This window comes from Carlito syrichta, unplaced genomic scaffold (assembly GCF_000164805.1).
Source record: "Carlito syrichta isolate Samal-C Ts95f unplaced genomic scaffold, Tarsius_syrichta-2.0.1 Scaffold311616, whole genome shotgun sequence".
NCBI lineage: Eukaryota > Metazoa > Chordata > Mammalia > Primates > Tarsiidae > Carlito > Carlito syrichta.
This window is the reverse complement of record NW_007255712.1, coordinates 358,711-430,799: the sequence shown is the minus strand read 5'-3', so window position 1 is coordinate 430,799 and position 72,089 is coordinate 358,711. Positions and strand designations below refer to the sequence as shown.

At 35.1% G+C, this 72,089-nt stretch overlaps 1 pseudogene; it reads right to left on the bottom strand.

Annotated features, from left to right (window-relative positions):
- Positions 1–70,418: 70,418 nt before the first annotated feature.
- Positions 70,419–72,089, bottom strand: part of LOC103271392 — a 4,903-nt pseudogene continuing 3,232 nt past the window's right edge.

The following is a 72,089-nucleotide window of genomic DNA, read 5'->3' as shown; positions in this document are numbered from 1 at the left end:
CCAAGATTTCCTTTTTATTATTTTTTATAATTTCCAGATCTCTGCTGAATTTATCTATGTAATCTTGAATATTGTCTATCTTTCCCATTGCACGTGTTAACTCCACTTAACATATTAATCAAAGTTATTTAAAATGCTCAGTCTAATAGTATCCACATCTGTGGCATATCTACTTCTGGTGCTGATGACTTATTTGTCTAATTAGTCTCTTTTTTTTCTTCTTTTGTGGTGTCACTCCTAATAGTTTTGATGAAAGCTGACATATTTTATGAGTCAGCAAATAATATAGTAAATATTATTTTTTATGTTTAGAAATTGAAAACCTTTCCTCCTGATAGGCCTTCATTATGGAAACTTATTAATCAAGTCATGAACTGGGGTGGATTTGAAGCATTTGTTGATCTGCTTGTCAGATTTAAAGACTTTTATTTCTATGGGCATAATATACTTCAAAATCCTCTAGTTGTACACTGTTTTTGTTTCCCTACTTTGATTTAGGACTATTCATTGCCATGCTCCTCAGAGAAAGTCCACTTCTTTCTGCTATTTCTACTGTATTTTTCTATTATATTTACTAAAGTCTTGTTCCCAGAAGTAATTTGGAAAGGACCTGTCTTCGCTAATGTTCTGATTAAACTTCAGTCTCAGGCAATACTGGGAACCAGGGTCTCTTGGGTTTGGCCTTCACGAGTACCCCTGACCCTTCTTGAGGAATAGAGCTTGCATTCCACTAACCCACTATAATAAATGTCTACCAATGTCTTCAAGTTATGAAATTGGTTTTTTTCTATTACTTTCGGGTAGGAGAGGTGACTTTGGGTAAAGTCATAGTAAACCCCTCCATTTGTCTTCCAGCAATCCTGGAATTCCTGATCTTCCTAAAAATAATAGCTAAAACTCTCAGCAAAGTACAAAACATAACTATATAAGTGATCTAGAGCCCAAACAAAAGCAAACAGACTCTTAAAATGTGTCAACACTTTAAGGTATCTAAATATGTATGATACAAACAAAATCTAGTTAATTCTTATGGCATAACATTTCAAGTGACATGAGTAGAAATTCCTCCAGTGTCCAAGAATACAGGTTTATATTTCCTTCCCCCGCCCCTTAACAAAGATAAATGAGATGAATCTGAGCAGATTTCAGCAGCAACTGCTCTTTCTTTGTTCCAACAAGTACCATGGAGGGAGTTTTATATGAATTCTCCTTATTTTCTTCTGTGAAATACTGATAGTATAAACTAAAAGCTACAAAAGCTGGGAATACTCCTGTGTCTGTGGGACCCATGACGTCACATTCTCAATCTAGGTTACACTAGACTCTTAGCAATCTACTAAACATTTTCAGTTTTAATCTTCCTATCAACTTGTATCGCATGCTATAGCATCCATTTATGTAAGCAGATGCTTAGATTCTGTTTCTTTCTCCAGATACCCATCTCTCTTCACATTGTGTATTAGCTGTTTGTCCTGTGATCACAGTTATCTGATTGGCTAATAAAAAGGCTGCAAATTTGTAGTTTAAGGTTGTAGCCCTGAAATAAAAATGAGAAAAATCTTTCTAGTATTCTATCTCTCTAGGCTGAAACTATACTTATAATTTGACCTCGGTACTCCAGAAAAGATAGTATCCTTCAGACTATAGCAAAGATCTTAAATTCAATGTTTTATTTTTGGGAACTTGTATTTGTTAACGACTTTACAAAGCCTTGTTTGTTTATCTATAAAAGGATGACAATATTCCCTGCAGCAGAGAGAAATAGAAATACCCTATGTCATAATAAATAAACAAAATACAAATGTCAGCTGAGAAACTCTGCCTTTTGGCATTTGGTTAAAATTGTCCTGAATGTCTAACCTCCCATTTTTGGAAACATAGCCTCTTACTAAAAGTTACGTAAATTCCAAGAGGTCTCCCATTTGCTTTATCTCCACTGAAGTATGTTATTCCAAATGTGGAAGTTAATTAAAAAAAAATCAAAGTAGAGTTCTTCTTGTAGTGCAGGGAGAAAGTTCCTTAAAGCCTGATCTTCCTAAAAATAACAGCTAAAACTCTCGGCAAAATACAAAACATAACTATATAAGTGGTCTAGAGCCCAAACAAAAGCAAAGAGACTCTTAAAACGTGCCAAAACTTTAAGGTATCTAAATATGCATGATACAAACAAAATCTAGTTAATTCTTATGGCATAACATTTTAAGTGACATGAGTCACTGCCCATTACAGACTCAAGAGTCTTTGATTTAAGAGCAATCAGGTTAACAGACTGGTAACACAAGCCATAAAACATTTTGGTATAAATATCAGAGACTCCTGTGTGTACAAAATATATTATTCACAATGGTCAAAATATAATCCAAAATTACTCACCATACAAAGAGCCAGATAAATGTGAGTCATTTCCCAGGGAAAAGACAATAAGGAGATGCAGTTCTGATATGACACTGCTGCCCAAACTATCTGGCTAAAAATTTAAAATAGTTCATTTATTATGTAGTTTTCATACAGTTTGTGAATATATATGTATATACACTATAGGTACAATAATTTATGCTCAAAATGAAGATAAAAATAGGAGAGACTTGGAAAATATAAAAACAATCACAATAACTTCAAAAGTAAATACATATATATTTTTAAGAAGTCATTGGATATTTCTAATAATTGTTGCGGAACATAAAATTAACACACAAAATCAATAATCTTTATATACAAACAAAAAACAGAGAAAAGAGTCATGTAAAAGTGCAATTTATAACAGAGACAAAGATGATTGAATATGTAGGGATAAATTTAACAAGCAATGTGCACCATCTATATGAGGAAACATCAAAATCAAATAATACAGACAAATGTGATACATTAGATTGTCAAGTGTCTTGAAAGACAAAAACAAAAATGGGTTTAGCAGTAGTGGGACACTGCTGGGGAGGGGAGACACATAGCATCAATAAGGGTGACAGATCCTAGTCCAGGCATAATGAGGTCCAATGGGAGGACCAAAACTTCCCCTGTCCCTAAATCACTTATGTTTACAATTCTGACTTGTACCCCACAACTTTAAAATAAAATAAAAGAAAGAAAGAAATCTGATTTATATTAAGTATCAAAAAAAGAAAAATAAAAATCATCAACATTCATTCACGTAAGAATAAATAGATAACCAGAACTATGTTGTGTTTATTAATAAAATTAATTATCATTTAATATCTTAGCAAAAAAATTCTAAGCCAAAATGGCCTTTTAAAAAATTCTACCAAACTTTTAGGACAAGATAATTCCAGTGCTAAACAAAACCTTTCAAAAATTAGAAAATTTGAAAAAAAATATTTTCCTTTTCATTTTGAGCTCAGCATTACTTTCATATGAAACTATAGACTTTATATAAGAAAATTACAGATCAATACCGTGTATACTGTACATATTAATAATCTTGTCAACATTTTAATCAATTTAATCCATTAGTATATTAAAATAAAAATACATCATCATCAACTGGGGTCTAGCACAAGATTACACAATTGTACATTCAAAAATCAGAGTAATTCATCATGGTAACAAAATAAATGTTACAAAAAAATGCTCATTTCTATCACATGACAGAATTCAACACATAAAAGCAACAACACCAAAAGTATAACAAACATAGAAAACTGAAACTAGAAAGAAACTTTTTTGAATTGCTAAAGGGTATCTACAGAAAACCAAAAACTAATGTTTTATTTAATGTTGAATTATCAAATGTTTTTCTAAGACTAGTTTAAAGGCAAAGATAAATTCCTGAATGTTCATTTTAATCTTTTCTACTAAATATTTTACAATAAATCTTAGACAATGCAATAAGCCAATAAAAATATATAAAAATCAAGATGATCAGAAAGAAAAATTAAAACTCTATTTATAAATTTGTTTAGAATATATTTAGAAAATCTGTGGAAATGTACAAAAAATCAGAACTAAGTAATAAAGTTACAGGATACAAGAATAATTTTTAAAACAATATTCTATATACTAGCAAAATATTAGAAAGTGAAATTTAAAAATTCCAAAATAATAAAAATTGTATAGATAATTTTAATAAACAACATGAAAAGTACGTGCTTTGAAAACCTTGGGATCATAACAATAATTAAAAAGACCTAAATAAATTGAGATAGTTTTTCCAAATGTATCCGTAAATTTAATGAAATTTCTATTGAAATCTCAATTGACATTTGTATATAAATTGACAAGGTGCTTTTAAAATTTACATCAAAATTTAAATAAGCTAGAAAAACTGACAATTTTATTTAAAAGCCGATTTCTGGACTTATTGTACAGGTACAGTCATCACAAAAAAAATTTCTATAGACCAAAGTCTAAATACACAGATCAATGCAACAGAGTATTCAGAAATAGATTCACACATAGCCACTGATATATATATATATTTTTACAACATTGCCAAGGGAATTCACTGCAGTAAAGGAAAATCATTTCAATAAACAGAACTGGAAAATCTGTATATTCATATGGAAAAAATTAAAACTCAAATTTTATCTTTCTCTATGTACCAAAAAAAATAAAAAATAAAATGCATAATAGGCCTAAATATAAAGGCTAAATTATAAAACTGCTAGATGAAAACATAGCAGAAAATCTTTTCTATAAAGAGTAGGCATAGATTTCTTAGAGAGAAGCCCCAAAATACTAAGAATGAAAACAAAAGATAAATTAACTTTGTTTCTAAATTAAAAGCTTTTGCTTTTTAAACAGCACTGTCAATAAAAGAAATTTTTTAAAAGACAGTCCACAGACTGAGGAGGAATATTTGCAAATTATATATCTGATTAGAAAACTTATTTAGATAGAATCTATCTACCTAACTATCCTCTATCTACCTATCTCCATTCAGAGTTCTAATAACTCAATAAAAATAAGTTATTAGTATAATTTTAACTAAGAAAAACAAATAATTATAGAGGATAAAATATATAATATATAATTCATGCAAGAACATATAAGGATGGAAATTGAGCACACGAAAAGGCATTCAAAAGCCTTTCTGTTAGAAAATTAACATTTAAATCACAATTAGATATCATTTTATGCATACTAGGGTGGTAAAAAGAAAATGACTCGTAAGTGTTGACAAGAATATACAGCAACTGGAATTTTCATCCTCTGTTTGTGGGTATATAATTATGAAGGTAAAAATAGAAATTTCTTATGTTGAACATCAATCTCATAAAACAAGGTACCTGCCATTGTGTTGTCATATATATCAAAAGTAGAATTATTTTAATCAGTTGAGAACTAGTCATTCATTTGTAACATTTGAGTGTAATAATATTTGTTCTTCCATTTTACATTACTTTTGTGAAAATTAAACAAGATAATATATAATTTTTTAATTTCTGTGATAGATCACTGAGTATGATCGTCTCTAAACCCATCCAAGTTGCTGGATACTGTCAGGGGGTGGGAGGTGGAATTGGCAGTTGAGGGAAACTGCTAGGGGAGAGAAGGGCATACGTCATCAACAAGGGTAGCTGCATAATCAATGTTTGCATACCTAGCCCTGAATTGTACCCCACATCTTTATAATTAAATTTTTGTTTAAATCTAGCATGCTGGAAAATGCAATTTCATTGTTATTTTTCATTACATAACATACAGTATGGATATAATAAAATGAATACTTGTTTGAGAAAGCATAATAATATCTCAAAGTCGGGTTGCAAACTCTGCTCAAGAAAAAGTAGTCATCATCTGACATTGTGTTTGAAGATGAGAATAAGTTGCTTACTAAAAGCAAAATATTATTATTGTGTTTTTATAGCACTTTTTTTCCCCACTTACTGCTTCATAGGGACAGAAATGCCTCTATAATCCACATGAAATTAACTTAAAACTTTTTTAGTTTCCTTGACTTAATGAACTTCAATTTAAAATACTTTGTTTCTCATTAAGTGCCTTTTTATCTCAATCATTTTGCTCCTCTGAATCTCTACACCACAGCAAATGCTGACAGATCGAGGCTGTCACTGGGCAGAGTGAAAAAAGCCCAGCTGTAGTGGAGTGGAACAAAAACAGGAAGCTGAGTCCAGAGAACCAAGTGTTTGTCTTAGTTTTTTCGTGGATGAAAGATGTTCTATAGGTCCATCTGTCTGCATTTTAATCTCTTCATTTGCTAAGGCAAAATGATTAAACCTGGTAATCTCAAATGTTCCTTTTAGTTTTTTCTTTATCATCTAGGACAAAAAAAAAATTAATAATAAGCATGCAAATACTGCATTTTCCCTTCTGCCTGATACTTTTTATTTTTTGCTTATGATCTGTAAGAATTAATTTTTATTTACTGACAGATCACTATTTGGGGATTTGGCACACATGTAAGAAAGTCATCTCTTTCAGGTAATATGCATTTATTCCACTAATTCTGATATTTCTCATTGACATTGTTTTGTTTTATTTATCTATTAGGACTGTCCACAGAGCTACAGTTTCATGCATTTTTAAGAAATATTTTTATTGCTTTTTCTATGTATTAACAAAACAAGATGTAATGGACTACTGTATTCATTGAATCTAAGTTGTTATTGACTGTATAATATGGTACTATATTTTATACACTATAAAATAAAAAAATTGCCAACTATAATTTCTATATCGTCTATTTCAAGATCATTACAATTTCAAGGATGCTAAAATATATTTAAAAAAACATTTGCCTTAGAATCAAAGAAATAGCTTTTTGTTAAAACTTATGTCAGCTTAATTAAGTTATAAGAATTCATTCCAAATTTATGTTATCATTCTTCTTTTAAAATTATCAGTATTTCACTCCCAGTCATGAAAACACTTGAAATGGGTTTTCAAATGTATTATTCAATTAGGTCTCAAAAATGTCATTTAAAAAAAATCTTCTACATGGTCATTTCTTTAAAATGCACTCAAGGAAACCCCACAATATGTAGAAGTTTTTAAATGGTCTAATATATATTAAAGTCTCTGTAATGATATTTTAACCAGTTGCTTCTATTATACGTGGTCTACACAATGTCATGCCCAAATAAATGAGGAACAGGTTTCTAAGAGTTCCTTTTCTGAGAGGCATTGTCTATTATAACAATATGTAAAATCATTGAGATTTAATTCCTGTACAGTCTGAATCAGAACCAGAGATGTAAAAAAATTAAAGGACATGCTATTCATAGCCCAATCATTCTTAAGATTTTCACTCAATTCTCTAGACATATGCTTCTAAAATTGCCAACAGATCTTATAACTCTTCCCTTTTATCTCAGCTAATCAATTCTCTGAAATTACTTCCTTTCTTAATCATGGAGACAACTTAAAAATACTTCTGCCTAAAATTCACTTTCTTCCTATATTTCCTTAGCTAAATGTTACACATGTTTTAATATTTTACTTCATCCACTCTGTGAAGCTTTTTCTAAAACTTTGTTTTCACCATCAATTTATTATTCATTCCCAAATTGCAACATTCATCAAAATATATTACCATTATTTCTTCTAGGTTAATAGTGTTAGTTTTCTATTCTTACTATGTGAAATTATCTCAAAAACAGTGGCATATAATAACACAACTGTTGTATAAAGACGATAAGTCTAGAATGAGTGAGCTGGACAGCCTTCATTCTAGAGCCTCTAGGAAATAATTACTTTCTCCATCTTTTCCAGGTTCTGGAGGCCTCTTGCATTTTGTGACACATTGCCATTCATAAATATGAACTTTGTTTCTGCTGTCCCATTTCTTTCTGTGACTCTGATCCTTCTGCCTCCCTTTTATAATGACCCTTGTGATTACACTGGGCCCATCTGGATAATAAAGACTATTTTTTGTATCTCAAGACCCTTCAGCACATTTGCAAAGTCTTTTATTTTTTTTTTGCTATGGTAGATATGTTATGGTAGATAACATACTAATAGGTTCTGGGGATTAGAATGTGAACACCCTTATGGGAACATTATTTCACCTATCACACTAACTATGTGTAATGGACTAAATTGTGCCACCTATACAATATGTTAAAGTTTTATCCCCCAATTTTATTTGGAAATAACTTATTTTTAAAGGTAACTAAAGCTAAATAAGATGATAAATGTGGGACCCTAATCCAGTCGGACAGTGTCCTTATAAGAAGAGGAAGAAACAACAAGAGCACACACGTGGAAGAAGAGTCATGTGAGGACACAGCCATCTATAAACCAAGGAGACAGAATTGAAGAGAAACCAAGCCTGCTAACACCTTGATCTTGAACTTCAAGGCGATAAAATTGTGAAAAATAAATTTGTGTTGTTTAAACCACCGACTTGGTGGTATTTTGTTATGGCAGCCTTAGATGACTAATATAATATGCTTCGTTTTTTTTTTAATTTTAGAATTTAACTTAGTGAGTGTACTCAAAAATAGACTGCAGGCATAAAATTTGTAGAAACAAAATCATATTTCCAGAAATATTGTTTTAAAAATTTTTTAATGATTTTAGATTGGCATTGAACATTTAATCTAATGCTCAAGTTGGTCATTTAACTTAGTTACGGTAAAACATAATCCTAGCAGAGTAATTATTCATTCAGATTCAGGTTCTTACTCTTCTGTATCCTTTGTAGAATGGCCAGTTCAGTGGGGAAAAACAAAAACAAAACTTTTAATATCAATGGATAAACTTTGTACATTTGGGTCTTTTGACCTTTCTGTGCTCATACCTGTGCTCATATTTCATGGGGTCTGGACCCTAGAAATGAGCTGTTTTTCCCTGGAAAGTTTTTAGTGTACTGATCGCATCTGTGGTGGTCTCAAAATAAGGTGTACAAGCGGAGGCCATATTTAAATTTACCCAGATTTTCTGGCAGGGATGACTTTTAGAAGGCCTGTTTTCCTTTGCTTCTTGTGTGTTTCAGGAAAACAGCACAGCCTCTCAAATAAGCTCAGAGTCTTCTTGCTTGGTTGGGATCAAGGTATTGGGTTCAGCCTGTATCCACCTGAGAACACTGGAGAACTGTGAAGGGAGGAGAATGTGTCTGCCATATCTCACCTAGATTTTTCCACTTATTGTCTTTGGATATTAGAGGGACTTCCAACAGTCAGAAATATAGAAAAAAGAACTATTTCCGTGTGATTTTTTAGAATTTCTCCCACATATCATGAAAAACAATCTTTCCTTTTCATACCTTCTCCACAAGGCAATTTGGTAAGCAGTTTGCATACTTTCTCTCTCCCCTACCAACTATTCTGCTCTGTAAAAATCACCTCTCTTCATGTTATCTTTCTAAACTGCTACACAGTTTACCTGTTGCAGTGGGCAGGGTTATGGGGGTGAAATGGAAATGAAATTTATGTTTGAATAATCTTTAAGCTGGGGATATATTCACTGAAACTAGCATTTACCAATATTGCGGGATCTTGCATGAATATAATGGGGGAGATGCTTATGAGGGAAAAACCAAACTTATCATTCTATTTAATTTGTTTCAAAATAAGTGAATATTTTATTACAAGTGTTTGTGAGATGAATGAATGATGGATGAATGAATAAATTAAATTCTAGTTATCACAAGGGAATTATAGTAGGAAAAGTTCTAAAATCACCTGCTCAAGGTTTATGTAAAGATCAACTGCTGAATGAAAGTTTAATTTAAAAAACTAGAGAAACTTGGCCAAGTGGTATGTTACTGTCTTCTTCACTTTCAACTTTTTGTCTTAGAATTTTGCTTCTTTTATTGGAAAATGTTTTGTTGCTATGCTCTAACTCCCTCAACTTGAGTCAAATAAATATAAAGCAGTATATTTCAGCACACACCAGGTTATTAAAAACTTCTACCAGAATAAAATCAAGAGAACAAAATGTCCCTTCTCATCTTCAGAGCAAAAGCACCAACTTTCAATATTTCAGAATAATTTTATCTCCATATTGCCTCACATGTAATATGTCCAATGTCTCTCTAATTTATCATTTTGAAAAATATTCTGATTTACTTTTTGTTCTTGCTCAGTCTGAAATATTAATTGATGTAATCTTTATTTTATTTATTAATAATTTATAATTGTACACCCACAGCTCTATGATTTCATTGCAACCCTATGGTTAGCCATTTGATTCCTATCTACTAATTCTTACATTATAGAAATTTAACTAATATAATAAAAATATATGTATTTATTTAGTTGGAAGTGCTGTGTGAAAAATGTCATGTAAAGCAAGTATTAAATGTGAACAGAGTAAGATCTATTTATGTCATCAGCTAAAAATTAATATGATATTTTATCTTTTGCTTATAAGAAATGGTTAAAAAAAAAGAAGACTGACATTTCTATGAAGTATGACACAAATTGTAGCATCACTCAAAAAAAGCAATATTTTCCTGGGTCATTTGTTAAGTGCTATGCATCAACATAATTTAAATGAATCAAAAGGGATCACAGTAACCTTTCCAACTGAGGAAGCACCCCTAAATAGTTTTATTAACACATGCTACTTCAATTTGAAATATTAAATATATCTTTGCTTCACAAGGTGACTTTTTAACTTATTACTTAGAAGGACATGTTATGTTTGTAGAGAATTTCAGTGAAGTTCTAAATTTTCAGCAAAGCACATATGGGATAAGTTCTAATTTTAAAATGTTATTTTAATCACAGAGGATCTATTTTTAGAGGTTCCATTCAGCTTATTTTCATAAGTCTTAAAATTTAACAGTTCTAAATGATGGAAGCTGAACAAACTAAACATAATATTTAAATAGATAAATTTATAGCTTAATATAAAGAAACTTCATTCTATGCAATATTTACAATTGACATAAATTTTACTATTTAAGACAAGGAAATTAACATACTGTGAAACAGAACTTGATCAGGAATACACTAATCTTACCTTGATTAAGATCTTCAAATGCTTCACCTTGCTTGGTATTTTTTCTGCCTAAAAACTGCATCCATTTTGCAGTACAACATTCTGACTGAGAAACTGATATTTTTAAAATAGTTCTGAAAGTCCCAAGACATATCAAATACCTAGAAACTATGAACTCTTAGGATGGACTGAAAGGGAAAAATCTATCACCTTTACACACACACTCACACACACACACACACACACACACACACACACACACACTTTTGAAAGCTAACTGGACACAAAGATATTTAAGATTTCATGTAATGATTTAAGTGATCATGGACAGTTCATTTGCTATTCATCATTTCAAGGATAGACGCTCCAGACATATACATCAGTGCAAATTCATACACCTGAAGTTTAAAAACAGTGTTATTAAATGATTTAAGGAAAATCCAAAATGTTTTTTAAAATATGAAGCAAATATTTATGAAAATTACTTTTTATGATATATTGAATGCGATAAAGATTTAACAAGATAGTCCTTTTCCTTACAGTTCACATTGTAGAATTGGAAAGTGGACCAAACTCCTAAGAAAGACTTCAGCTATTTCCATGCAATGAACTTTACAACTTTGGGATTATCTTTAATATTTTTTAATATTTTCTGTGTTAACTATTTTTGACTTTGTGATTTTTATGCAGCGAATTCTTTAGATCAGTACATGCCAGTGTAACTCTCTCCCTCTTTCTCTCTCTCTTTCTCTCTCTTCTCTGTCTCTCTTTATCTCCCTTTTCCCTCTGTCTTTATCGCCTTCTCTCTCTTTCTCTCTCCCTCCCTTTCTCTCTCTCTCTCTCTCGTACTCTCTCTCTCTCTCTATATATATATATATATATATACACACACATATATGTACCATATACACACACCATATATATAAAAATTCTATATGTATACAATACACACACAGGTCTGCTCAAATAAGTTAATGTAAGTTAATGTATTCATACGTTCACATGTGCGGCTCAGACTCTGGGTGGTTATTTTAACCTTAAAATTCAGGCGGTGGCTGAATGATTATACTAGACTAGATCTCTCATGACAAAGAACCATTAAACCAAAAAAGAAAACTCAATTCAGATGGGATAAAAAATAAATTTTAAAGAAGTCTGCTAACCATAATAGAAAGGCAGAAACTGACAACATACCAGGACATTACAGTTCTTGTGTGTATTTAGAAGGGGCAGAGTCACTAAGAAAGCCTCAAAACCATGACTTGGCTACATAACCTTAGCCTATGGTTGAGGATGGAAAAGGATAGCAGGGTATTCCAGCACCGCACCCCCAGGCTAGCAAGTAGACATAGCAAGTGCACAACAGCAGCTTATTGTTCAGGGCAGGCACACAAGCTTAAAGAATTATCTCTCTGAGGCACAGAATCACCTGGATAACCTACAGCAGAGAGAAAAATAGCAACTTTCACCCAAACATCGGATAATCGAGTCTCACTATAAGCATAAAGCCAAGTGAGGAATTTGAAGTCAGTTGTATAATGATTTAACAATAAAAGGGCGGGGCAATAAAATCCAGAACTATCTTTTGGAGGGCTGGCCTCTTGCAGCACACACAGAATTTGTTCCTCTGGTCACTCAGTTTTCATCTGGATGTTTTGAGAAGGTTGTGTCGCTATTTGTGGAAGAAACGTCCTGAGTTGTGGCAAAAAAGTGATTGGTTAACCCACCATTACAATGCATCTGCCCAAACTGAGCTGAGTGGTCAGTTTTTGACCACAAACTGCATGACCACTGTACCTCACCCTCCTTATTCACCTGATCTTGTCTGTGAGACTTTTGTTTGTTTGTTTCACTGGATGAAAAAAAAAGCCCTCAGTTTTGCCATGTGGAAGATGTAAAACAGAAAACAAACAAACAAAATGGCAGAAGTATTAAAAGACATCAAAATTAGTGAGTTCCACTGGTCTAAGTAGTGGGAAAAGCATCCTGATAGGTGTATTGTATCAAATTGAAAGTATTTTGAAGGTGATTGAAGTTTAAACATGTAAGAATAAATACACTATTCTGTATAAATAAATTATGTTTTGGAAGATGTCCTTTTGTAGCAAGAAAAAAAAAAGTTTGATTCTTGACTGTACAAAATTTCCACACTAATTTTATAGCAAAAGAAGTGTGCCTATTTTGAGGCATGCTTTCTTTTTCTCCATGTGACATACAACTGTCATATGAAAATTATGAAATGGAGTAAGAAATAACAACAAGAAAGACAAAGTTGATGAGAAATGATATAACAAAGGCTTAGGAATTTTCAGACAGGGAATTAAAAATGCCGTGACTAATGCATCAAAGACTACCAGGATGCAAAAACAGATGGGAAACATCAGCAAAGTAATGAAAACTATAAAAATTACATGCCAGAAAATTTTGAACATAATAGTAGCAGAGATGAAGAATGCCTTCAATGCAATTATCTGTAGATTTGAAAATCTTAAGGGAATTTAAATAAGAGTAAATAGTATACAAACTGAACACAAAGAGAAAATCACAAAGAAAAGAGCATAAAAGAATTCCATGAAGATATCAATATGTCTAAAGTATATAAAATTGATATGGAGATGCCAGGGATAAATAAATATTTGAAAAGACATTGGTCAAGAATTTTCCAAAAAATATGAAGTATGACTGGGCCCTATGGCTCATGCCTATAATCTCAGCCCTTTGGGAGTTGGAGGCGAGAGGATTGTCTGAGCCCAGGGGTTCAAGACCAGCCTGCACAACATGGCCAGACTTCATCTCTACAGTAAAAAAGAAAAATTAGCCAGGCATGGTGGCGCAAGACTCTAGTTCCAGCTGCTTGGAAGTCTGAGGAATAAGGATTGTCTGAGCCCAGGAAGTCGAGGCTGCAATGGACGTGAGCATGCCACTGCACTCCACTCTGGGCAACAGATTGAGACTCCAACTCAAATAAATAAATAAACAAACAAATAAGTAAACAGTGAATGTGTTAGGCATCAGATCTAAGAAGTTCAGGACACACAAAGTTAAATACTAACAAGGAAACAATAACAACACGGAGAGACATATTACTTTGAACCTGCTGGATTTCAGTGATAAGGAGAAAATTCTGAAGGATAACAGAGGAGAAGAAGATACAATGCATATACTAGAATGCTGACAAAAAAAAGAATAGATTTTTTTTTTGTCAGAAACCATAAGACAAGAAGAAAATAGAATTATATTATTAAAGTGCTACAAAAAAAGAACAAACTACAATTTTTTTTTTTACAGAAGAAATATACTTCAAAAATAAATGGACTATTTGATAAAATTTGAAAGAAGCTATTTTCAGAATAAATTATCTAAAGTGAGTTCACTAGTCAGAATACTAGATACTAAAGAGAAACTAGATCTATACAAAGAAATGAACACTGAAATGGTATAATTCATATAAATACAAAAATTAACTTCTATACTTAATGGTTCTTGAGATAATCATCTCTCTAAAGCAATAATATCATATGTATTTACCACATGTAAAAATACAATGTATTACAAAATGAACACAAATTATAGGAGATAAGAATTGGAAGTGTATTATTAGAAGGTTCTTACACCACGCATAAAAAGCACATAATATTATTTAAAGGTAGATTGTGATTAGTCAATGATGACTTTTGTAAACTCCAGAATGGCAATTAATATGTCTTTTAAAAGACATAAAATACAGAAATAGAGATTTTTTTTTAAATACAAGTTTCTGCATGTCATTTTCAATACAGAACTGGAGTGCGTGTGTGTTAAGCAATTTATTCTTTTTCATTCAAGAAGAAATGCATAGAGAGCTTAGGTAATCAACATTTTTGGAATAAGTCAGATCTCTAAAGAAAAGATGGAAAGAGAAGATAGTAGTACAAGTATTTAGTGTTTATTTATTCTAGGGTGTGTGTGCATGTGTGTGTGAGTGCATGTGTGTGAGTGTGTGTGTGTGTGTGTGTGTGTGTGTGTGGCCAGGGGAACATTTAAGAAATGAAACACTTTTTTTTTTCTTTTTTGTTTCTCTTGGCTCTGGAAGCCAGAGCTCCTCCGGGGGTTCACTCCCTCCTCCCCCTCCTCCCACCTGGTCAGTGAAACAAAGGATCAGGGTAATGGTATTTCACCAGCCTGCAAGGCCACTGGACCCTGCCCTGCTCCCTTGCTGGGACAAAGTGAGGGACAGTATAGGGAAACTCCCGGGGACTCCCACTTATTCTACACTTCTCATGTCTCTTCACCATGCCATACTAGAGACAAACTCAATAGGATCTTCTTTCCCTGCTAAATCCTCCAAGCCAATTCCATTACCTGTGGTTTCGCTGGCAAGTGTTCACTCGTATTCCTCACCCACCCAGGTCATTATGCATCTTAAGTGGTAATTACAATTTATTGAAAAATATATTTATATATTTTTCTTTTGTCTTTTCATTTGGATCAAAATGCCTCTAAGTCTCTGACTGGAACCCATGCTAATATGTCAAAAAATAAAACCATCAGCCTTTAGTACAGCTTATAAGAGGTTATATAATGTGACCTCTGTACACCTCTCTGGCTGATTTCTGCCATTCACCCCTAATTTGGAAGAAAACAATCAAGAGAAAAAACAGTGTAAGAAAATACAAGTGAAGGAGGCCTATTCTGGGATATTAAGCTACAAATAGTAGGCATTTTTTTTAATGTTAGAAAAACAAAAGGAAGCAGGAGTAACAGCAAAAGAAATAATGCATCTGGAATAAGTATCTGTTTAATGAAATGTGATCATATGTTGATTTATGTAATTAAAAATTTTTTGAAAATAGAAAATGAAAGAAGTAAAGGATAAAATAAAAGTTTCCTAATCCAAATAAAAATCTGCTTGAAAATTGAAAACATATTTGAATCAAATAAAAAGATTCACAAACACATTGAACATATACAGGGAAAATATTTAAAAAGCTAGACAGAAGAGATCTGATAACTGTTCAAAAGTTGAAAAGTATAAATTAACTGACAAAAAAATACATTATAGCTTTAAAATGTTCCTCTCTAATATTAAACTTTAGAAAGCTGCTGAGTAAAATCTACCAAAGTATAAATAACATTTTATCATCTAAGAATTCTGCGTCCAGCAAAAGTATCATTAGAAAACTTAGACCAATAAAATATTTATGGAAATGATTAGAAGACATGGTACTCAGGTGCCATTCATAATTTAGACACTAGAAACCTATAACAAGAGCAATAAAAAGAATTACAAAATTATGACATCATCTCTGAGGAAACTAAAGAAACATCAGTGAAGAAAAGAAATAAAAATGAAATGTTACCTTTGTTCATAACCCTACATCAATATTTTAAAAATAGTTATAGAACCAAGCTTCAAGATTTTTCAGCAATAAAGAATACTGTAAAAGGAAAGGAATGAAATTTAAATTCTATATCATACATTTTAAAATAGAAAAGCACACGGAAAAATGGGCATACCTTTTGAAAAACCAAAAAATTGAATAATTTTGTTTTTACTTTGAGAATTTAGTATATGGTGAAGAATATTTCTGAAAATAGTTAAAGCAGGCTATAAGTAGAATTAAAATAAGATCACTATATTTAGACAAAAACTTTTCATTTGAGTGAAAAGTAATATATCTTTTTAAAAATAAATACAGCATAACTAAAAATATATTTAAAATGACAAAAGTACTATATTAAAGATAGTAAAAGTATTTTTGTTTCACTCTTCTTTCTAACAATCAAATAAAGCAATAAATGGAAGCGTGTGTGTAGAAATGAGAGCGAGTACAATTTTAACAATTTTGACAAGGAAAAATAAATTCTAACAGCAAGTAAAGAACACAATGAAACAGTTTTGCCAAATGTTAAAGGGTAAAATAAGCAGGGATACAGCTATATCCACCTATCTATCTACCTATTGATCTATCAATTTATCTATTCTTTGCCAATTAAATAATCAAAAAATGTTAATTAATGCAAAGGAAAGTGATCCATCTTGAGGAGGTATAATCCACAGCTAAATATAGATACATAGGCAAGGCCAAGACTATTCCTGTTAACTTTACAGCACCAGAGAGATAAAGAATTCAGAGTTAGATGAAAAATTGTAGAGATCAGTCATTTTACCAAGACATGAGATTTCTATTAGCTTAATGGAAAGTAGTTGGAGGGTCCAAAATAAGCGATTAAATCACCACAGAAGAGTGGGAGGAACAGAGGGAAGGAGTGTAGGAGAGGGAAAGAGGAAACCTGTGATAGGTAGATTGTTGCTGCCTGTCACAAATTTCTTCCCCACTCCTTAGGAAAAACTCATAATGCTGTGAACACTGAGCCAAATTTTAACACAATTATAGAGGATCTGACAGAGTTGGGAGAAATTATTTTAATTTTTTTACATTAAAACATGTAGTTTATTTAAAAGTAAATTAGAGAGAGAAAGAGAAGGGAGAGAGAAGATTTGCCTCCCCAAGGCAGGGGAAAGAGCCAAAGCTGGGAGGCATGGTGACAGCCATAGCTCTGAAAGTATTTTTTAATACAATTAAGAGATACAGACTTTTAAATGCAAAATAACAAAAAACACCAAAAAAAAAAAAAAAATGACATGCAAAATTACAAGCAGAAAGAGACACAATTAGCAATATATGGTAGAAAGATAACTCTAGAAACTATTTTTATATGTAGATTTGTAAAAAGTATTGTGAATAATTAATGTCAATACATGATTACAACACCACTAGAAAATATCTCTTCTCTCTTACCTACCATTTGCTTACTTACACTGCTTTATACACAATGGCTTCCTTGCTGTACTGCACAAGTCTTAGGGCCTTCATGCCTGTTTTTCTTTAGGCCTGAATAAATAACTGCTGCCTGGATGCATGAGGGAAAGAAGAAAAGATCAAAACTTTCAAGACTTGCACCTCTCTTGTTCTTATATGTCTTCCAAATTTTCACTCAATGTACTAATCAAAGAAACTTTATTGATCACCTAATGTAATAGATAAACAGTTTGCATTATTATTTTCTAATGCACTTATTATTCTTCATGTGTATGTGTTTGTGTGTGAATTTGTGGAGAGTTATTGTATATCCAAACGTATCACACCAAATATAAACTTTAAGGGAAAAAGATTTGTTTTTTTATCATTTGTTGTCTAGAACAAAGATTACAACATGGTGACTATTTAGTAAATACCTATGAATGGAGTACATATAAAGTCAAAATGTAAAGTACATAGTATTTAAAATGAATGATATAAAAGTAAAAAAAGAATAAATCAAAACAATATGAGAAGTATTTGTGAGTGCAATGTTATCTTTTTTGCCTTCTTTTTAGCCTTTTTATTTGTTTTGATTGTATCATTAGAAGGCTATGAAAAGCTGGAAATGTTTTTTGTTGTGTTGTTTGTTCATTTGTTTGCTTGCTTTTTTCTTTTTTTATTATTTTCTATCTTTTTATCTGAAAGATGTGGGGTACAATCCAGGATTAGGTATACAAGTGATCATCGTACAGGTAAAGTTTAGACCTCCCTTTGGTCCACACTTTGCCTGCTTTGAGATCAGGTACCCTTTCTGATACTGTGTGCAATCATATATTATTTCAGAAAAGAAAAATTATCCCAAGGTGTTTTCGTAGAAAATAGAATGAAAATAAATGAACAAAACATTTTAAGTCACAAGTTAAAATAGAATAACATAAATACTGAGGGAAAAAAGAGAGAGCAATAAAAATACAGAGAAACAATAAGAGAACAGAAAATTAAAATAGCATACTGATGATTAAGGAAATAAAAACACAGGAAAACCAATAATATACTTAGCAAAACTTGTGTAATTACGAATGAAAAAGAGACAGAAGGAGAACGTGAGAGAATGATAAACAACCACTTACCCCCAAACAACCATCAGAAATATAAAGTAGATATAAAATGGATAAGGATTTTATTTTATTTAGATTGCTATAGAACACTAAAAATAGCATAGTACCAATAAATTTGAAAGCTTGCCTAGTAATTGCAATTTTGAAAGATATATAAATTTTCAGGTTTGATCTAAAAATAGGAAATCAAGTAGAGATCAAAATGATGACAGAAATATATCAAGACATATTCTCTCTAAAAGCCAATTAGATCTTGGCGGTTTTTTAGGTAAATTTGAGCAAATATTCCATAAATTTTATAAATTACATCTTATAAAACATGTTCCAGGTCACAGAAAAAATGATAAAACACTAATTAATTTACTTTATGGCCCTGACATAATTTTGTTACCAGAGTAGCCAAGGGCACTATAGCAAAAAAGAAAATTATCGGATTTATAACTACTTTTATGATTAAAAACTCTTAATATGCATATTTAGATTATAAGATACCTTTATTATAAGTCATTTCTACTACAAACCACAATCAAACATTTTACATAATTAGGATGCAATTTTTATTAATGTTAAGTTTAATACAAATGTGTTCAATACACTAAAATTCTTTCTAGCAATCAGTATGCCTCTTGCATAGATTGACAATACGTGAATGCTTTTGGCAAATTTGAACAAAATAACAATGAAAAGGTGACTGGCTGCTAAAATTAGGCAAGTAACAATAATTTTTGGCAGGTTTTGGCCTAGGCAAACCTGATTCATAGTTAATCCATTTTTGAAGGACTATTACAGTTTTCCACTGAACAAACCTAAGCATAATACTAGACACCAAGCGATCATAAGTAGCACAATGAAAAATCATTTTAAGGTGAGAGCATTATGTTGCCGATTAATATGACGATTATATATAAACAAATGGAATGATTGGGGAAATGAAAAGTAGAAGCAAATACATGTTTAACTGAAAAGTTCTTATCTAAGTATATTGTGCCTGGAACAAAGAAATCCAACCCTGTACTAAAAAGAAACAGAAGGATGTCAGATGGTGATGCAGAAATATGGGACTTTCGAAGCATAGTGGGTAGAGTGGAATGGGGCATGCAAGACTGAAATAAGTAAATAAACAAGGAAAACAAGAAGCTTTAATTCGGTTTTAGAGAGGTCTAAGAAGAAGAGAGGTCTATCCAAATTAAAGCCAAAAGCCTCTGGCTTTTTCTGGAGATCAAAATTCTCCAAGAAATCTGGAAGTTCAGTCTAAGGACTCGCTGCATACTCTGATTTGTCAGTGCTCTCCACTCTAAAATAAGATATAATATTTTACAAATACTAAACTAAAGTGTTACTGTTCTAATTGTAAAGCCAGTATCCTTATGGGTTTCTAACTTCAGTGCTGACCAATAAATTTTGTGTCCTTGTAAATCAACAGTCCTACTATGAGTACTGAGTAGCACTGATTCAGTTTGAGCATTGATGCTGACTTTCTTAGACAATTTAGGAAGCCAAAAGCTTATATGATCTAGATTTTGCAGAGAATTTTTTTAAATGTCTCCTTTAATAATATTTTACCCAATCATGAACGTGAGAGATTACGTCGGAGTTGTAAACATTTTTTTAAAAGGCCAGCTAGTAAATATTTTAAGATTGGAGGTCTTTATAGTTTCTTATGCAGATACTTTCCTCCAGACTAAAAGCAGTACCAGAAAATATATGAACAGATGATGTCTTTATATGCTAATAAAACCTTATTTATAGTATAGGTGTCAGTGTTTGGGCCATAGAACATAGTTTGCTGAAAACACCTGATTTTTGTTGTTGTTGCTTTTGGTTGATTTTGTTATATATTTTCCTCAAAATTCAGTTGTCTTGTGACATGTTCAGTTGTCTGAAACAAAACACAGAAAGTCAGAACAAAAGTTATTCTTCACAATTCTCTCTTCGGCTCTGCTCTGCATCTTTGTGTACTCTCCTGCCCCAATACTTGTATACTTAGATATTTCACAAGGCTCTGTTGACCATTTCTACTTAAAGCCTATAAGCAACAGCAAAATGTTTCTTTTCTTTTAGGGCCTGTCATGATACCTTTTTAAATTTCCATGGCTGAAAGCTTTCAGAACCTGAAAACACTTTCAGTCTTCAATGGCTCTGCCTCTTATCTACCACTTGATAAAACTCGAAAGAGAGGAAATGGTTATTACAAGAGGTAGGATCAATAAATAATTTTAAGATTAAGTATAGTGAAAACTAAAGACTATTTTAAAAAAAATTCTATAGTGTCTTTGGACTCAGGGAAAAAATATTCATTCATTCTTGGTAATTAAATTGCTTTACCATTGAGACAAAAAAACAATATTTTTACTGAAATTATCAGAGTAAGGCAGAAGATTATAAGATAATGAGCTCTACAACATTAAAACAAGTTAGAGCAAACAATAAAATAGAAAAACAATAGAGAAACTAATAGTAAACAAAACCCAATTTAAAAAAGAAAAAATCTAAGAAGTTTTAATCTCTGAATATTAGAAAAGAGAAAATAATTTTAAAGGAAAAAGTGAAAATAAGAATAATCTCTTACTGGTTGGAAGTAAGGGTGCAACAGCACTGTTGCTAGGTTATCTTAAGAATCAATATTTATTATCTTTTTAATGGAGGGAAAAAGTCTATATCCAAGTGAATAATAATGTCAACAAAAAATCACAAACTAGTCAAATATGGCTGATAGTCATAGCTACTTAGTTTTAATTTTAGTCATTATTGTGGTTAAGTAGTGGCATTCAATTTGTGATTTAATTTACATTTCACAGATTGCTAATAATTTTAAGTATTTTCCTTGTGTTTGTGAATCATTTATATATATTTATGAGCCATCTATTTAATCATTTATATTTTTCTTGCATGTCTTTTGTAATTTTCTTTTCTTTATTTTAAAGATGTGGGGTACAATTCAGAGTTAGGAATACAAATGTTCATTATGCAGGTACCCTTGTTGATGAGGTGTGCCCCTTTCTCCCCTGGCAATTTCCCTCAACTGCCAATCCCTTTCATATAGTATTTTTAAAATTCATTTATTTATTATAAAGATGTGGGGTACAATTAGGTGTTAGGTAAACAAACACCGATCATGCAGGTACCCTTGTTGATAAGGTATGCCCCTCCCCCCCAGCAGTTTCCCTCAACTGCCAGTCCCATCCCACCTCCCCTGACAGTTTTCCACTACTGCCAATTGCTTTCTTGTAGCATTATAATTGTTCAAGGTCACCTTATGAGTGAGAACATATGGAACTCAGTTCTTTGTTTCTGTGATAAATCACTGAGTATGATTGACTTCAAATCCGTCTAAGTTGCTGCAAAGTCCATATATTTGTCCTTCTTTATGGCTGCATAATATTTCATTGTATATATGTACCACATTTTTTTAATCCAGTCCAGCTTCAATGGGCAACAGGATTGGTTCCATGTTTTTGCTATTGTGAATAAAGTTGCAACAAACATACGTGTGCAGGTATCTTTTTTGTAGAAATATTTAAGTTTCTCTGGGTATATTCCCAATAGAGGAATTGCTGGCTCACATAGAAGGTCAATTTCTAGTTCTTTCAGAAATCGCCACACTGTCTTCCAAAGAGGTAGTACTAGTCTGCATTCTCACCAGCAGTTTAGAAGCATTCCTTTTTCTCTACATTCTCGCCAGCCTCTGTTGTTGTTTGTTTTACTAATGATGACCATTCTTACAAAGGTTAGGTGGTATCTCAACATGGTTTTGATTTGCATTTCTCTGATGATGAGTGAGGCTGAGCACTTTTCATGTGTCTGTTGGCTGCCCATATATCTTCTTTTGAGAAGTGTCTATTCATGCCTTTTGCCCACTTTTTAAAGGGGCTTTTTTTTTCTCCTTTTGGCACGTTTGAGTTCCTTGTAGATCCTAGATGTTAGGCCTTTGTCAGATATACAGTTGGCAAATATTTTTTTCCATTCTGTGGGCTGTGGGCTGTCTCCCTGCTTGTTTGATAGTTTCTTTTGCTTTGCAGAAGCTCGTTAATTTGATGAGGTCTCACTTGTCTATATTATTTCTTAAGGTATTGGCCTTTAGGGTTCTGAGTAGCAATTGGTTCTCAGTTCCAATTTCCATAAGGGTATCTCCTGCCCTTTCTAAGAGTCTTATAGTTTAAGGTTATACGTTTAGGTCTTTGATCCATTTAGAGTTAATTTTTGTGTATGATGATAGGTAGGGGTCCTGTTTCAATCTTCTGCATGTGATCAGCCAGTTTTCCCAGCACCATTTACTGAATAGGTTCTTCTCTTCCCAGTGGTTTTTGTTGGAGGCTTTGTCAAAGATGAGTTGATTGAGGAATTGAGGCTTTACTTCTGGAATCTCTATCCTGTTCCGTTGGTCTATGTGTCTGTTCTTGTACCAATACCAGGCTGCTTTGATTACTGTAACCTTAAAGTAAAGCTTGAAGTCTGGAAGTGTGATACCTCCTGCTTTGTTTCTTTTGCTAAGGATTGTTTTGGCTATTCATGGTAGTTTATATTTCAAAATAAATTTATATATTGTTATTTCCAGGTCTGAGAAGAAAGATGTTGGTAACTTAATGGGTATTGTGTTGAATCTGTAGATTGCCTTTTGTAGGATGGACATCTGAACAATGTTGATTCTTCCTATCCATGAGCATGGAATATTTTTCCATTTGTTTGTGTCTTCTTGGATTTATTTGAGCTCTGTTTTGTAATTCTTATTGTAAAGGTTTTTCACTTCTCTGGTTAGGAAGATGCCAAGGTATTTCTTTCTTTCTTTTTTTTTTGTGACTGTTGTGAATGGGATTGTGCTTTTTATTTGCGTCTCTGGCTGCTGGTTGTTGGTGTATAGGAATACAACTATCTTTTGCACATTTATTTTGTACCCTAAGACTTTGCCAAAGTCCTTTATCAGTGCAAGCAGGTTTTTGACAGATTCTTTTGGATTTTCAAGGTATAGGATCATATCATCAGTAAAGAGGGATAACTTGACTTCCTCTTTTCCTATTTGGATACTCCTAATGTCCTTCTCTTGTCTAATTGCATGAGTTAGAACTTCCAACACAATATTGAACAAGAGGGATGAGAGTAGGCAGCATTGTCTTGTTCCAGTTTTCAGGGGAAATGTTTCTAGTTTCTGTCCATTTAACAATATGTTAGCTATGGGTTTGTCGTAGATGGCACTTACTATTTTGAGGTATGTTCCTTCTTTACCTAGGTGTTTGAGGATTTTATCAAGAAGGGATGTTGGACTTTATCAAACACTTTTTCTACATCTAATGAGATAATCATGTGGTTCTTGTTTTTACATGTATTGATGTATTTAATGACATTTATGGTCTTGCAAATGTTGAACCTCCCCTGCATTCTGGGGATGAAGCCTACTGGGTCACAGTGGATGATTTTTGAGATGTGTTTTTGGATCCAATTTGCTAGAAACTTTTTGAGGATTTTTGCGTCTATGTTCATAAGGGTTATTGGCCTGTAGTTCTCTTTTTTTGTTGGATCGCCTGTTTGGGTATCAGTGTGATGTGAGCTTTGTAAAATGATTTGGGAAGAATTCTATCTTTCTCAATTTCCTGGAACACTTTCAGTAGTATTGGTATCAGCTCCTCCTTGTATGTTTTGTAGAATTCTGCTGGAAAGCCACCAGGTCCAGAGGTTTTTTTGGTAGGTAGTTTTCATATGACAGAGTCAATTTCTTGGTTTGTTATTGGTATATTTAGTGTCTCAATGTCTTCTTGTTTTAACCTGGGAAGGTTGTGTGATGTCAGAAACTCCTCCATTTCATTCAGATTATCAAGTTTATTTCCATATAGGTGTAACATAGTAATCTCTGATAGTCCTTTGTATTTCTTCGGGTCAGTTGTGATTTGATCTTTTGTATTTCTGATTGTGTTTATTTGGGTTTTTTCTCTCTTTTTCTTGGTCATTCTGGCTAGAGGTCCATCAATCTTGCTAAATTTTTCAAAGAACCAGCTTTTTGTTTTATTGATGTTTTCTATAATATTTTTGTCTTCCATGTCCTGTATTTGGGCTCTTATTTTTGTGATTTGGATTCTTCTACTAAAGTTAGGGTTTTGGTAGTCTTCTCTTTCCAGCTCCCTTAAGTGATTTGTTAGTCTCTCCCTGTGATCTTTCCATTTTCTTGATGTGTACTCCTAGAGATATAAATTACCCTCTGAGTACTGATTTCATGGCATCCCAGAGGTTTTGTTTCCAGGAATCTTTCCACTTCTTCTGTAATTTCATTGTTGATCCATTCATTGTTGAGCATCATGTTGTTTAGTGTCCATGTCTTTGTGCGCTTTGGGGAAATGTTGTTGGCTTTGATATTTATTTTTATTCCACTGTGGTCTGAGAATGCGCATGGCAAAATTTCAACTTTATGGAACTTGCTTATGCTTGATTTATGGCCAAAGATATGATTGATCTTGGAGCATGTTCCTTGTGCTGATGAGTAGAATGTATGCTCTGTGGTTGTTGGATGGAATAATCTGTAGGTATCTACTAAGGCAATTTGGTCAAGTGTCAAGTTTAGGTTCTGGATCTTCTTGTTGATTTTTTGCCTTGATGATCTGTCTAGGATTATCAGTGGGGTATTTAAGTCCCTTGCTATAATAGTGTTAGAGTCAATTTTTTTTTTTTTAGTTTATTTAGTAGTTGCTTTATAAATTCTGGTGCTCCTGTGTTGGGTGCATATATGTTTAGGATGGATATTTCTTGATGGACTGAACCTTTTATCATTATGTAGTGTCCTTTTGCATCTTTTTAAATTTTTGGTAGCTTAAAGGATTGCTTTGTTTGACATTAAGATTGCAACTCCTGCCTTCTTTTGTAATCCATTTGCCTGGAAACTCATTGTACATCCTTTAACTTTGAGTCTGTGTGCAACTCTTGTAGTGAGATGAGTCTCCTGGATGCAGCAAATAATGGGGTCATGGTTTCTTATCCAGTCCGCTCTTCTGTGTCTTTTCAGTGGTGCATTTAGTCCATTCACATTCAGATTGATTATTGACATGTGATTGCTTATCCCTGTCATGAAGTTCTTGTAAAGTTTTTTCTTTGCTTCTTTTCTTTTGGCTTTAGGGTTAGTGTATGGTGTGTTTTCAAGTTTCTTGTTGTGCTGTATTCTCTGTTGATTCTGTGCTCTGCTGTTCTCTTGGGAAGTGTGTAGTGTTTCTTTTTTTTTCTTTCTTCTGTCCTTAATACCTTTTTAATTGTCTCTTGTAGAGCTGGTCTGGAAGCTGCATAATCTCTTAGGGATTGGATGTCTGGGAAGGATTTTAATTCTCCATCACTGACAAAGATGAGCTTGGCTGGATAGGAAATTCTTAGTTTAAATTGCTTATCTCTGAGGACTTTGAATATAGAGCTCCCATCCCTTTCTTGCTTATAGTGTTTCTGCTAATAGATCTGCTGCTATTCTGATTGGTTTTCCTCAATAGGTAATCTGACCTTTCTCTCTTGTTGCCTTTATTATTTTTTCTTTTGTGCCTACTTTGTGTAGGTGAATTACTATGTGTCTAGGGGTTGTTCTTCTCATTTGATGTCTTGTGGGGGTTCTCTGTATCACTTGTGCTTGGCTGGTCACATCTCTGGCGAGATGGGGAAAGTTTTCTTGGATTACCTCCTGGAATACTTGTTCCAAGTTGTTCTCATTTTCCCTTTCTTCTTCTGGAATACCAATCAAGTGTAGGTTTGGCTCTTGATAGAATCACACATCTCTTGTAGGTTTTATTCCTTCTTTCTGAGTCTTTTTTTCTGTTTTTTACAGATGGGGTTAATTCCATGTTCTAGTCTTCAAGTTCTGAGATTCTTTCTTCAGCTAGATTGATTCTGCTTTCCATGCTTGTCATCTTGTTATTTATTTCCTGGATGAAGTTTTTTATTGCCAGAATCTCTGCTACAAGTTCTTTCAGTGTTTCCTCTTGTCTTTCTTGAGTCTTTTCACTCTTTCCAACCATTCCCTGATCCCTGTCATATTCTGGGGTCAGTTGTTGGTGACTTCCATTGTTTGGGCACCAAGGTCTGATTTCTCAGGAATTTTGTCTTTGGTAGACTTGGAATTGCCTGAGGTCTTCCTTTGATTTTTCCTCATTTGTGACAGATATCTTGTTTTGTTTTGTTTTTTTCCATAGTTCTGTTATTCAGTGTCAGTGGGAGAGGCTTTCCCTTCTGATGTTTGCTCAGTCCTCTAATCTTCATTGATCTGGGCTCTGGATTTATTCTATTTTGAAATAGGATGGTAGATGGGAAGTTTTGCTGTCTTTGTAGTTTTTGAAATCCGAGTAAAGTGGGGGACAGGGTGCTAGGAGTCAGATGCTACTTGCAACTTAAAATGGTCACTTATTGTGTATGTTTTCCCTGAGATCCACTCCCCCACACCACTCTATATGATGCTTCAAAGCAGAAACCAACCCATACCACAAAGCAATCTGTAATAATAACAAAGTGAGACAAAGCAAACCACAAAACAGAAAACCCCAAGAAAATTAAGTGCACGCGCACGTGTGCGCGCACACACACACACACACACACACACACACACACACACACAATGACGTAAATAGAGAAGAAAGACAAAAAGACCAAAGGGGGGGGAGAATAAGAAAAAAGGGAAAAAAAAGAAAAAAAGGGGGGATTCAGGTGGAACCCTCACACCTCACACATATATTGACACACCCCCTTAAATTATAATAAATGAATATTAAAAAACCCCAGAAGAACAAAAGAGCAAAAACCAACAGCAAAATCAAAAGATGAACATTCAATCATTCACATACACACATAAACAGAGAATGACAAACAAAAGCAGAAAGAAATGGAGAAAGAAAAGGAAAAAAAGTTTGGGAGGGGATGCAAGTCAAAGCCTCACATACACATTCATGCACAAAGGAAAACTATTTTAAAAATAGGTGAATTAACAAACAGTCAGAAAATTTTTAAAATTAAAAAATAATTGAAAATTTGAAAAAACAAAACAGAACAAAACAAAAAACAAAGGCAAAAAAACCTGTCCTCTTGTGGCAGGTTGTGTAGTTGTTCCTTTAATCAGATCTCTCCTGCAGAGAGCCACCTCTTTCACTCTCTCCTCAGGGAGTGGAGCAGGGAAAGAGGAAGGGTAGTGGAGGTGGGTGGGGCTGCAGTCCTCTCCTCCCACTCTCCTATGGTCAGGGAGATCTCTGTTGGGATGTACAGGATAGTCTCTTCCCCAGGTATGTACTCTCATGAGGTTGCCCCAGCCAGGCCTATCCTGGAATGGGCTTCTCATATTGTAACTGATGTCCATACTCTGTCTGGGTTTGTCCCTCTCAGTCGTGGCCTAGCTATGTCGGTCTGATGTTCAGAGGATTGCTGGGGAGGAGGGGGTTTGTGTCAACCCAGACTTACCACTGATCTCTTTGGAGTTCTTCCTGGTCCTTTTCTGGCCACACCCTTTGTCTCATGGTTGGATCAGAGTAGGGGGTGGGGTGCCTGGAACTCAGCACTCTCAGGTCCCTCTGAAGTTTGTGCTCTCAGGATATTTCCTCTGGACCACAATCCAGCCCTGAGTAGTTGATCTGCCATTCACAGAGATTGTAAATTCTGGGCTGTGTCTGCAGCCTCTTCCAGTGCCTTGTTAGGTCTCTTCCCTATTTAAATGGTAAGGGGAGCCTGGAACAATTGTTTGTGTGTTGCTTAGGCAACAAGTGAGGGGCTGGTAGTGGGGGGGAGTTGGATGGAGCAATGCAGATCTCTGCCTGGAAAATGGTTGTGGTGGGTGGCTTCTCACCAGGCATATATTCATCTCTCTGGATTTCCCTGATACTCTCTCTCCAAAAATCAAAACCTGCACTCCAGTGAGTCCAGTATGCCAGGTGATGGTGTTTGCCGAGTGCCAGGTGCTGGGAATCAGCTGAATTCAGCAGGTTTTTCTCAGGTGTGTTCCCGCAGGCAGCAAATGTTTCTGTGGTGTTCTTGGGATCTGAGCTCTAATTTCAGGGTGGTGGGAGCTTGCAGTTGCCTTCAGAGGGGGAAACCAGGTGCATGCAGCCAAGTATCCCCTCAGATGGACTTTCATGCCCCCACCAGCACCCGCCTATGCACATGGAAAGCCTTTATTGTCACTTGCCCCCACAGAGATTTTTACAGCCTGACCTGTCAGACACCATCTTAAGCCCCTCTATCTTTTGTAATTTTAAAATATAAGACATTATAAACATAATTTTCATATATACATACACACATATAAGAAGCATTTTCCTTGAGGGTATAGTTGACTATTTTATTAATAATACATTTTACTAAACTGAAATTTTTAATACAGATAAAGTCTAATTTATCAATTTTCTTTTACAATCCTTAAAAAAGACAAAATTCTTTAAAGAAATATGCCCTAGTAAAAGGTAAGGAAATATTTGCTTTTTTATGAAGGGCACTTTTAGCTTTATATTAACATTGATGATACATAAGTTAATTTTTGAGGTGGTATGAGGTTTGGTTCCCCCCCCCACATGGATACACAATTTTTCCAACAATATTTACTGACAGATAATTCTTTCCCCATCAAGATATTTCTTTTAAAATTTTTTGATATATTGATTATCCTGTAATCCATGGTCTTAATTACTATAAGTCTTAAGATTAGAGACTAATTTCTCTAGTTATCTCCTTTTTATGTATGTTGCAGCTACTATAGGTTCTTTGTAGTATCTTATAAATATTAGAATTGGTGTTTAAACTTTTACTAAAGGGGGAAAAAAGCTTACTGGAACTTAGACTTTGTTAAATATATAAATTTTGTTAAATATATAGATTAATTTGGTAAACTAACATTTTAAAAATGTGTGTCTTTCAACATAAGAGCACATGATATCACTTGTTTTAAATTGTCTTTAATTTGTCTCAAAAATGTTTCATAGCCGGGCTCGGTGGCTCAGCCTGTAATCCTGCGCCTTTGGGAGGCTGAGGTGAGTGGATTGCCGGAGCCCGCGGTTCGAGACCCGCCTGGGCAGCGAGACCTCATCTCTACAAAAAATCAAAAAATCAGCCGGGTGTGTTAGCGCACACCTGTAATTCCGGCTACTTGGAAGGCTGAGGCAGAAGGATCGCCGGAGCCCAGCAGGTCGAGGCTGCGGTGGCCGGGAGCGGCCACTGCACTCCAGTCTGGGTGACAGAGTGAGACTCCAACTCAAAAAAAAAGAAAAAAATGTTTTATGTATTTTTTCTTTTTTTAAAATTATTTTCTTTTGAGTTTGGGTATCACTCTTTTGCTCAGACTGGAGTGCAGTGGCACAATCACAGCTCACTGCAGTCTCGACTTCCTGGGCTCAGGTTATCCTTCTACCTTAACCTCCCAAATAGTTGGGACTACAGGTGCATGCCACCATGCCTGGCTGATTTTTTTTTTTTTTTTTTTTTTGTAGAGACAAGATCTTGCTATGGTCCTTAGGCTGGTCCTGAACGCCTGGGCTCAAGCATCTTCTCACCTCAGCCTCCTAAAGTGCTGGGATTGCCGGCATAAGCCACTATGCCTGGCCAATTTTATAATTTTATACTAAAATAATTTCTAAAAATTTGTGTATTTTATATGTTATTACAAATAACAGTTTTATAATTTGGTTTTCTAAATATTTATTGCTATTTTATAGAAATATGTTATTTATATTAGACATATGTACTCTGATTTTATTAAATTTACTTCAGATTTTCTGTTTGCTTAGGATTCACTAAGCAAACTATTATGTAGTTTTGAATAAAGACAATTTTGTCTTCTGTTTCAGTTTTGTTTTGTTTTGTTTTTCCTTTTCGTCCCCTTATCTTTTGCTACTGCAAAGGCACTGTAATACAGTGTGAAATACTAAGGGTGATTGCATTTTTTAATCTTATGGGAAGGCATTTAGTGTCCCATCATTTAGTATGCTTTCAGATTTTTCGTAGATAACTTTTTACAGATCAGGAAGTGTCTTTCTGTTTCAAGTTTTTTTAGATGTTTTTTTCTCTTATTCCATCAATTTTTTCTATATCTTTTGTGATAATATTATAAATTTTACATTCTCTGTCAATGTGGTGACTCGATCGATTGATTTTTGTGACTTTATTGAAGTATGCATGACATATAAACTTCACATACTTAAAGTATACAATTTGATTCTTTTTGACATATCTATAAGCCAGATAAAATTATTAAATCAAGATAATGGAATAACCGGCACATGTTTTCTGATGCCTTCCTGTTTCTTCTTTTCTTATTTTCTTTTTCCCAAAGCCGGATCCAAAGGTAACAACTGACCAACTCTCTGCCACTCTAAATTAGTTTGCATTTTCTTAATTTTTATATAAATGAGGTCATGTAACATATATTTTATTTTCATCTCATTTTTTTAATCAGGAAAATTATTTTGAGATCCATCTATGTTGCAGCGTTTATCAATAATAACTTTTCATATGTCACTGAGTAAATTTGCATTATATAAATTTAGTTTATCTAAAACTAATATGTTTTCTATAAATTATATAATCTATATTGATATACAATATAAAATATTAAAATAAGGTAGTCTATCTGGATTTATTAAGTTCTTACATCTATGAATTAATAATTTCTGTCAAATTTTGAAAATTTTATCTATTTTTCCATTTTTTTCTGTTTTTTTTCTCTCTGTATGATTTTTATTTTGCTCCTATTATGCCACTTGATATCATTAGACATATCCCTGAGTGTTCATTTTTTGCAGTTTAATTGTGTAGTTCCTACTGACAAGGAAAAGCTAAGTTCATTGAGTTTCTTTTTAGCAATGTCCTATTTATTTATTATTAGTTTAATTCTGTCAGTTTTTTCACTTCAGCTATTGAATTTCTCAGTTCTAGAATTACAAAGCAGTGTGATTATGGAGAATATTTTAAAATATGTTCAACCAGAAAATATGTTTAAAATTTTAATAGAAAGTTATAATATATTAAATATAAAATAAACTAAATTCTATGAACAATATATGTTTATGTAAATACACAAATTTAAATTTTTTCGAGTAAATGTGACCACAACCAGGCTCAGATAAGCTTTAATAGAAGTATAACAGTATTTAATTTTAATTTTAAAAATTCAATGGGCTCAGCTAATCTGTTTGCAGCACTTCATTCTAGCTTTGTATCCACAAATTTATTTTATCTATCAACTGCCTTTCTGTGGATGCAAGTATGCACTGATTTCTCTGATACATAGCAGTTGTTTATGAGAATCTCTCACAGGTGCCATGGGTAGTTATGGACTTTATCATTAATAGGATCAAATAGATAACAAATATTTGCTGTCTGCTACTGATCAAGAATATAAAAGCAGGGAACAGAAATGCCATGGCATTATTTCACATATTGTGTGAAATATTTGGAAAAGAGTATTAAAAATAGAGCTTTGCATATTTAAGAAGAAAGTAGCAATTGTGCATGTGTATGAAATGTGAATGGATTAAACTACTGGCAGGCTGCTATTAGAAATAAGAGCTCAAATATGTACTTAGATCATAAATACAGTATATAAAAGTAGTTTCAATTGCCTATCAATATACAGTACTGACACAATAGAGCTCACTAGTGTTTAATAGTAGTGGTATTGATATTTGTTTCACATGAAAGTTTTTCAGCTTTCATATGCAGTTATTGAAGCAGTTTCCAATAATAAATTTATTCACACATGATGTATTCTTCCTTCCATGGGTAACAAGCTTAAATCAACCTTTCCCTACTACCAATAAAAACATCAGCTTTTATAAACAGTGGGCCAAATTCTCATTCACTATACTAGTTATAAAGCCCTTCTCTAAATTAAGAGGAACTCAAAAGTTTCATTTTTTCAAATACTGTAATGTAAATATTAGATTTATATTTAAATAAAAGAGCTTTATTATAAATATGAAAAAGTAGTTGACCAAGGAAGGAAGCAAACAACATGGCTTAGATTTGCTATTAATATTGACTAAGCAAAATAAAATAGTTTTCCAATCCAACATTTGTTTTCCCTTGCATCTGACATAATTACAAATAAATGTTTATTTTGAACATACTAACGAGAAAGATTCTCTCTGCTATTAGTGATTATGAAAATTATCTTAAACACAGATGGAAGGGTAAAGAAATATAGCAACTAAGTTTGAATCTTAATTTATTCCTTTAATCTAAACAATTCCACTGAAGAATAGTCATATTTGTCTTTGTTGCTTAACTGCTTTAAACTGTAGCAAATTAGGGCCCTAACCTACTTCTAGTTTCTCTGTTTAATTCAGAAATTGAAAAAATTCAAACTTCCTTTCTGCTTTGATTTCTCTGACTGCCAGCTTTGACATTTTGCCCATGCATTTCTCATTGCACATTCAGAATGGCAAATTTCTTGGAAGTATTAGAAATAAGTAAACGCAGTTAAAAGGATTATTTGGTTTAGAAATTTCTCCTCTGCAGCAATGTGTGCCATCATCGTTTGTGCAAACCTCTGAAATAAGTAGTAGCAGTGAGACTGAATTTGTTAGTCAAACTTTTCAGTTTTCCTCACTAAAAATTATGTTTTGAAAATGTTGTATTTTTAATATGTTCATATACTTGTTACTTCTCTGTGACCCAACAGATCTCATAGAAAAAAATGCGTTTACTCACTCTCATTTTTTTTTTTTTTTTTTAATTAAATAGTTTATTGGGAAGGAAAACTGTAACAAGTTCTTTTTTTTTTTTTTTTTGAATTGTAGTCTTAGTCGCCCAGGTTGGAGTGCAGTGGCACACTCACGGCCACCTGAGCGTCGACCTGCTGGGGTCTGGTGTTCCTTCCGCCTCAGCCTTCAAATGAGCCAGAACTATAGGGGCACGCTACCACGCCCGGCTAATTTTTGATTTATTGTAGAACCGAGGTCTCGCCAAGTTTCCCAGGTTGGTCTCGAAACTGCAGGCTCCGGCAATCCACTCGCTTCAGCCTCCCAAAGTGTTGGAATTACACACTGAGTCACGCAGCCGGGCCTGTAACTAGTTCTTTAGAGGTAAATCACAAAGGCAAGAAGCAAGAAAATTGATGATTAAGGTTAAAAAAAAAACAAATGCTGCCAATTTGTAGAGTATAGTTTAGACTAACAGAAAAAAAAGGGGGGGCAGGAAAGAATTATCAAAGAAAGTTGTCTTTTAGTATTATATTATTTTATTATAATTTTTCATTTTCAGTTAAAATCACCTTTCTATCTAATTTTTAGAGACTGTCTTATGGCTAAGTTTAATTTTTTTATATACTGAAATGAAAATAAGCTTTTTGTCATCTTTATATTTTGTTTCCTCTTTAAAAAAAATTCTACTTTATGCAATTGTATTTTTTATGACTGTGTCTTTAAAAATCCAGACACGTATATATTAACCAGAAGATGATTCTATCATTTTAAATCATTTCAATAGGTGCTTTTGAGCATTTATAATTATGGTAAATAGAATAGAAAAAGAAAACAATAAAGTCCTTTCCAGATAGCAACAAAAAAACAATCAAATGATTACCCTATCTCATAAAATATTAGACATTCATTACAAAATCTATTCACAATTTAAGCATCGAGCAAGGTGTATATAATCAATATTTCTTAATTTATACTGCTGGATGATTTATTAAGAGACAGCATGATTGATTTTTAGATGAAAAGAAAGAAATAAAAAATTAACTTTCAATAAGGCACATAGTGAAAAGGAGAAAAGTAAATGGGAAAGGGGCTAATAAAGAAAAATTTACTCTTTTCACAATTTTTACCAGGAAAAAAATGATAACAGTTCTGTATCATGATATTATACTTAGTGATAAAAGTGAGGATCAGAGATGGTTAATACTAGAAAACATTTTTTGTAATGTTGATCACTAAGTATTTAGAATGAAATATGAAGAATTCACTTTCTTGTGGGGACAGTGAATGAGTGTATATGCATACATTGGACTCTTATAACCAAGATACATGCACAGGGTATGGAGCAATTCCAACACCTAAAGAATCCTCTGTATTCAGACTCTTCCTCTCTCACCCAGTGCAACCACTTATCTGTTCTCTGTTGCTATGTTAGCCTTTTTCGGAGTGTTTTAAAAGTGGAATCATACTGTATGTAAGAGTTCCAGGTTGGCCTTTTTCATAGATCATTTAGTATGATGTAGTTAAGATTCATGCAGGTTGTTGCATGAAGTTAAGATTCACACAGGTTCTTTTTTAAAAATTTCGGAATCATATTTCATGTTGTGGTGTTAAGTAAAATATCATTCATGACACATGTTAAAGATGATAAGGAAGACATTACTCATGGAAGGCCTACCTTGCTAGGTCTAGGGAATATGGCAATGAAGTCTTAAAGTGGGAATGGGGGAGTGGAGGAAGATTGCGGGGAAGATTGGGCTTGGCTTCGAATATAGCAAAGACAGGTGTATATATAGTCAAGGAACAGGGGTGGGATCAGTGGATGGAAAATTACTAAAAGCAAGCATTAGGGGTAAGGAGGATTCTGGCTAAATCAAATTGATAAAATTATTGTTGATGGTAGGCTCAGGGTAATCATACATCCCAGGTGAGCAATAAGAAATTTGATCAGACATCAAGAATGGTTAGCTATCAAGAGTGGGAAATTTTTGCTAAACTGACCAAACAAGATTCTTGCTAGGCTGGGTGTAGTGGCTCAAGTCTATAAACCTAGCTCTCTGGGAGGTCAGGGCCAGAGGATTGCTTGAGCCCACAGGTTTGAGACTAGCCTGGGCAACATGGTAAGACCTCGTCTCTACAATAGATCCAAAAATTAGCCAGGCTCGGTAGCATGTAACTGTAGTCCGGCTACTTGGAAGGTTGAGGGGGAAGGATCACCTGAGCCAAGCAGGTCAAGGCTGCGATGGCCGGAAGTGTGCCACTGCCTTCTGGCCTGGGCAACAGAGTGAGACTCCTAATTTAAAAAAAAAAAAAAGATTCTTGCCAAACCTGGCCTAAATAAGTGGAGCCACTGACTAAGGTATTCGAAGGACGTCTGGACTTACAATTTGGGGCAATAATGATTAGCACTACTATCAACATTCATTTAAAGGATTTTGTGGGCATGTGAACTGTGTTTGTCTAGAATGCATAGCTAGAAGTGGCATTGCTGTACCAATTGATTTGTGAATAAACCAATTGATTAATTATCAATGTCTATATCAATAACCCAAAGATGAAAAAACATATTGTCACATGAATTCATATATAGAAAATGCTTGCACAATTTAATATCCATTTACGACACAAATTCTCAGTAAACTAGAAATCTCTGATTATGTCAGAAATCTACTAAGCTTAGCCCTGATTTACAAGAAGAGATGGCTCTCTGAAGATGATGCATTTTCACTCACATTTTAATTTTTGCATTCTAATATGCATCTAGTAGTTCAGATTTAAATCTATTATTATATAAGTACAAATAATGTAGCAATAAATAAATAGATCTTATTCAGTTATTTTCAGAATTTTCTGGTTTAGGAGCTATCTTTAGCAAAGACAAAGCAAAAAGGAATTGAACGTGATGTTTTGGACTAGTTAATAAAATTGACTTTTAATCTACCTCTTTTCAAGAAATATGTATTTTGCTTGTTTAGAAAGTCAGAGCTAAGATTATGCTCCATTTAGTTAGTTGTATAACTCTGGGCTCTTACTCTAGGAAACCCTCTAAATCAGCACCCAACTACAGAGTACTGCAAATAGAAAACTTTTTAATGTTTTTGTAGTATTAAACAGAAAAGAAAAAGTCATTTCTAATGTTACTCTGAATTAGAAAATTCATTTCAACCATTCACTTAACAAACACATATTACATAATCAGTAGATTAAGTAACATGTGGTAAGGATATCATAAGCACCGGAATATTTGTGTTTTTTAAGCCATTTGGTATTACTTTCTCCATTTTATCCCTTTAGCACCTTCAACACCATTGTTATTGATAATTGTTATTGTAGTATCAATTAATTAACTATATTTTGTTTATATAAATTTTTAAAGAATTATTTTAGATTCAGGGGGTATGCATGCATATTCGTTACATGGACATATTGTATACTGGAAGGGACTGGGTCTCAGGTGGCCCATTCCCTGGATGGTGTATCCTATCGGTAGTTTCTGAATACTAGTTCCCTCCTACCTCCCCCCTTATTAGTGTCCTCAGTGTCTATTATTTCCTTTCTTGTGACCATTTAGCTCCTACATATGAGTGAGAACATGTAGTGTTTGGTTGTCTGTTTCTGAGTCAGAAGTTATATATATATTTTTAAAAATATATAGTTCAACATGGGTACATGTTAGACTTAGTACTAGGCCATTTTTCTTCTTTGTCCATATGCAGTCAATTTTACTTCTATCATGAGTTATTGCTCTCCTTTCTATTGAAGCAACCTGGACTCCTGAATCCCTAAAAAATTGAATTTTCTAGCCTCTCCTGCCAATAAATTCTAGTTAGTGTTGACTAGTGAGGAGAATTTGTAGGATGTATTCTCTTATGTATTTATATGTTTATTACTTTTATTTTGAAATAATTATATTTTCACAGTGATTTGCAAAATAGCACAGAGAGATTCAGTGCCCTCTACTCAGTTTTTTCCCAATTATTTCACCAGACATAATGCTGATATAATACAATAGCCAGACATTTGACATTTGGAAAATGTGTGCATAGCTCCATTTGTTTTTCCACATGTACAGATTTATATAACAATAATCATAATCAAAGCAGAACTATCACATTGCCACAACAATCTCCCTCATTTTATCCCTAAATAGTCACTCCCACACCTCACCTCCTCCCACCTTTCCAAACCCATCAACCATTAGTATATTTTTCAAATTTATCATTTTGTCATTTCAAAAATGTTATTTTAATGGAATTGTACAGTATATTACCTTTTGGGACTTATTTACTTCACTCAGTATCATGTCCTTGAGATCACTGTCAGAATTTTGACCGGAAGAATTGACTTCCGTGCCTTCAGTGTTCCAGCTGCAGTGGCAGTGGGTGACTGCCAGTTGCTGCTGGCTGTGGCACTTTCAACAGTCCTGAAGGCCGGAGCAGAGGACAGCTGCAGGCTTCAGCAGTCTCTAGAGGTTCCGACATGAGCGATTTCCAGTAGAGTCAGCAGCACCTGGACTCTGGAAACGCGATCTCTCTTCCTTTGGTTTATGCAGCCCTCTAGGATGGGAGATCTTTCTTGAAATTACCAGCCTCATAGTTCAAGATCTCCTTTTTTCTCCTGCTACCTTTCTAAAACCTTTGTAACTAAAGTTTAATATTTTCTGGTTAAATTACTTGGCATAGCTTCTGTTTTCCTGGTTGGACACTGGTAGAGGCATCATCAACCAGCACAGATGTTAAAGAGCTAGCCATACAGTGTACTATAAAAAGGCACTGATGACATCACTATTATGAATAATATTAATAATAGGATCTATTTTTTATTGGGAATCTACTTTATACTAAGCATTTTGTGTGATGTCTTCCTTTCTAATAACTTACACTCATAAGAGGCAAAAAAAAAAGAGTGCGATGAGTAATGTCATGCCAGTTTCAAACATAGCCTTTTGTAATTGTAGAAAAACATTTTGTATGTGAATTTGATGAAGAAAAAATTAAAGTCAATGCTCTGAGTGAACTATTTTGAAGTTAATCTAGCTCATGTGACATTTCACTTAGGAGTCCAATGGTCATCCAACTGTCAGTATGGTTAAGTTTTTGATATGTAGCAATGGAACCAGAACATTCTGTCAATGAGCAGTCTGGTGTTGTAGCACTCATATTGTAAAATGCCTCCCTGACAAGCAGTTCAAATGCCAAATCCAATTCAATATTTTTTAACTTGGGAAAATACTTTTGGCGTGACATTTTATGTTCACTGAAAAGTCACTCTCAATATGAATAGTTTGGTGTTGCCATTTGAGGCCTTGTGCAGCTGGCAACTTTTGTTTCCTGCACAACTTAGAATGACAATGATGTCAGTAGCCTAGTTTAATAATTGATTACGTTTTTGAAAGAAACTTTGCTTTTTGCTTTGACTTGCTGCATTGTTTTAAAAATAAATCCTTCTCTAAAAGAAAGAAAAGTACACAAAAGTCCCCTAATATAATATAAAGCAAGATTTTTATTCCTAATTTTTTTCTAAAAAAATTTTAGCCTGTCCTCTAATAATCTTAAACTATCTAAAACTTGTTCATCAACAACAGTGATAATTACTAGTTTCTCCATGAATTTTAAGTGAAAACTCTAAACTAAATTCTAACAATAAATTATACTCTATTGTAATTATATTTCATGTTTGTCTTTAAATTTTACTAATATCACATTTTTGTTTGAAATTAATCTCTAGTAATGGTGAATATGTATATTTTATATTCTTACCATGTGTGCATGTTTCTCAAAGACAAATATTGTGAATATATCAGTATTTGTGTAGATAAATTCTTACACTAATAAAATCTTCAACTAATGGGCTTCTTTGTCTATGTTTTAACATTCACAATCACTAATTTAACAGTGAATTGTTAAAGCATTTCCTCTTGAACTGGAGAATTATGCAACATCAGAATATACAAGCTCCTTTGATCATGGATTCCATCTGGCTTAGTTACTTCCTTGCCTTGTTAGCGAGTGATTAAAATGGATGATATTTATTTAACAGACATTGACTCAGTGGTAATCTCCAAGTGAAATGAAGCACTCACTGTGACAAACAAGGTCCCTACCCTCTTAAAATTCTGAAACAAAAAACATATATAAGAAAATATCAAATAAAATATAATTATTACCTTTTTAAAATTAAAAACACTTTTTTCTTAAAATTAAAAGCATATTTTAAATAACCAATGAAATTCATCATGATAGTAATGTCACAAAGAGTAAGTCGCAGAAATATTATGATTTGAGGAATAATAACTTCAAATACATTAATAAAAATAAATGATTTATAAAAATTAAAAATATTAAAAAGTTAAAAAATTAATAGACAAGTCAATAAAGCTATCCTCATTAGAATATATAATATGTAAGTGGAAAAAAGAATGTATTTTTGAATAAACAGTTCATTACTAGTACAAAGTCCTAGAGGAAATAATACATTTGACTTAAAAAGGAGAGGTGGCATTGTTTCTGTTTGTAAGTTTTTTGTTTGTTTTATTTTTGTTAGAGTGAGTTGTTTGGATTTTATATCAAGATCAATGGGAAGCAATTTTTTGATTTTATATAAGAGATTAATCTTATTTGAATCTCTAATAATAAATCTGGATATTGTTGTTTAAAAAAAGGAATTGGAAGTGGCAAAATGGAAATATTCTTCAGTCCAGGGAAGAGAAATGGCTGTTTAGGAAAGAATCAACAGATATAAAAAGAAACAAGTTAATTTGCAATGTATCAGTAGAATTTAAAATATGTACTGCTTGGGAAGGGTTAGAAAAAGTTAGATATGCTGATTAATATTTTAGGCCAATCTAATGGGAAAGCTTCTGAACAGTTTTGGGAAAACCTAAAATTCTGTCAAGCTTTACCACTTATAATCATTCAAATATTTCATAATTCACTCCTTTCAACCTTTATATGAAATAATTATTCTTACCCTACTCTACAGATGAATTCAGTGAATATCAGGAAGATTAAGTCAATGTCTTAATATCACAGAACTTTATTTAAGGCAAAGTTAGTAATATAAAATAAAGCTTCAAAACCATGTTGAATATACCAAAAAACACAATTTGAATTGAGTGTTTCTACAATTGGAAGTTATTAATTTGAAAGAAGTTTTTAACATTTAAGTTGGTCATAACTGAAATAAAATATTTGTGCCTTAAGGTACAAGTTAGCAAAACTCTCATTTTAAAATAATGCATTTTTACAAAACCATTTTGTATGGATTTTTCACAAAGAAAATATTAAATTTTATTTTTAAGTGACCAGAATAATTTATTCTTCATCACTACACAATTTGATGATATGAAATTTGGCCTTCTACATAAGAAATTTAACAGGGGATTAATTAGCAAATTAAGCTTGATTAATATTGACATTCCTATATTATTATTTTTATGTTAGTTACTAATGTCTAAGTGCTTAGTAAGTGCTAGTTACTTTCTACAAGTTATTGCAGGTATTCTCAATAATACACTATGAGACAGATTTTCCCAACAAGGATTTCAAGGAGACAGTTAAAGTAACTTAGTTAAGATTACAAAGTTATGTATTGACTAACTGAATTTTGACCTCCAACTAAATTTAATTCTAATTTGTAATAAATACTTCTTAAGCACATACTATTTTTGCAGCATTATGCTATATCCTAGAAAAGAACTTACAGTGGTTAGATTCATATTTGTTTTTTTAAGGTATACCTAAAAACATATGTTTTATCTTGTATTTGTTTAATTCTTTTTCTTCATAAAAATATACCCATGTCCGATTTGCCAACACTGGTAGAGTTATAACTAGTGACTTTTGGTTTGTATAATATAGAAAGCCTATATATTTTCACATGTATAGTCATAAAACAATAAAAATTAGTATTCAGGGATATAAATGTTAATTTATTTATTCAAAGGGTATTTTGAAAAATAAACAAATCTGAAGTGTGCAGTTCCACAACTTTTAACAAAGCAAATACTCCCAGGTGACTATCACCCAGGTAAAGAAACAGAGTACTACTAGCAAACAGAAGCCTTTATCCTCTCTGTTTTTCTTTCAATCTTTATCACTTCTATCCTTCCCAAAGATAATTACTAACTTCACTTACAAAACTGGAGATTAGTTTTTCTTTGATTGAGTCATTTTATAAATATAATCACTCAGCACACATTATTTTGTTATGGCTTCTTCATTCAACATTATGTTTGTGAGGACCTTCCAAGCAGTACATGTTCTCTTAGCTCATCTCCATGTCATTTTTAAAAATTTGAATATGTAACAATACAGGTGCACAGTTTGCTTTTGTTAAACATTTGGGTTGTGTCCAGTTAGAGACAGTTACAAATAATTTTTTGCATGACAACCCAATTGACAAAAGGACATTTATGAAATAATTTATTTTCTATTGCTATGCTGTGTCATCTTTGTATAATGAAATGTTCACATAAGGTGTTTTAGATTCACCTATTAATCTACTTTTTTTGTTTTAACCCTGAGTAAATATTACATTGTTAAAATGACTTATATAACAAGTTGATAGTCTATAGAATAACTTTCAACATTTTTTCCCTTTCTTTGAAGTGTCATACTACTTTTAGTTTTTGGATTGCAAATAATTTAGATATGTTTGTCAATTCTAATGAAAACTATGCATAAATTTGTTGGAAATTACCTCAGGTACATAGATTGATTTTTATAAAAATTGACATATGTCCAATATTAAATCTTTCAGGAGAATTGGGAAGATGGTGGCCAAGCCAGTCAAACTATGTGAGTCCTGGTGTGAGTGAGTGAGTATATGGAAAATTTTGTGTATGTGCTGGTCAGTAAGTGGGTGTGTGAGTGGTTGAATGAGTGAGGGCTCAGGAGCAAGTGGGCAGGGTCCTCCTGGTGAAGCAGCTGGTTCTGCAGCTGTTCTGCTAGTTCCCTAGTGCTTCCCAGCTCACACAAACTGAGCGCCATTTTTTTTTTTAATGGACGAAAGTTTTTCTGCAAAGAAGTGGTGATGGGGAGAGACTGCTGGCTCCAGACTCTGCCTTATCACTGCAGTGGGAGAGACTGCCAGTTCCAGGCCAGACACTGGCAGCAAGGGTTGCAGAGGGACCCCAAAGGCAGAATCCCACCGGAGAAGTTGAAAGAGACATGCCACCATCATCTTGACAACAGGGCAAGAAAATGCTCTGACATGCTCACCACAGAACAACAGACCCAGTCTCTGTGACCAGTAGATCAACTACTCAGTTGATTGTGACCCAGAGAGGATATCTTAAAAGAACAAACTTTAGAGGGACCTGATGAGTGCAGAGTCTCAGGTGCCCCACCCCCATACTGATTCAGCCACAGGTCAAAGGGTTTGGCCAAAAAAGGATGAGGAAGACTCCAAAGAGATCAGTGGTGAGTCCGGACCTGACCCAAAACCCCTCTACCCCAACAATCCTCTGAACATCAGACCCACATGGCTGGGGCACAACTGAGAGGGATAAACCCAGGCAGAACAAGGATGTCAGTTGCAATAGGAGAACTCCATTCCAGGATAGGCCTGGCTGGGGCACCCCTAGTGAGTACATACCTGGGGAAGAGAAAATCCTACACCTTCCCATAGAAGGGTATCACCCAGACCACATGAGAGTGAGAGGGGAGGACTCAGCCTCACCCATCCCCACTGCTCCTTCTCCTTCCCTGCTCCAAGACACTGGGAGGAGAATGAAAGAGGTGGAAGATCTGCAGGAGACAGCAGAAAGCAGATGACAGGAGTAATTACAGAACCTGCCACAAGAGGCTAGGTTTTTTTTTCTTTTTTTACTTTTAAATTTTTTTGATTTTTAAATTTTTTTGCCTGACTGTTTGTTAGTTTCTCTACTTTTTAAATGCTTTTCCTTTGTGCATGAATGTGTATGTGAGGGTTTGCTCTACATCCCCCCCTTTTATTCTTTTCTTTTTCTTTCATCTTTTGTTTTTTGTTTTCTGTTTATGTGTGACTGTGAATGACTGAGTGCTCATCTTTCAGTTTTTTTGTTTGTTTGTTTCTTGGTTGATTTTTACTCTTTTGTTCTTCTCTTTTTTTGTTGTTTTTATTTTGTTTGTGAATATATATGTGAGGGTTTAGTCTGAATTCCTATTTTTTTCTTTTTTTTTTTTTTACCCTTTCTATTTTTCAGACTTACTCTTTTTCTTCTTCATTCATTATGAGCTAGTGTGTGTGTGTGTGTGTGTGTGTGTGTGTGTGTGTGTGTGCATGTGCGTGTGCGCGTGTGTGTGTGTGTGTGTGTGTGTGTGTGTGTGTGTAGTTTTCCTGGTTTTGTTTTTGGTTTTTTATTTGTTTCACTATATTTTAATTCCAGTTTGTTTGGGGATGTGTGTGTGTGGGGGGGGTATGTTCTATTGTTTTTTTATTTTGTTTGTGCTTTCATGGTTCTGTGTTTTATTTCTTTTTAAAAAAATTTTGGCCATCTTATTTCATTCTATTTTTCTCTGTACTCATTATTCCTACTGTATCTTGGACTCAGGGGGTACACACACATACCCATTGCATTGTCATATGGAAGGGTGGTGAGGAGTGCGTCTAAGGTAGCACATACCATAATCACTGAACATTGTGTTTTGCAAGTAGTTTCTGAATCCTTGCTCCCCATCATCTACCTTATTTGACTTTCAAAACTACAAGAGACAGTAAAGCTTTCCACCCACAGTCAAATTAGAACAAATTCAGAGCCAGGATCAAGAGAAGAATAGAGGACTGAGCAAACATTAGAAGTGAAAGCCTCTCCCACTGCCACTGAATAACAGAACTAAGAGAAAAGCAAGGAATCTGTCATAAATGAGGAAAAACAAACTGAAGACCATAGGTAATTTCAATTATAATAAAGAGAAAATACCTGAAAAATCCGACCTAGAAGCCCAACCATGGAAGTCACCAACAACTGGGCCCAGAATACAACAGGGATTGGGGAATTAATGGAAAGTGTCAGTAAGATTCAAGAAAGACAAGATGCAACACTGAAAGAACTTGCAACAAAGATTTTAGCCATAACATTTTCATCCAGGAAATAACAACATGAAAAACGTGGAAAACAGAATTTATCTAGCAAAAGAAAGAATCTTAGAACTTGAAGACCAGAACGTGGAAATAACCTGATCTGTAAAAACATAGAAAGAAAACTCAGAAAGAAAGAACAAAGCCTACAAGAGATGTGTGATTATATCAAGAGGCCAAACTCACACCTGATTGGTATACCAGAAGAAGAAAGGGAAATACAGAACACCTTGAAGCAAGTATTCCAGGAGGTTATCCAAGAAAATGTTTCGCATCACACCAGTAATGTGATCAGCCATACAAAAGAGAGAAGGAGAACCCCCACAAGACATCAAATGAGAAGACCAACCCGTAGACACATAGTAATTCACCTATGCAAAGTAGGCAAAAAAGAAAAATTCCTAAAGTCAGCAAGAGAGAAAGTTCAGACTACCTACCCGGGAAAATCAATCAGTATAGCAGGAGACCTATTGATAGAAACACAGTAAGAAAGAAGGGACTGAAGTCCAATATTCAAACTCTTCAATGATAAACAATTTCAACCAAGAATTTTCTACCCAGTCAAGCTTAGCTTCATCAGTGATGAAGAATTAAAATCCTTCCCAGACATCCAATCCCTAAGAGATTATGCAGCTTCCAGGCCAGCTCTACAGGAGACATTTTAAAAAGTATTAAGCACAAAAGAAAGAAAAAAAGAATTACCTCACACTTCCCAAGAGAATAACAGAGCACAGAATCAACAGAAAATGCATCAAAACAACTAACTTGAAAATACACACATACATCAACTCCAAAGCTAAAACAAAACAAGCAAAAAAAGGAAAAACTTTGAAAAACCCTCGTGACAGGTATAAACAATCACATTCCAATAATCAGCTTGGGTGTGAATGGACTAAATGCACCACTGAAAAGACACAGAATGGCAAACTGGATAAGAAACTATGACCCAACCCTTTGCTGCATTCAAGAAACTCATCTCACCACAAGGGACACTCACAGACTCAAAGTTAAAGGTTGGAAAACAAGTTTCCAGGCAAATGGATCCGAAAATGAGGCAAGAGTTGCAATCTTATTATCAAACATAGCAAACTTTAAGTTATTGAAAATTGAAAAAAATACAAAAGGGCACTACATAATGATAAAAGTTTCAATCCATTTACAAGAAATATCCATCCTAAACATATATGCACCTAACACAGGAGCAGTGGCATTTATAAAGCAAATACTAAGTAAACTAAACAAAGATATTGACTCCAACACTATTATAGCAGGGGACTTGCATACTGACTAACAGCCATAGATAGATCATTGAGGCAAAAAAATCAACAAGGAGATCCAGAACCTAAATTGACACTTGACCAAATGTTCTTAATAGATATCTACAGAATATTCCATCCAACAACCATAGAATATACATTCTACTCATCCCCACATGGAAAATACTTCAAGATTGATCACATCATCAGACCTAAATCAAGCATAAAAAAATTCCATATGTTTGAAATATTGCCATGCACCTTCTCTCACCACAGTGGAATAAAAATAAATATCAACACCAGCAAAATATCCCCAAAACTCACAAACACATAGACACTAAACAGCATGATGCTGAACAACTACTGGATCAACAATGAAATCAAAACAGAAATTAAAAGATTTCTGGAAACAAATAAAAATGAAGAAGCATCTTACCAAATCATTTGAGTTGTCATGAAAACAGTTCTAAGAGGGGAATTTATATCTCTATGAGCACACATCAAAAAAATGGAAAGATCACGAGTTGGCAGCCTAACAAATCATCTAAAGGGACCCGAAAGAGAAGACCACCAAAACACTAACTTTAGCAGAAGAACCCAAACCACCAAAATAAGAGCTCAAATATGGGACTAGAAGACAAAAATATCATAGAAAACATCAACAAAACAAAAAGCTGGTTCTTTGAAAGAATTAACAAGATTAATTTTAGCCAAAATGACCAAAAAGAGAGAAAAAGTCCAAATAAACACTATCAGAAATACAAAAGATCAAATCACAACTGACCCCAAAGAAATACAAAAGGTTATCAGAGATTACTATGCACTTCTGTATGGAAACAAACTTGATAAGCTAAATGAAATGGAAGGCTTTCTGATATCACACAACTTCCCCGAGTTGAAACAAGAAAACATGGAGACACTAAACAGGCCAATAACAACCCAGGAAATTAATTCATTCACAAGAAAACAACCTACCAAAAAGAGACCAGGACTGGATGGTCTTCAAGCAGAATTCTACAAAATGTAAAAGGAGGAGTTGATAGCAAATCTTGAAAGTATTCTAGGTAATTGAGGAGGATGGAATTCTCTCCAAACCATTTTATGATGCTGTCATCACAATGAGACCTGAACTGGGTAAAGATAAAAAAAGAGAAAGAGAGAGAGAGAACTACAGACTGATATCTCTTATGAACATAGATGTAAAAATCCTCAACAATATTCTAGGAAATTGGATTCCAAAACACATCTCAAAAATCAACAATCATGACTAAGTAGGCTTCATCCCCAGGATGTAGGGTTGGTTCAACATCTGCAAGACCTTAAATGCAATTAAATACATCATCAGATGTAAAAACAAGAACCACATGATTATGTCATTAGATGTAGAAAAATGCTTTTGATAAAATCCAGCATCCTTTCTCCATAAAAACTCACAAATACCTGGGTATTGAAGGAACATAACTAAAAATAGTAAGTGCCATCTATGATAAACCCACAGTTAGCATACTGCTAAATGGACAGAAACTGGAAACATTTCCCCTGAAAACTGAAGACAAGGCTGCTCACTGTCACCCCTCTTGTTCAACATTGTGTTGGAAGTCATAGCTAGAGCAATTAGACAAGACAAGAAAATCAGGGGTATCCAAATAGGAAAAAAGTAAGTTAAGTTTTCCCTCTTTGCTGATGATATGATACTATATCTCAAAAATACAAGAGAATCTGTAAAAAACCTGTTTGCACTGATAAAGGACTTTGGCAAAGTATCAGGGTACAAAATAAATGTGCAAAAGACAGTTGCATTCTTATACACCAACAACAAGCAGGTGGAGAACACAATAAAAAGCACAATCCCATTCCTAATAGCCACAAAAAAGAAAAAGAAAAAGAAATACCTCAGAATCTTCCTAACCACAGAAGTGAAAGACCCTTACAATGAGTATTAAAAAACACTGCTCAAAGAGATCCAAGAAGACACAAACAAATGGAAAAATATTCCATGCTCATAAACAGGAAGAATTAATACTGTTAAGATGTCTATCCTACCAAAGACAATCTACAGGTTCAATGCAATACCCATCAAATTACCAACATCATTCGTCTCAGACCTGGATATGGCAATATAAAAATTCTTATGGAAACAAATGACCACAAATAGCCAAAACAATCCTTAGGAAAAGAAACAAAGCAGGAAGTATCACACTTCCAGACTTCAAACTTTACTATAAGGCTACAATAATCAAAAGAGCCTGTATTGGTACGAGAACAAGAATACAGACCAAAGGAACAGGATAGAAATTCCAAAAGCAAGGCCTCTATTTCTCAACCAACTCATCTTTGACAAATCCTCCAACAATATTCACTTGGAAGAGCAGAACCTATTCAGCAAATGGTTTGGGAAAACTGACTGATCCCATGCAGAAGATTGAAACATGAACCCTACCTATCACCATACACAAAAATTAACTCTAAATGGATCAAAGACTTAAACATAAAACTTCAATCTATAAGAATCATAGAAAATACAGGAGACACCCTTATGGAAAATGGAACTGGCAACCAATTTTGGATCAAAACCCCAAATGCCCATACCATAAGAGATAAGACAGACAATTGGAACCTCATCAAACTGACAAGCTTCTGCAAAGCAAAAGAAATCATCAAGAGAGTGGGAAGACGGCCCACAGAATGGGAAAAAATATTTGCCAACTGTGTATCTGACAATAGTCTAACATCTAGGGTCTACAAGGAACTCAAACGCTCCAAAAAGAAAAACACATACAACCCCATTAAAAAGTGGTCAAAAGACATGAATAGACACTTCTCAAAAGAAGATAAATGGGCAACCAACAGACCCATGAAAAAGCGCTCAGCCTCACTAATCATCAGAGAAATGTCAAAACACATTAAGATTCTACCTAACCCCAGTAAGTATGGCCATCATTTATAAAAACAATAGATACTGGCAAGGATGTCGAGAAAAAGGACCACTTTGTACACTGCTGGTGGGAATGCAAGCTAATGCAACCACTTTGGAAGACAGTGTGGCAATTTCTGAAAGAACTAGAAATTGATGTTCCATATGACCCAGTAATTCCCCTATCGAGAATATAGCCACAGGAACTCAAGTCATTCTACCTTAAAGATACCTGCACACGCATGTTTGTTGCAATTTTATTCACAATAGCAAAAATATGGAACCAACCATACTGCCCATCAAAGCTGGATTGGATTAAAAAATTGTGGTATATATACACAATGAAGTATTATGCATCCATTAAGACGGACAATCATATGAACTTTGCAGCAACTTGGTTGGATTTAGGGTGCATCATACTCAGTGATCTATCACAGAAACAAAGAACAGAGTGCCATATGTTCTCACTCATAAGTGGATCTTGAACAATCATCCTAATACTATAAGAAAGGGATTTGCAGTAGCAGGAAACTGCCAGGGGAGGCCGGTTGACATTGGCAGTTGAGGGAAACTGCTGGGTGAGGGAGGGGCACACATCGTCAACAATGGTACCTGCATAATGAACATCTGTACACCTAACCTGAATTGTACACCACATCTTTAAAATAAAAAATAATAAAATAAATCTTTCAATTCATGAATGTGACGTTATTCTATGTGTTCAATTTTTAAAAAAACAAATTTCTTCTATATTTTATATTTGCAGAAGTCTTTCACATCTTACCCTCATTTACATTTTCCTAGGTATTTGATATTTTAATGCTTTTCCAAATGGTGTGTGTGCTTATTCCTGTTTGGTTTGAAATTAGAAATGCAATAAAGGTTTTACTGATCTTGTATGCAGAGATATTGTAAAACTCATTTATTAAGCCTAATGATTAGCATATAGGTTGTTTAAATTATCTACATTCAGAAACATTTCAAGTATAAATTATGACTCTTTTATTCTTGTAGTTTTTATTTATTTTTATTTATTATTACACTAGCTAGGACCTCCAATACAATATCAAGTAGAAATGACAATAATATACTTCCATGTCCATTCTTATTCTTATAAGGAATACTTTCAAATTTTTTTCATGTGGAGTAATGTTGTTTGGAAGATTTTATACATATACTTTATCAGTACAGCCTAGCTTTCCTTGAATAAAGACATTTTTATGTGCTGCATTATGCGTTTTATTTGTTAGTATGTTTAATTTGCTAATGTTTTGTTTGGGTTTTGCATCTATGTTCTTGGTGGTAAAAGTAACTTTTTTTAAAACAATGTTCCCAGATTTTGCTATCAATAAAATGCTGGCCTCAGAAGAATTAAAAACTGTTTTCCTTCTTATCTCTTCTCGGGAAGATTTCGTGTAGGCTGATTTTTTTTTTTTTGAGTTGGAGTCTCACTCTGTCACCCAGACTGGAGTGCAGTGGCCGCTCCCAGCCACTGCAGCCTCACCTGCTGGGCTCTGGCGATCCTTCTGCCTAAGCCTTCTGAGTAGCTGGAACTACAGGCGTGTGCTTACACGCCTGGCTGATTTTTTGATTTATTGTAGAGATGAGGTCTCGCTGCCCAGGCGGGTCTCGAACCCGCGGGCTCAGGCAATCCACTCACCTCAGCCTCCCAAAGGCACGAGATTACAGGCTGAGCCAACGAGCCTGGCTATGTACCACATTTTCTTCATCCAGTCTATCTTTGATGGGCAGTAGGGTTGGTTCCATGTCTTTGCTATTGTGATTAGTGTGGCAATAAACATGCGTATACAGGCATCGTTTTTGCAGAACAATTTGTGTTCCTTCGGGTACATTCTCAGAAGGGGAATTGTTGGATCATATGGAAGGTCAATTTCTAGTTCCTTCAAATAGCACCACACTATTTTCCATAGAGGTTGGAGTAGTTTGCACTTCCACCAACAGTGTAAAAGCGTGCCTTTTTCTCTGTACCCTGCCAGCATCCGTCACTTTTTGATTTATTAATGATGACCATCCTTATTGGGGTAAAGTGAAATTTCAGTGAGGTTTTGATTTACGTTTCTCTGATGATTAGGGAGGATGAGCATTTTTTCATGTAGCTGTTGGCTGTCCATATTTCTTCTATTGGGAAGTGTCTATTCATGTCTTCTACCCATTTCTTATGATTTTGTTTTGTTTTGTTTTCCTTTCAGTTTATTTGAGTTCCTTGTATTCCTGGATGTTAGACCTTTGTCAGATTCACAGTTAGCAAATGTTTTTCCCCCATTCTGTGGATTGTCTCCTCACTCTAATGATGGTTTCTTTTGCTTTGCTGAAGCTTTTCAGTTTGATGAGGTCCCACATTTCTATCTTATCTGTAATGGCAGATACTTTTGGGGATTTGAACAAGAATTGGTTGCCTATTCTGATATGTATAAGGGTGTCTCCTGCATTTTCTTCTCAGTTTCTTATAGTTTGAGGTTTTTCATTTATGTCTTTAACCAATTTAGAGCTGACTTTTTGTGAATGGTGATAGGTAGGGATCCTCTTTAATTCTTCTGCATGTGGTCAGCCAGTACCCAGCACCATTTGGTGAATAAGGTTCCCTTTCCCAAGTGGTTGTTGTTTATGACCTTGTCAAAGATGAGTTGATCGAGACATCAAGTTTTTCTTCTGGAATCTCTGTCCTGTTCCATTAGTCTATATGCCTATTGTTATACCAGTACTAGACTATTTTGATTATTGTGACCTTGTAGTTAAGCTTAAGGTCTGGAAGTGTGATACCTCCCATTTTGTTCCTTTTTCTGAGGATTATTTTGACTATTCATGCTCCTTTTTGTTTCCATATGAATTTCTGTATTGTCATGTCCAAGTCTGAGAAGAATGATATTGGTAATTTGATGAATATTGCATTGCATCTGTAGATTGCCTTGGGTAGGATGGACTTCTTGACAATATTGATTCCTTCAAATCCTTGAACATGAGACAAGGTTGCCCATTCTCATTCCCTGTTCAACATAGTGCTGGAAGTCCTTGTTAGAGCAAGAGAAGAAAATCAGGGGTATCCCAATAGAAAAAAAGAAAGTTTATCTCTCTTTGAAGACAATGTAGTCTATACCTTGAAAACCCAATGGAGTCCATCAAAAAGCTCCTTGTTCTGATAAATAACTTTGGTAAAGTTTTAGGGTACAAAATCAATGTGTAAAAGATGATGACATTCCTATACACCAGCAACAAACTGTCAGAGAACCAAATAAAAAGCACAATCCCATTCACAACAGCCACAAAAAAATTGAAATACCTTGGCATCTTCCTAGCTATAGAAGTGAAAGACATTTACAATGAGAACTCCAAAACATTACTCAAAGAAATCAAAAAGGACATAAACAAAATATTTCTCTTTTTTTTTTTTTTTTTGAGTTGGAGTCTCACTGTCACCCAGACCAGAGTGCAGTGGCCACTCCTGGCCACCGCAGCCTCGACCTGCTGGGCTCCGGTGATCCTTCCACCTCAGCCTTCCGAGTAGCCAGAATTACAGGTGCACGCTACCACGCCCGGCTAATTTTTTTATTTTATCGTAGAGATGAAGTCTCGCCTGCCCAGGGGGGGTCTCGAACCCACGGGCTCAGGCAATCCACTTACCTCAGCCTCCCAAAGGCGCGAGATTACAGGCTGAGTCACCGAGCCCGGCTCTTTCTCTTCTAAGTGTCCTTTATTGTTTCACAGATGTTTAATATTTTATCTGGCTTCAATTGTATTTTGCTTGAAGATAACCCTTTAAGACTTCCTTTATTATCAGGTATGCTGGTGAAAAATTTTCTCAAGCATAGATAGATAGATGATAGGTAGATAGATAGATATCTTTATTTTTGAGAAGCATGTTATTAAAATGATAATCTAAAAGTTTCTCCCCTGTCAACATTTTTAATATTATATTTAATCATATTCTTACTTCTATCATTTTCTCTGAAAAGTTTTCTGCCAATATCATCATTGATTATTTGAGACACTGACTTGTATCTCATAACAAGATTATACTTTATTTTTTCTATATGTATTTGTGAGAAACATTAATGTCATTATTTTTGCTGAAGCTTCTGCATCTAGTCTTTATTTCTTTAGTGCAGTGATCCTAAAGTTTGCCTGCACTGGGGGAAATCAAAAGGGATGTTTAAACTAAATCTCCCATTTAGCTATTTATGCTATAATTGTGATATAATCACTTATATCAACTTAGTTTTAAAATATTATGTTTCAATTTATCCATTTACCTGTAGTGCGTACACAAACACACACACACACACACACAACACACACACACACAGAGACTTTTATAATTCAGTGACTGTGAAATTTCAATTTAGAATTAAATAGAAATAATGAAAATAATTATTATATATTTTTTGCTTTAAAATGGTCTTTAAGTGGAGCGTGGTAATCCCAGCACTTTGGGAGACTGAGGCAAGAGAATTGCCTGGACCCGCGGATTCGAGACCATCCTGGGCAACACGGTGAGACTTCTTTTCTACAATAAATAGTAAAATTAACAGGGCATGGTAGCACATGCCTTTAGTTCCAACTTCTTGGAAGACTGAGGTGAAAGGATCACCGGAGTCCAGCAAGTTGACACTTGGGTGACTGTGAATGGGCCACTGCACTCCAGTGTAGTGAGTTGAGTGAGACTACAACTCAAAAAAAAAAAAAAAGAAAAAAAGATCTTTAGTGCTTCCACTTCTTCTTAGGATATAGAATGATAGTAAGACCTGGGTTCTCATGGGAGGAAAAAGAAAAAAAAAATGAAGTTAAAAACATAGACTTTTATATGAGGCTACTGAAGGGTAGTAGATTCAAGGAAATCTTAGGTTATGAATTCCAGAGAGGAGCATGCCTTCCATAGGTGAGCATAGCATAGCAAATGCTTCCATAACTGAGGGGGAAAAAACTTTTTTCTGAGTACAGATGGTAAAACTGTCCCTATAAGCTTTATAAAATTAATCAGGGAGAAGGGAGAAGGAGAAACAAAAAGAAACCATGCTTTCAACACTTAACCTTAATCATTAGGTCAGTTTGCTCTCTGACCTGCTTTCTAATAGTTGTTTGGTTCCTACTGTCCCAGAATCATGAAGACTCTGCAATAAGATTATTGTTTCTCTTAGCTGCTTTATAGATAACAATTTAAGAATTGTGAAATGTTAAGTTTGCCATTGAGCTATTATTCCTTCATGTCCTGCATACTAGTAAAGCTACTGGTTTCAGCTGGTCTGAATGACTCTACTCATGCTAGCTGGTCTAAAGAAACCCACAAGATGCTGACTGCTAAAGAATGCAGTTTTCATATCCTGATTACTTCATCCCACTTACACTGACCAATCAACAACCCCGATTTTCCAGACCTTCACAACTCTGTAATCACCTGGAAAACTCCAGCTCAGAACTTCTTGGGGAGATGGATTTGGGGATCTCTTTGTTTCTCCTTGCTTGGCCACTTCATGGTTGTTAAACATTTTCTCTACTGCAAACCTGCTGTCTCAATGATCTGTTATTGTGCAGCCTACATACAAACCTGTTGGTCCTGTAACAATGAGTAGTGGAGTATGCAGAAATTTTAATGAAGATTTGAAAGAACCAAAGAGATTAGGATAAAGAAGTCTTCAAATAAAAAAATAAATAATTCAATCTAAAATGTTTTCTTTCCCTGAATTTTGCTGAGAAATTTCTAAGCACTATGGGGAGGAAACATGGAGTGCTAATTAAAAGGGCCACAATGTGATGGGCTTTTGAATCCAGAGGCAAATTTTTGTCATCTCTAACGTCGGTAATTTTGTCATCTCTAACATTCGTTGTCTCCAATGTCCCAAGAGGTTACCTAGAACTAATAACTTGGCAGTTTAAGGAACCTAAACGGATCAGCAATTTTGCATCAGAGAAGAGCAAGGGATTATTGTTCCTTATTGATTAGGCTTCCTTTCTTGCTGGCTTCTATAAAATCATATAATCTACTCCAGGTAAGGAGCACTTATTTGAAAAAGACTATGATAGAAATATGGGACACTCAGCATTTACCTGAAAAAACTGGATAAAACCCAGAGACTTTTAACTAGAAGAGGCCAGGCTGCTAATAATGAACAAATTTATAATTGCTTTTTAACCCATCAATCCACACTTGGGAGTTATTCACAAGACTACAAATTACTAGAAAATAAACAAATAAATCAAGAAAGCAGCAAAAAGTACTACACTATCACTGCCCATTTGAGAAATTGAAAAGTGGTGTCTGTAAATTTATGATATACTATCCAAACAACAGCACACAATCTTACAAAACAATTTTACCTGTTAACAGTTATAGGACTTTTTGTGATAACTGCTTGATAGTCTAAAGAGCATATCTCTAAAATGGCTATGCTTTAGCAAGTAAAAAACTAACTTTAAAAAATTATACTTTCTTTTTTTATTATTTTTGAGTTGGGGTCTCACTCGGTTGCCCAGACTGGAGTGCAGTGGCCGCTCCCAGCCACCGCAGCCTCGACCTGCTGGGCTCCAGCGATCCTTCCGCCTCAAACTTCCAAGTAGCCGGAATTACAGGCATGCGCTACCACGCCCGCCTGATTTTTTGATTTATTGTAGAGATGAGGTCTTGCTGCCCAGGCAGGTCTCGAACCCATGGGCTCAGGCAATCCACTCACCTCAGCCTCCCAAAGGCACGGGATTACAGGCTGAGCCATTGAGCCCGGCTAAAAAAAAAATTATACTTTTAAATTATCAAATGTCTAGCTTTGTCCTCATAACCCAGAATATAATCCAGAATTGGAGAAACAGACTTTCATTGTCTTTTTTCCCATCACACCATCAAGAAGAATACATCCAGGGAAAAGACAAGGCATGACTCTCAATAATGCAGGACTCGGGACAAAGGCACATTTTGCCTGGATCTGTGGGATGGTTCTGTCTCTCCAGCAGTGCTATGCTTCTGTAATAATATTAGTGGGCATTGAAGGGTGGAAACATGGAGATGCTTACAAAGAAGCATCAATGGAGACAGCTAGGAATGTGAGAAACATTGTATTTTTACATAACACAGACTAAAGCCAAGAGCAGAAGAATGTTCCTTCTGTGAGCTGCAGCTGGGATGAGTCATAACCTGTAAACACTTATTAGTTCATTGACAATCCAAAGTTATACAATTATGTGACTTTAAGGTCAACCTAAAAGAGCACTGCTGAAATAAGATACCTTTATAATTTCTCACCAACCTACACACTGAGCCATCATATTTTTTATGTCTCTTAGGTTAATTCACCGACATGTAGTTGTTTTCCCCTCAAAAGAAATTGCAACCTACAGTGGCACAATTAGTCTAACAGAAAATATGAGGAATTAAATTACATGTCATCTGTCATGAAAAGTTTTGACCTCATCTCAGCTTGTGTAGTATTCTGCATATTTTAAAGAATATAATTCATTTTTTTAACTTTTAGGATACCTGAGGTATAAAGAGACTCAATCTTTTATTCTCAGTTAGCAAAGCAAGCCAGTAGTGTGAATTGAATCCAGAGTTAGGGTTCCCGATTTCCATCGTTACTTTACCACCAATAAAAACAATCAACCATTTTGCATTTATTAAATATGCATATAGTCTCTATTATTTGTGTGTTCAAACCACACTGTGACTGATTAATCCAGAGGATATGAACAAATGACATTTTAATAGGACCTATATAAAATCTGTCCACTACCAAACCTACTCATCTCTATAACTTTATTGTGTCTCATTTGTTCCTGGCTTAATTTTCACATTTGCACTTTATTTGGATTAATATATTCATAAATAAAATAAAAGATAAAAGTGTTTTGCTCCATACTTTCTGTCACACATTGGTAATACTTTACATTATTATTCAAATCTATTTTGTCCTTCCTAGTGTAGATGGTTACATATCAGTGTCAGAAATGGAATTAACTTTTATTTAATTGTCTTTCACTTTCCATTTTTAAAGATAGATATGCAAACTATGGTCAGGTTGTGATGACCTAGTGATTAGTTCATGGAGTACAATCAGTATAATTAGGCAGATCCTGAAGTTTAATGAAATTTTCTGTAGAAAATTCCTACAGTAATTTTTTTAAGAGGGTAATAATGCTAGTAAATTGACTATTCCTTGGTTTTGCAAACATCTTGCCTTTTTCCCCCCTAATGTCTCTGGTTAAAGCAGTATTCAAAGAAGAACAAAGGTACATGTTTCTTGCTTTCCTCTACTTATGCTGGTGGCAAACTAAATTTTTAAGAAAATGATTACATGTTGTAGTTGCTGTTATGGAGCCCAAAGCTAGAAGAGTAATTGCATATAAAAAGATAATCCTCAAATTATTCCTTGTCCGCAGTGCCTTATTGCACTGAGAAAGGAAATTAAAGTCAAATGAATTTAAAGGTGAATCTTTTACAAAGGAAGCTGTTCTGTGTAGTTACACAGTATAATATAAAAAATTTCAAATTCTCCATAATTACATATTTTTTCAAAAAGCATTTTATGTTAGAAACAATAATAACGTAATTGCAATATATTTTATACTTATAAAAATGTGAAGATCATAATACATCTAGATTCTCCTATCATTACTATTTTCTATGACAACAGTACATTTTTACAATTAATAAACCAGTAATTACACATTATGCTTAACTAAGGTTAATATTTTATAAATATATTCTTTGTATTTATCTAATTTTCTTTTTTTCTTGTTTCAGGACTCCATGTAAAGTGCAACGTTGCATCTAGTTGCGTGTCTTTTTAGGCTACTCTAGACTTTGACAGTCACTCAGACTTCTCTGATCTTTGATAATTATGACAGTTTGAGGAGTACTGGTCATGTATTCTGCACCGTCCCTGCATGGGGTTTGCCTGATAGTGTTCTTATAATTACATTGCTATAGTCGGATAGCGAGAAACAATGCTAACATGCAGAGAGGATCAAATTATGAGTCCTTTATTAGAGGGCTGACGACCGAGAGCAGACTAGTGTCCAAAGAACTCTTGATCCTGAGCAGAGTAGTGGGTATTTAAAGGTAAAAATTACATAAATTGTACAGTTTGATTAATATTTCTTGGTAAAACAGTTGATTAGTAAGGGTACGGATGGTAACAGAATTTGCACAACTAGGGAGTTTCCAAGCACTGAAAGGATCAAGAATGTGGGTGTGTAATATGATTATGGGAAGGTTACATAAGGGGGTTATTTCCAGGTTAACATGGAAGATCTGTTACAAATGGAGTTACCAATGTCAAGCAAGTCATTACATGTTATTATGGGCTTTCCAGGTTAGATATTTCATATTTCATTCCCCCCCTTTTACTTCTTCATGAGTCAATGCGTTGACTTATTAGTCAGAAGTATTTTATTGTACTGGGGTCTCATATATAGGAATTTTGCAGAACTGATTCGTTGTTTGGCAAAACAAATAATCCAATTTATTACACAGGGCCCATTAAGTAGACCAAGGAGGAGAAATATGAGGGGTCCAACTAGGCTAGTAACAAGAGTTGTTAACAATGGGTTCCAATCGAACAGGGACTTGAACCAAGATTTACTAGTTTCTCTTTCTTTTTGTCCTTTGTTTAAATTTTCTCTGACCTTTTGAAGAGTATCTCTAATAACCCCTAATTTGTTGGCGTAAAAGCAACAAGCCTCTCCAGAGGCTACAGATTCCTCCTTGGGATAGGAAAAGTAAATCTAGGCCTCTATGATTTTGAAGGAAAACTTCAGCTAGGGATTCTGCCTGGTTGTGGAGTTGGTCCATGGCAAATTGTAGATTTCCCAGGTCAGCATAAATTTTTTGGGAAATGTTAGATAGACCCAGCTCTCCACAAACCAGAGCAGTGGTGCCGAGTGTAGCTGTTCCCACTATACTTAGTCAGATTAAGGCAGGTACTACCAAGGGAGCAGCGTGTTTTGAATGGGTAATTGGAAGACCAGGGGGATTGAGTAGAAGAGCTCCTTCTAGATCGCTATAAGCATACACCTGAGGCAGCACATGAACAGTGATACATAAGGAAGGCTGATTAAACCTTTTGGTAGTAGCACAGTTGGTAAGGCCTGTAGGATCGGCCAACTAGGTGTTGTCAGGAACCACGTAGGCCATGGATTCAGTCATAGTTGTGATGAGAGACAAGTTACAAATATCAAAAAATAAAGAAGTTGTTAGATTGTAACCTGGAGTTATGAGACAGGAGAGTTTACCAGTTACATATCCTAGAGTAATGTGAATTATTTTCAGAGTGCAGTTAGTTCTCCAGATGATTGGAGTTTCAAGATAGGAGTGCCCACATAGTAAGGGGGTTTCAGCTTTAAGCAAAGTCAGCAATCTGAGACTAACTGAGGTATAGTGGTGTTAAGCAGATGGTAGATATTATTTAACATAGGAAAAAGACTAGGGGGTTGATGGGCCAGGTTTGGGAACTCGGGAGTTGTTGGAATGAACCCGGGGTTGTAATTTAATTGGAAGAAGGCAGAGGCTGAGGTGGTAGCTGGTGGTAGCTGAACAGAGTATCTTTCAGCTCTACCAATGGTCCTATTGGTTTGTCCATGGTTTTATAGGTGATTGTTTGCTGCTGGATGGTGAAAAAGTCACCATGGTCATAACCATTCATATAGATTCGTATACCCCAGGTATTTCCTGTACTCCAGGAATAATGGAGAGGATTGGTAACCTTTGTATATATAGGTCATCGCGGGCCAGCAGCCAGCCAAAGGGTGATTTCAGAAGTGTCATTAGGTCCCCCACTGTAAGTTGCAATGGTGACATATTTCCAGTCTGGGCAAAAGAAGTCATTTTCCTGATTACAACTGTGGTCAGTGGGATTACTGGGGCAGAGATAAAAGTCTACATCCTTTATATAACTGGGGGCTGCCCACTGATTGCATGATTTGCTGTAGTAATGATTTTGTATACTGTGTGTACTGTACAGGCTTCTAGATATACATTCCTTTTCTATTTGTGCCAGGTCAGGAAGGTTTACTTTAAACTGAACCAGAGGTGAACCGTGGGTCCAGTTTTGGATTGCTAGGACCTTCCCTGATGTGAATGAAGTTAAAGAAAAGGTATAGACAGTACAGTAAGTCATTCCAAGAGGGGGGAAACAAATTAAGAAGCAACACCATAACATATTAGGGCAATAACACATCCTAGGCATAGGAGATGGGATATTATTAACAGAGACTTTTTGCCACATTTCCAATCTGCAGGAGCTATAGTAAACAATTCTGCACCAAAACCCGTAACAAGTGGGATTACAAAAATAAGAGGTAAAGGCTAGTACAATAATACATTTAAAGAAATTAGCAACTAGTCTATTTGAGTCTCACGGTTTAGATATACATTGAAAGGTGACTTTGAGAGTGTTCTTTGTTGCAGTCCAGGTGGCTGAAAGGTGGCTGTTTTCCCTTGTTGAATGAGGGAGTGGATAGTTGAGGTCCATTGCTGCCACAGTGCAGTCAATGACACGAACTGGTGGGGTTATGTCAGTTTCCCTAGCCCTCTTGACTCGGGTGTGGTGAATCCAGGTCGGTATCCCTTTGACCCTGATCGCTGTTGGAGTGGTGAGGATGATGAGAAACAATCCCTTCCAGTCAGAAATTAGTCCTTCCTTCTGGAACTTTTTGATGAAAACCAGGTCGTTGGACTGGAATGGATGACAAGGCATGGAGGACAGATTGGGCAGGACAGCATGAACACTGGAGTGTACAGTCACCTGGACCTGTTGTAGAGACTGTAGATACCTTAACAAAGATTGGTTAGTTATTTCTTCCAGAATGGGATCCCACATTTGGAGCAACAGAAGAGAGGGTCTCCCAAACAGGATTTCACGTGGAGTAAATCCAGCCTTATATGGGGCGCATCAAGTGTGGAGAAGAGCTATAGGCAAAAGATTTACCCATTTTTCACTAGTTTCTATTATTAATTTGGTTAAAGTAGATTTTAGAGTTTGGTTCATGCATTCTATCTGCCCAGAGCTTTGTAGTTGGTAAGTACAATGCAATTTCCAGTTTCTGTTTAGTGCCTTACTAACCTGTTGTACTATGGACGAGGTGAAGGCAGGACCATTGTCAGAGTCAATAGAGAGGGGGAGCCCAAACCTAGAATAATTTCATTTAAAAAACCTAGTAACCATTGCAGCTGTTTCATTTTTGGTGACAAAGGCTTCTGCCCATCCAGAAAAGGTACCTACAAATATTAGTAAATAGTTGTACCCCACATGAGGGGGTTTCCTTTCAGTGAATTCTACTTCCCATTTTTCTCTGGGAGTTGCTCCTCAAGCCCTAATGCTATTCAGACATCTGAGCCCTTGATTTGCGTTGACTTGGGCACAGGCCAGGCACGTAGTAGCTGTTGCTGCAGCTATGCTTTTAAAATCATGAATATGATAAAAATGATTCAAAAACTCAATCATTTTAGAACCTCCCAAATGGGTAGTAGAATGTAGTTGTTTTACCAAGGCACGTCCCAAGGCTTCAGGCAGACTAATTTTAGAGTCCTTGATCAACCATCCATTGGAGTCCTTGTGAGCTCCCTCTAGGCCCACCTGTTCCTCTTCTTCCTGTTTTGGGACAGAGGGAACTGGAAAGGTTTTAGTTAGCAAGATAGTCAGGGGTTCAACTTTGAGTTCTGCTGCCTTCTGAGCCGCCTGTTCTGCCAGGCAGTTTCCAATTGTTCTGGAGTATCTGAGTTCTATGTACCCTACAATGAATGATGGCTACCTCTTTGGATAGCCATATAGCCTCAAAGAAGGCTAAGATTTCTTCCTTGTTTTTTATAGTCTTACCTGTCACAGTAAGAAGATCTCGTTCCTTATAGATCATGCATACACATGAAGTGTGGCAAAAGCATACCAACTGTCGGTGAAGAAGTTTACCTGCTTCCCTGTTCCCCAGCATAGGAACTGAGTTAAAGCAATTAACTCAACCTTTTGAGCTAAGGTACCTTGAGGCAATGCCTGTGTTCAGACTACATCATGAGCCATGGTTATGGCTGCACCAGCCCTGAGAATTCCTTTTATTACCAGGCTGCTACCATCCATAAATAGGTCAGTATCAGCCTGGCTCAAGAGAGTGTCCCAAAGATCAGGTCGACTGGCCTAAGAGATGTCCAACATGTCTTCAAAGTCATGAACTGGCATTTCCAGATTGTTATCAGGCAGCAGGGTGGCCAGATTGAGGCATTGTGTAGGAGACAAAGTTAGTCTTGGTTGGTGAAGCAAGAGGCTTTGATACTGGATGATACGAGGGTTTGACATCCAGCGGCCAGAAGCTTCCCGGAGCAGTTTCAATGGCATAGAGAACAGTCAAAGCCATATTCTGCCCAAAAGTTAATTTATCTGCTTCTTTAACTAGTATGGCTGTGGTCGCAATGGCCTGGAGACAAGAGGGCCATCCAGAGTCCACTAGGTCCAGTCTTTTTGACAAATAAGTCACCAGTATCCTCCATGACCCTGGTGTCTGAGTAAAAACCCTTTTTGCAATTCTTCATTGTTCATGAATGAACAAGTGGAAAGGCTTGGTAAAATCTGGAAGAGTTAGAGCTGGGGCTTGGGTCAGAGTCATTTTTAACTGCTGTAATGCTTGTTCCCCAGCAGCAGTCCAGTTCAAAGGCTGATCCCCTGCCGTGACTGTGTACAGAGGCTTTGCAATTTCAGCAAACCCTGTGATCCATAGTCGACAATACCCTGCCACCACCCATACCTGTTTCTTGGTGGTAGGCATGGGAATTTGAAGAATGGCTTTTTTTTGGACTGAGGTTAGGGCTAGTTTGTCTTCTTTTAGTCAGTATCCCAGGTAGGAAACTTCAGTGAAACAGAGCTGTGCCTTCTTTACTGACACATGGTGGCTAAATCTTGAAGAAGCTGTAGCAGAGCCTTAGTACCTTGTAAACAAGTGTCCAAGTCTGCAGCTGCAAATAAGAGATCATCTACATACTGGAAAGTACATTCAGGGTGAATGGCACAGAACCCTGACAAATCCTGTTGCAAGGCTTCCCCAAAAAGAATTTGGGAGTTCTTGAAACCTTGTGGCAACCGGGTCAAGGTTAACTGACTGGTGTCCCCTGAGTCAGGATCTATCCATTCAAAAGCAAAGATAGGTTGATTGACAGGGGATAAAGGAACAGAGAAGAATGCATCCTTAAAATCTAGTACAGTATATACCTGATGTTGAGGAGGAAGCATACTGAGCCAAATATACAGGTTAGAAACAATAGGCTGGATAGTTTCAATTTGCTTATTAACTTCCCTTAAGTCTTGAACTGGTTGGTAATCAGAAATTCCCAGTTTCTGAACTGACAAAAAGGGAGTATTCCATGCCAATTTACATGGGTTTAAAATATTAGCAGCTAAGAGTCTTTTGATATGAGGAGCAATTTCTTTCCAGGCCTGTAAACTCATAGGATATTGACGAATGCAAAGAATAGCTAATGCTATTATACTTACCACCACTGGAGGGTGGTGTTTCACCAATCCTGTTGGGTTGGTCTCTGTTCAGACTGAAGGGAACTCCTGGTGTAACTGTAGAAGTAAACTTGATGGGGTCTTTCCAGTAGAGGACTTAGAAGAAGTTAAAAAATATTCTTCAGAGAGCAGGACAGTTAAGAGCATCTGATAGGCAGTAGGAATAAATATTTCAGTTTTGTCAGTGAAAACACAGTTTTGGCTCTTAACTTTCAAAGCAAGTCTCAACCCATAAGAGGGAATTGACAATCTGGAGCTATTAGAAATGAATGAGTGACTTGCTTTTGCACCACATTGACAGTCCAGTTGGAAGTGAACTGGTAATTAGTAACTGCCCCTGTTGCCCCTTGGACCAAAACCTGATTCTTAGACATAGGTCCCAATAGTGTTTTCAGGACTGAATGTTCTACCCCAGTGTCCACTAAGAGTTGAACTGGGTGACCTTGATAGTTGCTGTTACCATGGGCTCTTGGGGCCTAAGGAAAAAGAGCCCTGGCCCAGTCAGTCCTAGTCATTTCCAACCTCTCCAGCGGAAGGCAGGACCAGAAGTGGCTTAGGGTTCTCTTGTGGGCAAAGGGGGCAATCTTAAACCTAATGCCCTAGTTACTTGCAATAAGCACACTGATTCTTTGCCAACTTAATACATCTAGGTTTCTTACCCTTTTGGCCCTTCTGGTTATTGAACTTTTGATGGGGAGGTTTGGAATCAACTCCCAAAGCCTGGAGGACTGTTACCAGGATTTTAGTTTATCTTTTTGCAGCTCTGTCCGCTGCCTGCACTACCTGCTTTTGTTTCTCAGCATCTTGGTTATGATAAACTTTATGGGCTATCTCAAGCAGCTGGTAAATATTCATTCCTATAAAGTCTTCCAGTTTTTGTAACTTTTTCCAAATGTCCAGAGCTGCCTGAGTCATGAATGCCAAATGTATAACTAGAGCATTCTTGGGAGCCATGGGATCAAAAGGGGTGTAGGTCTGAAATGCCTCTTGGAGGTGCTTGAGTAATGCCCCTGGAGACTCCTTGGGTCCCTGAAGAATCTCAGTGGTTTTGGAAAGATTGATAGGCTTTCAATCTGCCTCCTTTAGTCCTGCTAATAGAGCCCAGTGATAGGTATTTAATGCCCTAGATTCCGCCGAGGTATTAGGGTCCCAGTATGGGCGAGAAAGGGAAAAATCTCTATCTAGTATATCTTGATTCTCTTTTTGTGTGCCTCCCATAGAGTCTAAAGTAAACTCCCTGGCCTCAGGGAGTTCTAATGCAGTCCCACTCTTCAGCAGTAAACAAAGTGACAGGAGCTGCTAACAATCATCCCAAGTGGGGTGATGGTTATGCATAACTGATTCCATTAAAGAAATCGGGGCATGAGGTTTAGATGAGAACAGGTGATTCTGATACCTCCAGTTATACAGATCAGAAGGGGAAAAGGGAATATATACCATATACAATCACCCAGTTCAATCTGCCCCCGATGTAGGAGGAACTTCCCAGAGGGGAAGGAGTGGGGCCGGATCAGTCCAGGACTGGAGTTGAGCAGTCAAACTTGGAGAAGACAAAAAGGGGTTAGAATGGAAGCAGCCTCAGCTGCAGCTGGGGCTGGGGATGGCTGTGGGCAAACAGAGGTGCTGGAGGTAACAATGGGTGAGGAAGCCTGGGAAGCATACAGCAGAGGGTTAGAGTTTACTGTCATCAAGAGGATCGTCAGTAGAGGGAGATAAAACAGGATACAACCCAGAAGAAACAGAGGCTACAGGTAATGAGTATGGTGCAAACTTTGCCTCGGGGAGAGGTGGCCTAGGTGAAGGAGGGTCCATAACATGAGAATTAGTACATTCTGGTCACTTAAGAGATGAAGAGAACAGGACTCAACAGGTGATTTCAAGAGAACATGCCTTTAACCAAGGTGGTGGGTTCTGGACCAAACGTAGCCACTGATCAGTATAGGGGAACTGATCTGGATGGCTGGGATTCCCTGTCATGACCTTCCAAACAGATTCAGTAACCTTAACATTCAGAGACCCTGTAGAGGGCCATCCCACATTAAATGCAGGCTAATCTATGTTACAGGAGTTTAGAGTTTGCCTTTTGAAAGGCAGACACGATAGTCCTTAGCAAATGCAACAGAGAAATTCTTTAGCATACAGTCCAGAGGACTGACTGACTTTGAATTCTGAGATGCCATGACATACAACAAATAGACACTGCAAAGACAAACAGATAAATGAATAATACGTCTAACTCAAAATGAAAAGTTACGGATCCCTGGAACACCTCAGGGCAGAAAACAAGGGGACTCTATTCAGTCAATGTCTTGGCTCTGTGAATAGTGCCCAAAGGCAACCTCATCAGGTCATTTTTCCTTTAACCAGAAACTAAAACAGAAACCTCAGTCACAAGCAAGCAAACAGAAAACCAAAAATAAATCTTACCTCCTAGGACATGACAAACAGACTCAGATCATTTTGTAGTAGTAGCTGCCAACAGTCATTCCAACCTCCTCAGAGCCAGATGAGAGGCTGTAGGGCTTGAGAATTTCAGGAGGCACCTCCCCTACACCTCTCCTTCCAGCCCGGAAGAGTCAGAGTGAGGCAGCTGCTCAGACTGGCTGGCAGAATTAATTATTCTCGATGAGGCCTCCAAAATGTTGTAGCTGGATAGCGAGAAATGATGCCAACATGCAGAGAGGGTCAGATTGTGAGTCCTTTATTAGAGGGCTGATGACCAAGAGCAGACTAGTGTCCAAAGAACTCTTGATGCTGAACAGAGTAAGTTGTGGGTACTTAAAGGTAAAAATTACATAAATTGTACAGTGTGATTAATATTTCTTGGCAAAACAGTTGATTAGTAAGGGGTACAGAGGGTTATAGAATTTGTACAACTAGGGAGTTTCCAAGCACTTAAAGGAATAAAAATGTGGGTGTGTAATATGATTATGGGAGGGTTACATAAGGGGGTTATTTCTAGGTTGACATGGAAAATTCTGTTACAAAATGGAGTTACTTATGTCAAGCAAGCTATTACAGGTTATTATGGGCTTTTCAGGTTAGATACTCCATATTTCAACATTAGAGTTTTTTCCATTCCCACACTTTATCCTTTGGAAGGAAGTCACTATGCATAGCTCATGCTTAAGGGGTAAGAAGTTATTCTCTACCTCCTTGAGGGTGGAATATTTACATAAATTACTTGGATTTTTTGCATAGGAGATTTGTGCATTTTTACTCATTAATTTATTTATTCAATTATTTTTATATTAATATGGACTCATGAATATTCATTTTGCATGAAATGTTGTAATATAATATTACTACTAATTTGTTGTTCAAATTGCTCCAGATTTGGCCATTGTTTGCTCATAAAGTTGGCTCCCATATTAGTGTTTTGTTTTATCTTAGAACTTTTTTTTACTTTCTGCCATGAAAAGTGTCTCCAGGCTCATCTTGCATATTTCTAGCCCAGTCCTGTAATCAGTCATTTTTAATAGAAGCCTTGACTTCTTTAATTAGAGAATGGTATTACAAAACAAGATCTGGAAATTAGATGTACACATTATCACTGTCATAGCTTTTATTTCCTGTCAAATAACAGAGCAAGAAAATATATGCATATATACTAATCCACATGTATGGACATATCTTTAAAGTTTCTATAAATAACCATTACAGTTGACTCTTGAATAGTACAAGGGTCAGGGACATTAATCACCATCCCCCCATGCAACTGAAAATCCATGCATAATTTTTGACTACCCAAAAATGTAACTAATAGCCTACTGTCCACCCCAAGCCTTACTAGTAGCATAAGCAATTGATTAACACATATTTTGTTTGTTATAAATAATATAATATGCATACTGTTTATTCTTACAATAAGGTAAGTTAGAGAAAAGACAATTTCAATAAAGAAGAGAGAATGTATTTACTATTTATTAAGTGCAAGTGGATCATTATAATGATTTTTACCTCTTAGTCATCACATTGAGTAGGCTGAGGAGGAGGAGAAGAGAAGAGAAGAGATTGGTCTTGCTGTCTCAAGAATGGCAGAGACAGAAGACTTGGAAAAGATGAAAGGTGAGGCAGGAGAGTTACACTTGGTGTAATGTTTGTTCAATATTATCCATGTATAAGTGGACCTGTGCAGTTCAACCCCACGATTTTCAAGAATCAACTGTATTTGATGTTTCAATTCCATTATACATGTATAAAGATAACAGAATTGTTAGCCTATATTTTCAGTTATAGTATAGTGCATCTATACAATTTATTTTGCCCTAGTCATAGACTTCACTCATTTTTTGAAGTTACTTAGGTCACCACTATTTCCCCCCATGCCCTTCAGTGAGATTAATTCACAAGTTAGCATAATTGATCACATTTTGCACTACATCTTAAGATCCCATGAACTCCTCAATAAATATAATTCAAAAAAATATGTATAGCAAGGTTCAATCTTTGTACTATGAATTTATATGGGTTTAACAAATACATTGAATTATATAAATGCTCTATTATGGTGCCATGCAAACAATTTCTCGGTTAAAAATTCTCGTTTGGTAATGAGAATTTATTTATTTTTTTTACTACTGTTATAGTTTTACCTTTTCTAGAATGTTGTATATAGAAATCATACTGTATGTAGCCTTTTCATAATACATTTTTTCACTAAAAATTGTACACTTAAGATTTATTGATATCTTTTCATGGCTTTATAGTTCTTTTTTTCTTTTTTTTTAAGTCAGAGTCTCACTCTGTCACCCAGGCTGGAGTGCACTTGCATGACCACCACCATCACAGTCTTGATCGTCTGGGCTCAGGTCACCCTTCAAACTCAGCTTTCCAAGTAGTTGGAACTACAGGCGCATGCCACTACTATGTCCAGCTAATTATTACTATTATTGTTGTTGTTGTTGTTATTGAGATGAGGTATCACCAAGTTGCCCAGGATGGTCTCAGTCTCCTGGGTTCAGTCAATCCTCTTGCCTCCACTGTCCAAAGTGCTGGGATTATAAGTGCGAGCCACTGCACCAGGCCTCCTTTTGTTTTATCACTGAATAATATCCTCTTGTATGGTTGTAACACAGTGTGTCGATCTGTTTGCTTCCAGCTTTTGAAAATTATGAATAAAGTTTTTAGAAGCATTTTCATACAAGTTTTTGCATAGACATAACCATTTAAATCAGTTGGTAAAATACCTAAGAGAGTGATTGCTCGACTGGAACTTAAGACTACATTTACTTTAGAAAACAACTGCCATACTCTTTCAAAATGGCTCTCCTTTTTACATTCCCACGTGCATTGAGTGAAAGTTTATGTTGTCTTTCAATCTCACCAGTAATTTAATTGTCTGTATTTTGAATTGCTGCCATTGTAATAGGTGTGCAATGCTATCCCTTCATTGTTTTAATTTGCAATTCCTTAATGATAAATTATGTGAAACGTATTTTTCATATTTATATTTGTCATCTGTTTATTTTATTTGGAATGATGTCTGTTCAGATATTTATCCTTTTTAAAATTTTATTTTATTGTTTTCTTACTATGTAGTTTAAAAATTTAGAAATATGATTTGGATATAAGTCTTGTATCAAATACATATTTTGCAAGTCTGTGTTTTGTCTTTAATTCTCTTGAAAGTATCTTTCACAAAACATAATTTTTAAATTTTAATGAAGTCCCAATTTATAATTATTTTCACTCATCATACTTTTGGAACCTTAAAAATTTATCTTCAAACTCAACATCACTTAGATTTTCCTCTAAAGATTTTTTTCCTAGAAGTTTTATAATTTTATGTTTTACATTTAGGTCTATGATTTACTTTTAGTTAATTTTTATGATTAGTGTATGTTCTTTGTCTTGTTTTTTGTTTTTTGTTTTTGTTTTTTTGCATATGTATGTTCAACTTTTTTCAGCACCAAACGTTTTAACACCAAAATTCTCCATTGAATTGCTGTTGTTCCTTTTGCAAAGATTGTTTGATTAAATATGAGTGGGTCTGTCTATGTATATTTTTTTCACTAATATCACATTCTCTTGTTAAGAATAGTTTTAAACTAAGTCTTAAAACTGAGAAATATTAGACCTATAACTTTATTCTTCCTCAGTATTTTGTTTGATAGTCTATCACTTTTGCTTTTCTATATGAGTTTTAGATGCTATTTGTCAGAATTTAAAAGATGGCTTATTGGGTTTTTGATGGGATTGCATTAAATATATTAAGTTGGAAAGAATGGAACAATATTGAATCTTACAGTCCACATTTAACAATACTGAATCTTCCATTCCACATTTTCCCTTCATTCCCTCTGCCTTCTGACCAACCCTGGTGTTTCCATTTGGCCCTGTGTGCTATGGCAAGTCCCTTCCTCTTGACAACTGAAAATAACAAACCATTCTTTTTTTTTTTTTAAACAAAATTCACATTTTATTTAGATTGTAATAAACTATACAAAATTGATTTTCTTCACCAAAAATAACAGTAATATTTCCTGTATTATTTCCTGATAAACCACAAAACACTTATTTTTGTAGGTTTTCCAGGTTTTGCTTATAAATCAAGATGAGGCAGTAGATATAGTTATGGAAAAAGAAAAGGCAGAGTCAGTTGTCAGTATTCATGGTCTCGGATTCTGTTTCACCCATGAACAGAAGTTTTCGACATATACCTGCTATAAGTTTATGAAGATGTAGGTTAAACAAAGGAATGTAAACAGCAACAACCAGAGTTAGAACAACTGCAGGCTCTTCCATGCACACTGAAACTGGAATTTGTTCCTCTAAGTTCTTTTGATAAAGACAAAAACACATTGAAATCCTGTTTGGTGCGCTCATAAGCCTCTCTCTGTTAATTTAACTGCCCAATACAGATTTTTAACAACATACTTAAAACTCCTACTAGTCAAAGATAAATCATGGGCTTCATTGTAACATTTCATAAAATGTATTCCTTCCTCTCACACTTCCTCAAAATAAATTTCTTCAAAGAATTGATAACTCAGCACCCAAGCAGATCCACATTGATAGTAAATGTTATGTCTAAAATGATAAAAACAATTCCAGAGTACCACTAGCAGAGATCACACAGAAGTAAATAAAACGTGGTACTTTCAATGTTCTCTTCTGGAAGAACAGATAGGTCTACAAAGTGCAAGAGTTCAACTGGGCCACTTAAATAGGTAGATTATCAATGGCTAATGTATTCAATGGAAGCCTATAGGCAAAGATATTCAGTGATCAAGTGGCCTACATATATCTTACAGATTTCTTTCAAATATCAAATATAACAGAAAGTCTATCTAAGGTCTCTTAGGTATTTTCAATGGTTTCTGAATTATCGGTAGGAAGCTCGGACTTAGTTGTATAGAGTTTGATATATATATGTCCACCATTGAATCCAGATCATGTTTTATATCAAAATATATGTTAAGTAAAGCCAAGTTACTTGACCTTTGATCTGTTAAAGTGTTCCTCAAGTATGCTTTGAGATGCTTTCATCCATTTTCATAGCACTCATTCTGAATCTTCAACAGAGGAAGAATACACAGGACCTTCAGCAATGCATACACAGTAGGAAAAAACTTGATGTCAGGCAGGTGAAGGGCTTCATAAATGGGGGGTGGAAGCGCAATATCTTTCCCTCTGTGTTTCCACTTGATTCTCCAACAATGAAGTTCAGCGGAGAGCGTGTCGGGATTGGGTAAGTCACTTCTATACATGTCAGTATGGTGTTCCTCCGACGTATTGAACTTGAGTTGTCCCATGACTGAGGGTACCAGAGATAAGAACTTAAGAGCTTTGAGGTGCTATTCTGAGAATATATCTTTAAGTTCCTGAATAATATGCTCCACTGTTGGAACACTTAGGGTTTCTTTATAGTAACTCTCAGAAGTTAGTTGAGATTCCAAGTTGCCTTGCTGAGCTCTGTGGAATTTCATGGGGAGTTTCATTTGAATATCAAGTTTGGCTGCCAAATTTGTGGCTTCTTCAAACAAAAACTCATGATAAACTTCAGTATTTTCTATCACTTCATTGAGTGAATGTAGTACTGCCGTCAAGCTACTGACTGCAAAGAAGACATCAGAGGTTTGCCCCTGGAGATTTTTTCCCAAAGGCTCTTGTAAACGATAGGACATTTTAAAGAACAACAATAGTAACAATGAAATCAAAATCTGTGACTGCACTGCTGAGTACAAATGCTCTGCCAGCTATACAGCTATTCCATCTAATACTTGTGTCACTATTTATACCATCTAAATATAAAACAAGTGCTTGCAATAGGTCCACTAAAATTTCAAAAGCATCATGCCTACCTGTCCACTGTGAATAACAAATTTCCTTCAGTTCTTTACCCCTTTCTTCACTGTTCTGAAAAATAACAGAAATTACATTGTCAAGTTCTAAAAGTAGTTGTGGTGATCGATGGAAAAAAGAACAAACTTCCTCAATTGTTCCCAATGCAACAGATACTCCCATAACAGGCACTGATTTTTGCCAACCACATATTTAAGGCACTGGAAGAGCAAAGCGTATAGATAGCTTGGGGATATTTCTCTAAAAGTCTAGAAGCAACAACTTTCATTTTGGAAGAAAACCCACTGTATACAATGTAAGCCTGACCATGACAATATTCCATATTCAGCCCCCACTTCTCAGTTATCATTGTGTGAAATTTCACGGCCAGAATCTCTGCATCAGCAAACTATTCTTTCGACAGCAGTTTTCTGATCTGTTGGCATCACCAGACTTAAGTAATAATAAAACCTATGTTTTAAAACATATAAGGATAATTATGTATCTATCTAATAATGTATCTGGTAATTTTATTAGGCCTAGTTGCTAAAAGGTTAACTGCCATGGAAACAAATATATGTCTGAGTGTGGGTATGTGTATGCACGCATACATTTTTAAGATATAGAATGTAAATTGTGTCAGAATCCTGAAAATGTGAAATATTTACATTATTTCCTATACTGTTT